General features: G+C 38.4%; 1 protein-coding gene across 1 annotated transcript; it reads left to right on the top strand.

The window, feature by feature from the left end:
- The first annotated feature begins 27,604 nt into the window (after positions 1 to 27,604).
- On the top strand, positions 27,605 to 54,531 carry LOC149139823 (putative UPF0481 protein At3g02645). Its single transcript, XM_089450829.1, has 2 exons — positions 27,605 to 29,106; positions 54,248 to 54,531. The coding sequence occupies exons 1-2, from the start codon at positions 27,605 to 27,607 to the stop codon at positions 54,303 to 54,305; spliced, it is 1,560 nt and encodes a 519-aa protein (XP_089306955.1). The 3' UTR covers positions 54,306 to 54,531.
- The last annotated feature ends 17,558 nt before the right edge of the window (positions 54,532 to 72,089 follow it).

The following is a 72,089-nucleotide window of genomic DNA, read 5'->3' as shown; positions in this document are numbered from 1 at the left end:
ATCTTATGATTCATTTAGCTTATCTTCAGTAAATGCATCAGAACATTATTACCCATATTAACAGTAAACAGGTGCAGTATAACAAAACAGATCATCACACATAAGGCACACACATGAACACCATGATATAAGGTGGAAACCCAATGTGGGTGAAAACCACCTGCTGCAATTTGTTTCTATCTTCCTTTAATAAGAAACTTCTTTTACAATGTACTGGTGCAGTCCTTTACCAGCACACAGGCTACAACCTGTAGAGGGCTAAAACCCTCTTAGCTTTTGTACTAGCCGATCCATTTACTAGTACGTAGGTGCCTGCCTACAGAATGCTCCAACCTTTACTCGTTCTTCAGCTGCTCCTGGAAGGGAGCTACAACTCCTTTGCTCTTGTACTGGCTGATATGTTTACCAGTACGTAGGTGCTGGCCTACGATCGACCCGGGACCACGTTTCATACATTTTCATACTGGATCCATAAGACAATCACCATTGTAGTACAACCTGCATCATCAATTACTGAAGCACTAAAACACTGAAACTTTGTCAACAATACAGTCACCAGAGCACAGAGCAGACACAGAACTCTGCAATAACCATCAGACCCATCTGCAACTTCAAATATCAAGCTTTACAGTGTACACGCTACTTGGATGAACCCAACCTGCGTGTATACGCCCTTTTTCCAAAGCCAACCCGCGTACAGATCTAAAATTATTTCTTATAACTTTGAGTTGTACCAGACATCAATCATACTATAACACTTATAGAATATTATTTGCGTCAGTATGCAGATCTAGAATAAGCATAATCAACCATATAAAGATAGTTCATTTCAAACCATTTGATCCCGATCTCTCCTTAGATCTTGTTCTCCATCAACCGGTGAGATCTCTCCTTAGCTCAGAACAAGCAATTGCATCATCAACCCATAACCTACATACTGGATCTAATACTTCATCAGATATTCAAGACTTTTCAGATACATTTGCCTAATGATGTTCTTCTCCTTATATAGCCTTAGGCCTTGCTCAATACCACGGGCCAAAACCATAGAAATCCAATACCATCAACTTCAAAACTCGGGATCAACACGACTGTCGAGATACTTTGGTCCAAAAACATAGGCTCAAGTACCGAGGACTAACTACCACATACCAAAAGTAAGCTTTCCGACATGTACGCTCTTTTCCGTTCATGAAATTGCGTGTATACCCTACTTGGTATATAGCGAACCTGCGTACACGCGACTTGGTATATAGTGAACTAGCGTGTATACGCGACTTGGGCTTAATGAACCTGCATGTATGAACTTTCTCTTCTTCTTATAGTCTGATCATCAATTCCTTGCTGCTGACCTTCTGCACTATGATTTCTCATCAGTGTGGTTTGCCATCAAGGACAACACTTATCTCATAATGCCAACACTAGCTGAATGGTTTATTAAGTTGTTGTTACCTTCTATTACAGAAGATGTGGCCAAGGGAGGAGTTGTCACTAAAGAGCAAGTCATTGTTCGTGCACAATATCTAGACTTGATCTATACTCAGTCTAGCATGCTCTATGACAAAATTCATGATGCTCCTAGACCAAAATTTTCCATTCCTCCTCCTCCTAAATCGAACAGGGACTCTCATGCCGGCGACGGCGTGATTGGCACCTCAAGTACACAAACCGCAAAGGCCCTATCTGGTAAAGCCCTTGCAGTTTCCAGTAAAAAGGCAAATGACAAACTTCTTGCCTCAGAGGTTAATGTAGTGTCGACTAACAAAGGCAAAGAATCGAATCAACCAGGGGGCAAGAAGAAAGGGAAAAACAAAAAGAAGAAACATGAAGATTCTATTGACACCTAATCCTCACGATTGGGTGAATTTATGTAAATAGTTAAATTAGGAATGTGAACAGTCATCAAGAGATGAACTGAGCAGTCACATCCTTTTGTATATAGCAATAGCATACCTAATGAAATCAATCAAATCAGGTTTACTGCCTATTGGAATTACTGCCTGGCCTGACATGCTATCAGAGCTAGTTCTCAAAATAAGTTGTAACTCCCTTCATTTTTGCTACTGTGGGTTGTACGCTGGTCTGAGCACTGTCCACTGAATGTTGTTCTCTATCGTTCTAACCTGAGCACTGTTCTGATGCCTCTGTCATCAATGCCTCTGTCGTCTGCATTTTTTCACTGAATTGGTATGCGTTTAACTGTATTATTGTATGCGCGCTATCCTCTGTCCTCTATGATGATGCGTTTAACTGTATTGCGTTTACTGCATTATTGTATGCGCTGAATTGAAATGAAAACACTGTTGGATTGACTGTGTATTCGTGTTGAGAATTTTCTCCTTTCCCAGTTGTTTCTGCATTGGTTCTTTGCGGGTTTCTTACAGTTGCTGGTCGTGTGGGAGTTAACCGTCATGAATCGATTTGGTTACTATCCACACAGTACTTGTATTTGAACTTCTCGTTTAAGGAAATCTAGTGGTAAGCTACTGCAGAAGTTTGTGATTGAGTGACATCTTTCTAAATGCAAGTTGAAAAAGGGCCGATGCTGCCTAAAGGTGAATACCATTTTCCAGTTTGATTCCACTAAGCAATCAATCACTTTTAAAGAATTGCGTTTTCTGAATAATCTGTATCGCTGAACAAGCATCTTCGTTGCCAGAACCCAATCGATAGGAAGCAGAGGGTCCCATCATATTGGTGATAATTTCCGGTAGCGTCCAAGCTCAGCAGAGTGGACGCGTAAAGGAAGCAACCACGGATGTGTTGTATCTCACCATGTTCATTGTTCGTTCCTCACTTGATAGACATGCTTTCATCTCCAGCTGGATTTAAAAGGCGTATTCGTGTTGCGCTCAGTGGTCTCAGTGAAATGGTGTGTGCGCCCTGAATAAGTTTTGAAGCTGCTATTAAAACTTGGCACTACGACAGCCGGTGGATGTTCAATTAATGGTGTCCACTGAATTGGTATTTTCAGTGCACTAGAGGACTAAGTTGCGATACTCCCTTTTAAAAATTGGTCGAAATATTCTCTTTGGATTGAATAATATGTTGCCATACTTCTTTCTTTTAAAGTCTAGTCAATATATTGAATGACAGAGGTGTGAAATTGTTGTATGGTGAATGGTTTCAAATACATTTTCAAATGCTACTGTTTCATGTAAAAACATTGGTGCGGTGAGCGTGGAATGAAATTTTATTAATTTTTTTTATGGTGATATTGTATATGGTTGAGAAGTGGAAGGTATAACATATATATTGTTTTCTATCAGCAGAAGTAATTTATTTTCTTACAGAATGCATTTAATCATCGCCATGGTAGAAATAGTTCTCACTGGCATGGAGAACTATCCTGAATGGTCCCGAATGATAAAAAACACCCTCATCTTCAATGAGTTGTGGAAAGGAGTGTGTGTCGGAGAAGGAGACAATGACCTAGTACAGCCTACCTCGGACAAAGAGCTTGTCATTTGGGAAAATAAGAACATCAAAGCTTATGCATTAATCGCAGCATCTATAAATGAAGAGGTGAGTCGCCATATCTCATCATATTCAACTGCCTTTGAAGCCCTACAAAAACTGAAAGAACTCTATGACTCACATTTTGCACTTGAAGTTGTCCAACTCATGATTAAACTCTTCACTCTTGAACTGCAAAATAATGATCCTCTTGCTCTTACATCTAAAGTAAAGTCTATAATGCATGATATCAAATCTATTAAGGTTGAGCTGGATATACCTCTTATTGCTTTTCTCAAGGCACTTTATCCTACTTACTCCAATTATCTTGAGTCTTTGCAAGCAAATGGAAATCTCAAAGATATAGCCTTTGACTCTCTTGTGAAAAAAATTGCTGAAAGAGAGAAAGCTTTTGGAAAGAAGACAACCCCTAAGTCTTCTGAAGAGACTATGTGCCTTGCTCATAAAGAAAATCATCTTTCTCAAGATTCTACAAGAGGAAGAGGTGGACGAAGAGGAAGAGGAAGATATTTTAGAGGCAGGGGGGGCAGACATTCTCAAGGAGAAAAGGCAGATCTGCATTGCATTCGCTGCAAAAGAAATGGATCACGTGATGCCTCTACATGCAAGCTACCATGGGACAAAATTGAGCAGAAAAGAAACCAACAAAAAGGTAAAACTAATGATATAGACAAAGGTAAAACACCTGAATCCGCTCACTATGTTGAGGCACAATGTAACATTGGAGTAAATGAAGATTTGTTTAATGCTTCACTTACTTCCTGGAAAAATGATTGGTTGCTTGATTCAGGAGCAACCTGTCACATGACTCATAGAAAAGATTTTTTTGAAGATTTCACTGACAATGTTGATGGAGCAGTATACTTTGCATATCAATAAAAAATCAAGCCATCAAGGCTTGGCACAATCAGGCTTAAACTGTCTGGTCTTCCATATTTTCTTCTGGATCATGTTCTATACCTCCCACAGCTCAAGAGAAACTTGTTGTCCTTGGTCCACATCCGCTAGCAAGGTCACTCCATTCATATGTTTGATGGCAAGCTTGAGGTAAGAAAAGCATCTGACCACTCACTTGTCATGATGGGAATAGAAGAAGAAAGGCTTCTTAAGCTACAAGGAACATCTGCTCATGCACAACATTTCTCATACAATTCTCATCATGAAGAAGGTACACTTCCATCAAGTTTATTATGGCATGCTAGATTTGGACATTTAAACTATGATAGTCTCTGCTTATTGAAGAAAAATGGTGTTGTTGGTTTGCCTACAATTCCTAGAAAACTTAAGCAATGTGATGCTTGCATTCTAGGAAAGCATAGCAAACAGTCTTTTCATGATTCACATTCAAGAGCACATAGGAAGCTTGAACTTATTCATTCATATTTATGTGGTCCAATGCTTGTTCCTTCTGAAAATAAAAATAAATATATCATGACATTTATTAATGACTACACCAGAATGTGTTGGGTTTATTTATTGAAGAATAAATGTGATGCTTTTCAAACATTCAAGAAGTTTCATAAATGGATTGAAAATTATGCACAATCTCATATTGGGTCTATTCACACTGATAATGGAAATGAATATACATCAAATGAATTTGAAAACTATCTTCGTCAACATGGGATCAAACATCAAACAACTGTGCCTTATAATCCCCAATAGAATGGTGTAGCTGAAAGAATGAATAGAACAATCTTGAATATGGTACGATCCATGCTTTTCTTCAAAAATGTAAAGATAATGTTTTGGGCTGATGCTGTTCTATGTTCTGCATATATAAAGAATAGATGCCCATCTAATGCTATAAGAAACAAGACTCCTTCTGAATTGTGGTATGGACATGTTCCTTCGGTAAAACATCTCAGGGTCTTTGGTTCTACCTGTTATGATTTGATACCAAAGGTACATAGAAACAAATTTGGTGCTAGAAGTCGTAAGTGTATCTTCCTGGGGTATTCAAACACCTCCAAAGCATACCGCCTCTATGATGAAGTAAATAAAAAGTTTGTTATATCTAGATATGTAATTTTTCTTGAATCATCCAAATCTGACAATGTTATTGAGCGACAACTTGATCGCTTGGATAGATTCGCAAAAACAAAATCATTTCAAGAATTTGATAATCAGATTCCACATCTTTAAGGGGGGATTCCTATTCTAGATCAACATGTGCAATCTTCTTCTGAAGAACACTCTCCCCCAAATGAAACTCCAACAACGAATGATGCTTTAAGTGATGTAATTGATAGAATAGGGAGAGTCAATCTTGATTCAGTCTCAACTCAATCAACAGAGCAGCTTGGACCATCTTAGAAAGGTCCCCCAAAGTGGCTGACGAAGACACTTGAAAGTGTTCATCCTGATGAAATTGGAAAAACAGGGACCAAAAATTCAAACCGACAAAATGGAGGTGATGTAGATGACTCTAATTCACCTGTTGATATGGATGTTTCTTATGATTGTGAATTGAACTTGTCTACAGATTTTGAACCAACTTCCTTTAAAGAAGATGCTTCTCATGATGAATGGAAAGAAGCAATGCAAAAGGAGTATGATGGCCTCATAAAGAATGACACTTGGAAGCTGGTTGATCCTCCATTTGGAACCAAACCAATTGACTGCAAGTGGGTCTACAAGAACAAGTACAAAGTTGATGGCTCACTTGACAAGCACAAAGCTAGGCTTGTGGCAAAAGGTTTTGCACAGAAGGAAGGGGTCGACTATGAGGAAAATTTTTCCCCCATAGCAAAATGGGCCACCAACCAGACACTCTTTGCACTAGCAGCTCAGAACGGTTGGAAAGTCCATCAAATGGATGTAAAAACTGCCTTCTTGGATGGAGATCTAAAAGAGTATGTTTTTATGTCCTAGCCTGAAGGATTTGCTGTGAAAGGACATGAACATAAAGTATACAAACTTGTGAAGTCCTTGTATGGCCTCAAACAAGCACTGCGAGCCTGGTATGAAAAACTAACTGAGCATCTTCTGAAACTCAACTTCAATCATTTTGATCTTGATGATGCAACTTTATTTGTCAGGAAAGTTGGCAAAACAATTTTATATCGTGTGGTATATGTAGATGATCTTTTAATGACAGGGAACAATGAAAGCTACATTGCATCCATAAATAAGGAATTGGGGAAAAGTTTTGAAATGACTGATTTGGGCTATGTTCATTACTATCTTGGCATTGAAGTAACCCAACATCCAAAGTCCATATTTCTTTCTCAAAAGAAATACATTGGAGATTTGTTAAACAGATTTGGCATGACAGAGTGCAACCCTCTTACTACTCCAATGGAACAAAACTTTAAGCTCACATCTATTGAAGGAGATGAATTTGAGGATGCAACAAAGTATAGACAGCTTGTAGGAAGTCTCAACTACCTTACTACTACCAGACTAGACATTTCGTTTGTTGTTGGAATCCTCTCCAGGTTTATGCAAAAACCTTGTGACGGATGTTGTTCTGCTGCAAAAAGAGTTCTAAAGTACTTGAAGGGAACTCAAGACTTTGGAATCAATTACACATAGGTGGATGACTTCAGTTTGATCGGATACTCTGATTCAGACTTCGATGGAGACAAAGAAATTGGGGTATCTACTTCAGGATATGGTATGAGTCTTTGATCAGGAGCTGTCTCCTAGAGATCATGCAAACAATCAGTTCCAGCAGATTCCACAACAGAAGCAGAATATGTGGCAGCAGCTGAAGCAACAAAAGAAATTGTGTGGCTCAGGAAAATTCTTGAATATTTGCAGGTAAAACAAGTACAATCAACTCCACTTATGATTGACAACACATCTGCAATAAAGTTGGCCAAGAACCCAAAGTTCCATGATCGAACAAATCACATAAATACTAAATATCATCTGATCCGACATCATGTTGAGGCCAAAACAATCCATCTCCATCATTGTTCCACAAATGAGCAAATTGCAGACATCTTCACCAAAGCGCTTGGAAGAGAAAAACTTGAAAGATTCAGAATGATGGTTGGACTCACCAACATCCCTTCAGATTAAGGGGGGGAATGTTGACACCTAATCCTCACGATTAGGTGAATTTATGTAAATAGTTAAATTAGGAATGTGAACAGTCATCAGGAGATGAACTGAGCAGTCACATCCTTTTGTATATAACAATAGCATACCTAATGAAATCAATCGAATCAGTTTTACTGCCTATTGGAGTTACTTCCTGGCCTGACAGATTCGACTCCTGAAAAATCTTCTGGAAACCCTTCTAGGCAAAAGAAACCTAGTCATCCATGTTTTATATGCGATGAGGACCATTGGACGAAAGATTGTCCGCATAAAGCTGAGATCAAGAAGTTCTTTAAGAGTTCAAATACCTCAGCGGTCTTGACTGATCTGTTTCCAAACCCAGAAACCAATCTAGTTGCTAACGACATTGCTTCTCCATCCCAAGTGCTTATGATGTCCATTTCGAAACAGAAAAATGATGCTTTGATATCGACAAGGAATAAAGATTATGGGAATCCATAGCTATCGAACAACAAGGCTACAGATCAACCTAGTAGTTCAACAACAGCTTCGACCGAAGTTGTGCCACTCATCATTCCTGAGTTAACGATAAATCCACCAAAGGGAGTAGTACACAAATCGACACTTAATCCTTGTCCCCAAGCAGCACAGAATTATAATATAGTATAGGATCTAGCCCAATCGCCATTTGCTATGTCGACACTTGACGTACTACAAAATTGCCCCTCCCAAAAGCAGGCTCTATTATCAGCAATAGGTTGGATTGACCCAGCGGATTCCAATATTGTGGCCTTTAATCATCAAGGATACGAACCTCAATTACCGGCTCAACTCGCTTTCCTCATACAAGTGAAAGCCCTCAACAAAACTATTCATCGAACAATCATTGATGAGGGGGAATCTACCTGCATTATGTCAATGAGTTGCTAGAAAACTTTAGGATCACCACCCTTGTCAAGATCATCAACAACATTAAAAGAATTTGATGGATGAACATACACCCCGTATGGGATTTTAAGTAACTTGCAAGTTGAACTGGGGGGCAAGACAGTAGAAATTGATGTCGAAGTTATCGATGGAAACCTCGATTACAATATCCTACTGGGAAGGCCCTGGATTTATGCTATGGTTGCTATTGTGTCAACATATTTTAGGAAGATTGCATTTCCCTTCTAAGGAGGAATTACAATCGTTGACCAACAAACCTTTCTCCCCAACAGTTCACAAGTTACGGGAAGCATTCCAATGATCCATGGAAGCTCTCAATGCTTCAAAATATTGGAGTAGGCCTCCTAAAAGACCCTACCTTAATGGGTACTTTTTCCCTACCGCCTCCGAGTAATCTGGCGGAAGTGGCCATGGTGGAAACCTACAATATGATATCTTCTATATCTACAAGGATTCAAAAGATTTCCGAAAATTTTGTTAGCATGGATCATCGCAAGGTATTGCCTCCAAGCCCAATAGAAATATTGTAGCAATCAATTTTATTGGCCTGGGTGGCAAACCCAAATCAATGCTCATCGAGTGTTTGGGTAGATAGGTCTAAGGAATATGGCACCTCTTAAGATCCTTGGTCGCATGTAAATTCTACAGACGAAGGAATCATTCAGTCAATGATGATAGGAGAGGCACCATGGGAAGATTACCACCATTGTTCCCATCTTCCGGATTACAACGAAGATTATTCCAGTGACCTTAATCATCCTTCAGTTTTTTATTTTCTATCAAATACTATAAATATGGTGGATTCCGAGCAAAATTTGTCCAATATTGAAGAAACTATCACCATAAATATCTCGACCAAACCTAATGTTGTAGAGAATATTCATGTCAGCAAATCTTTCTCTTCTTCAGAACTGGAAATATATTGCGCTCTCTTTCGCGAATTCAGAGATGTCTTTGCATGGTCATATGAAGAAATGCCATGCATTGACTTGAGCGTCGTTGAACACGAAATCAAGATGTATCCAGATGTCAAACCGGTACGACAACAGCTTCTGCAGGTACACCCAAAGAAAGCCGCTGCCATCAATGCAGAAGTTGAAAAACTTTTACATGCTGGTTTCATTTACCTGGTTCCTCTAACTCATTGGGTATCGAATATTGTTCCTGTGATGAAAAAGCAAGGAATGATTAGAGTGTGCATTGATTACAGGGATATAAATCAAGCTTGTCCAAAGGACAACTATCCTACACCCTTCATCGACCAGATAATTGATGAATGCATCGGATGCGAAATCTTTTCATTCATGGATGGATTTTCTGGGTATAATCAAATAAATATCCGCCCACAGGACCAGTCAAAGATTGCATTTATATGTCCATGGGGCACATTCGTGTACCGCAAACTACCTTTCAGTTTAAAGAACGCAGGGGCTAGTTTTCAGAGGGCAATGAACTATGCCTTCCACGACATCAAGAACATCGTTCAACCGTATCTCGACGATCTACCGGCTCATTCGCGAAAGCAGACTGACCATCTGCAACATTTGAGAGCTATATTTCTACGTTGCCGACACTAATACGACTCAATCCACACAAGTGTGTATTTTGTGTCAGTTCTAGTCGTTTACTTGGTTTCATAGTTTCTAAGGATGGGATTCGACATGACCCATGTAAGGTTCATGAAATCATCGATATGCCTCCACCTTCAAATTTCCTTTAGATTCAAAAACTCCAAGGGAAAGCAAACTTTCTGATGAGGTTCACTCCAAATTACGCCAAACTTGCTAAAGGTTATACGCGTCTTTTGAAAAAATAAGTGCCCTTTAACTGGGATCAGGTTGTGTAAGCTTCCTTTGATGCTCTAAAGGAATCCCTAATAAAAGCATCATTAATGTATGCTACTGACTATCAAAAATACTTTAACCTGTATCTAGATGCAGCAGATACAACCATTGCAATGGTTTTAGTTCAAGAAGACAATGGAACTGAACATCCTGTCTATTATTTAAGTCAAAACTTAAATGATACAGAAAGAAAGTACTCCTATGTTGAAAAGTTGGCTCTTTCAGTTGTTCAAGCGGTACAGAGATTTCGACACTATTCAAAATGGATAGCCATTTTGCAAGAGTTTGATCTAGAATTCGTAAAATCCAAATAAAAAAAATCTCTGGTTTTCGCGGAGTTACTATGCGACTTCCCATTGTCGTCCAACGATTCAACACCAAAGCATCAATCGTGGATGAATCTTTGTTTTTGATATCGACAAGTGATCCATGATATGAAGATATAATAATCTATCTCCAAACCCAAACATACAGGCCTAATACCTCTCGCTCCGAACAATGATGTACTCGATACCAAGCAAAAGACTACATGATCGTCGGTGATACACTTTACCATCGCAGTATCGATACAGTTCTACGAAGGTGCCTCACCCATGAGGAGGCCGAAAAAGTCCTGAATGATTGCCATTCAGACGTGTGTGGGGAGCATCAATCTGGTTACGCTACGGCAAAAAAGATCTTACGAGAAGGTTACTTCTGGCCTACCATGTTCAAAGATTGCATAATCACAGTCAGAAGTTGCCATGTTTGTCAAATCTTCGACAACAAAACCAGACTTCCACTTGCACCTCTACATCCAGTTGTTGTTGTTGGGCCATTCGCCAAATGGGGCATAGATTTCATGACATGTAACCCCACCTCGGCTAGGGGGTATGGGTATATCATAGTCGCGGTTGACTATTTTACAAAATGGGCCGAGGCGATGCCTACATTAAACAACAGCGGTGAAACGGTTGCTCTTTTCTTTTTCAATCATGTAGTCTCTAGATTTGGTGTTCCACAAGCTATAGTCACAGATCATGGATCACATTTCCGCAATCACATGATGGTTGAATTGGCTACCAAATTAGGACTGTCCCACGACAGTTCTACTCCGTATTATCCGCAAGCTAATGGACAAGTTGAGGCCACCAACAAAGTCCTAAAACGCATGCGACAAAGGATGATTGGAGTCCACAAACGGAGTTGGCACCTAATCCTGTACTCAGCCTTGTGCACATATAGGACATTGGTGAGAAATGCAACCGGATTTACACCCTTTCAGTTGGTGTATGGCCTGGAAGTGGTCTTACCGGTTTAGTGTGAAATTTCATCTCTTAAGCTCGCAGTCGACCTCCTCCCCAAAACTTCAGAGGAAGAGGCTCGTTTCTTGGAATTAATCCAACTGGATGAAACCCATCGTGACGCCGCCTTGGCTAACGAAGCTCATAAGAAATGAGTCAAGGCGCAATTTGACAAGAATGTCAAGCCCCGTGTCTTCTTAGAAGGTGACCTGGTCTTACTTTACGATCAGGAATCCGATAAATTGGGAGCAGGTAAGTTCTAATCATTGTGGATGGGTCCCTACATTGTTAAGCGAGTCTTAGCAAAAGGAGCCTATGAGCTAGTAGATTACAATGGGATTCCACTGTCGCAACCCCGAAACGGGTTGTACCTTAAGCGTTACTATGCTTGACTAAGTGTAGTAATCTCTTTATATGCTTTTGTTACGTTTTTGTTTTCATCAAGAGTGATCGTTTTGGTTAGGTAATCCACTTTTGCATTTGTTGTAGATGTCGAACCTATTGGAATCATTTGTTGGATATGCCGACGGAGCTAGTCGTAGTACGCAGAACCTATCTTCTACAGCCTGGGCCATTTTTGATCCAAGCGGCGAGTTAGTGAGTTTCAGAGGAGTATGTATTGGTCGGTCAACGAACAACATCGTTGAGTACAGCACATTGATAGAGCTTCTCTCTGATGCCATCGCATATGGCATACGCCGACTTGTTGTTAGGCTAGACTTACAACTTGTCATCCTATAGCTTACTGGCATATATTCCGTTCGGAATCCAGCTATCTATCGTATGTTTCTAAGGGTCAGGATTTTGGAAAGGCAATTTGATTCTATTCAATATCAACACATTTCCATAAACTTAAAAACATTAACTAATCCATTAGCACATTATGTGTTAGATAGACATTTGCAACATTTATAAAAGAAAAAGCATCAACATTTGCATCAGGATCATATAACTTAACCAAAATAAAGCTCCGAAAATCAAAAATATATATAACTGTTTATAGTTTTTACAAAATGTTCTGTGTCTAGGACAAAATCGGTCATACAACCCAAAAACTCAAAAATTCAGGAAAGCACCCTAGATTAATGGTGTTGGTGATAACAAGTCACCGCCTGTGCGATCATACGTAAGAGCCTAGTCCATCGACTCGGCATGCCAATGGTATGGCGCTGTAATCTCAAAGGTAACTCGTCAGTCCTCACATCCTGAATACCAAGGGTGAGACCCTCAATCTGATCCTGCAATACTGCAAGGGTCTCAGCTACGTCCAGATCGTGAAGGACAGCCCTCCCTACAGCCTCTCCTACCGGAACAACAACTGCTACCCTCGGGTGCACTGTTGGTCGCATTGGTCCAATATCTGCATATATATGGGTTTGATTAGTCTTGATATAATCTAAAAAACACAAGAACATTATAAAATCAATAAACATAGATATAGTTAGATCTTTTTACCTATAAAACCCCACTGCTCGCCAGCCGGCAGCACCAAATCTGGGTCGCCCCAAAAATCCATCCCAACATATGGGTACTCGGCATAAACCATCTGTTGATGGTTGAACCACTCAAAGAAGGCATCAGAGAATGAAATCAGTGACTGACCAGCATGTCTGTCCATAAGATCAACCCATTTCTGCATCCGTGGTTCCATCGGTGCTGGCAGTCCGAGTGAAATGTTCTGTGGCTGCATCAATGGGATCCTCTCCAAGGCGAAAGTGGTCAAAATATAACCATAACCAAAGTTCTTAGATCTTCCGTTCTTCACCTTGGTAAGCTGTTCTTTTATAACCAGAAGTATTGCATCACACCAGTTGAATACCTTTGGTTCAAGGCATTTCAAGGCATACTGCATATAGGACTTGTTGGCCAAGTGAAGAGCCATGCTACCAGCCAATCAAGAAAAGGTGAATAAGATAGTCCTCAACGACTGGTCAGTGACATCTCGAATACTAATCTTGTCGTCCCTGCTCGGCTGAGATCCATCTCTACAGAACCAGTGAATATAATCCCTCACGGATTCACCCCCACGGGCGGAACTTGATAGTGAGAGAGGGGCCCCACACCTCGATAACCCAGTCAAAAAATAGATATCCTCAACAGTCAAAGGGATGGATTTACCTCTAATTTGGAACACTTGGTTGGTAGGATCCCATGCATCGAGAAGATATTGCAACAAGTTGATTTGTTGCCTCATGTTGGATATGCAGAAGAACTTGAGCAAGCCACAGTTTCGCAATGCAGTAATCGTACCCGGATCATGTAAAGCAATCATATCCTCTTCTTCATGCTCATGTTCATGTCATGTAACGACCATCTTGATCCGATGAATCTCTGAAAAACAAACAAGAGAATAATTAGGATCCTAATTTGGGCAAAAACAGGCAAAATTTCCATGAAAAAACAATGCATAAACTTTCCTCCTTGCGCCCATCGCACCCTAGCTGTGTACAGGGTGGGATGCATAATGGCTGGCCAATTGCCAGCTCAATATGCATTGCACCTTTCGATGTATACTAGGTGCGATGGGGAGAGAACGAAATGTTCAAACCCCTGAGGCCCAGAAAAACAGAAAAAGATGCTTAGAATCAAAAAAGGAAAGAATGCAATTAAAGAGCTCAGGGTTAGCTCCTACCTGGTCCAGATGGTGCCAAAAATAGTCCACCAAATCTCTTGGAATCAGCTGATGAAAATCTAGGGGGAAAGCACCTCCAGAGCTCCGACAATCCCAAATTTGAATGAAATGGTAAAAATGAGAGGTAAAACTACTTTTATGTTACTGTTCATGTAATTCAAGTTAGATGTTAGTTTTTAACTCATTTTTCTAGCGTGTATTTCCATTTCTAATCAATTTGATGGAGTGATTGACCAGGTAGTACGACCGTCAAAAGAACATAGTGTTAATGGTGAATTGAACATTTCTGACTATTATGATGAGCATGTTTCCACGAAGTTCAAGCTCATTAAAAAATAAACCTAGCAATGAGAATATGTTCCCCCAGAGTTAAAGCTCATTAAAAAATTAACCCACCTTAGGTAAATAACCTTTGTGATCGCATTGCTATCAGCTTTTGAGCCTTGGTCATGTTCTTACCATCACCTCCACTTTTTAGCCGATCATATGCCTCCACTTGATTGTTTACCCTTTTGAGGAACAGCTGCGATGAGTGATTCTATTAGCCACCTTCTTTACACTGTCGTGATTGAAAATTTCCAAACTTGCCTGGAACCAGCTGCTACCCAAAAATATCACTCGTTCCTCAAAAACGAGTCTCTTTTAAGCTCTTTTTAGACTCGTAAAATATGAAAAGATTGCCGAGCAATTGGCCTCTCCAACTCGTTAAAGTGATTGGAAGTGCCATCCATCCTCTATATTTTAATCTTTTTGGACCTGAGGGATCATTGCACAAAAAGATCAAGCGCTTGTCTTTTTTGGCTTGCTAAAGTGATCGGAAAAGTCATCCTTACGTATTATTTTATACTTTTTCGGACTTAAGGGATTATACTACGAAAAAGGACTACTGGAGTTTCCTTTCCGTCTCTTTTCAAACTCTTTAAAACTGAAAAGGATCGAGTTGTCTTTGTCGTTAAACTCGTTAAAACAATAGTGACAAACTTGTCCATACGGACAAGAGCGAGTTTCACTGTCGCTAGGCTCGCTAAAACATAGCGACAGGTTTGCCTGAAGGGCAAATTATAGAACAAGCATATGTTATCCTCCTCAAGCTTGACAAAAATAAAGAGGTACTGGTCAACAATGAGTGGGGAAAAATTGGGAAGAAAACTTGAAGAACTTCATTGGTAGCAGGTCGCTCTTGAACATGACACTTTCACTCCATCACCATGATTGAGTTGGGTTGGGTTATTCCGTTCACCGATCATATCACCATTGGTCCTCCGTACCATCCATTTTTAGGGTTAACGCTACCGATCCATTTCAGTGTCACCGATATGTTCAAGAGAAGTCGCTTAGAAAATTCACCAACCCAGCTTACGCCTCATCCACTGCAATACCTTCACGCTCCATTTTTCATGATCGCCACCCTGAACCTTGTATCATACGACCGTTTTCACCTCCACAAAATCATTTGCTCCATTTCGTGTCGTAGATGTGGGATTCATTAAGGCCCTCCTACAGTGGGTCACTTCTTGTCGACATCAACTCATTATCCAAGAAGTTGACTTAGGAACAACCCTTTCAGTACTTTGAAGCTTGCATGCCTCAATGGCAAGTTTCTCACTTCTGGCGACGGGTTTACATCAATGGCATTTGACCAAAATATTTTGCATGGTGTTCGACATCGACTCATATATTCACACCACGTGAATTGTACTGCAGTACCTTGAGGGTCATTATCATTATCAGTGATTCCTCTCGTGCCTATTAACAACTTACATCATTGGCTGGTAATCAGGCGATGTCTTTCCATGTTCGACATCATAACATCTTTTCACATGGATCGACTTGTACTTCGGGTGAAGATTGAATGAGTTTAAAGACCCTGGATCTAGTTTCATCCATCCGGGCTACGATATATTCAGGAAAATAAAGACATCAAATGCACTCCATAGCTGCACAGATAATCATCCAAGCTTAGGGATGATGGCTCTACCAAAATCATCAGTCTGCCACACAGACGATTTTTTGTCCTATGTACATGAAAATGAATTTATAAAGTTGAGCATGGGAATGCCCGCCTCAGCTAGATCATGAAAATATGATGAAGATAATGTATTGTATTGTATCTTATTATAGGTCACCTTCCAATTCAAAAAACCTCGGATCCTCATGATAAAGCATTTCACCCAACATCAGAATATTTACGACCTCATGCTTTAGGGGGCAACTGTTATAGACGTATTTGGGCACTGTAACCCCAATCACATATGTCCATAAACCAAGGGCTTATAAACCCCTAAAAATTTTGTTTCATACCCTAAAGGATCAAGGTCAACTGATTACATCATTTCCCAGAAGTTCTCCCAGAAAAACTGCTCAAAACTGGTCAAAACTGGACCATATAGACCGCTCCATGGTGAGGGTACGATGCATCTCACCTGCTACACACAAAGGGTGCGATGCATACTAAAAAGCCCTTCTGTAGGGTGCGATGAGCGAGAGCAGACAAATGGTAGAGGCGATTTGCTAGGTGGAAACTCAGAGAATCTTCTAGAAACTGCTCATATGACACTTGCCTCTCTGAATTCGCCCAAGGATGAGTAAGAGATCATGAATCTCCAAGTGGAACCAAGAACTATTAGTGAAATGACACTAATCAAAATCCCAGAAGCTGAATCACCCCCCTGCAAATATCTATATATGGATCCCTCATTCTAGAGATCCAGAGGCTAGAATTTTGTATTTTGTAAGGAAGCGTTGTTGGTTTCTCTGTGAAGCATTGTATTGTTGGGTGATCTAGCTTTTCATGAGGTGAAGAGGGCTTTCATGCTGGGAGGATGGCGTTGGTTCAGACAACTGGGTTGTAATCCTCTCTTCTACTACTTCTATCAATAAAGCTATTTGAGTTTTCCTCCATATACTTGTATATTTCTGAATCTTGTATTTGTTTATGCATCAGTATGGTTAATGTACATCTAATTCTACATTATTTATGGTTATAGATCTCTATGCTTTGATGGTATTTTGCTGCTTTGACTCTACAGGTGTTCTTTGAAGTGGGACAAGTGAGAAAGGAGTGGTGAAAGCTTTATCAAAGGAGAGAGGAAACAAGCAAGGAGCCAAGCGAAAGACTAAGGTTGGTACTCTCTGCTTCTCTCTCATCTATCTCTCATAAAAGAAAACACAATTTACTTTGAATTGTTTGTTTCTAAGATAGCTACCCATCTTAGTGGGACTAGCAGATCTGAATAGACACTAGTTTTCCCGGAAACACATCCCAACGTAAATTCTTTGACCATTACCCACCAACCATCAAAGATTACTACAAAACCATGGAATCACATTTTGAAGCTTCTCTAGATGATAGATGAATGGGGATTGATTGGCACACCTGTAGCCACCCATTCCTCCAACCTAGGATAGGGAAGATATTTTTTGAAAATTATTCTTTGCCAGAGACCTCTTTCTTTGAAGGCCCTCCAGATATTGGAAGCTAGAAGAGCAATGTTAAACCTTCGAGAGTCCTGAATACCCCATCTGCCCAACTGAATGGGCCTAGAAATCATGTTTAGGCGAGTGAGATGGATCTTGCAATTGGGCCCAGTTCCAAACCAAAGGAATTTGGAGAAAAGAGCAGCAATATTGTTAATGGTTTCTTGCGGAATATAGAATAGATGCATCCACTAGACCGTGATACTTTGCAGAACAACTTTGGTCATGGTGACCCTACCCCCAATCGAGAGCCACTTGTGATCCCAACATGTCAACTTCTTTTCAACTTTATCTAACAGCCAAGTCCAGTCAGTAATGTGATAATTACCAGGTTTGAGATGGCAGCCCAAGTACTTGAGACCCAATAACACAGGGCTGATTTTTACCCCAAAAAGAGAAGCAATATGGCAAATCTATTCCAAATCAGCATTATCAGAGAAAATTTCATACTTATGTTTGTTAATTAGCGGACCAGATGCATGTCCAAATTTTTCAAGGACCATATGGAAAGATGCCCATTCATCAAGTGTTGTCTCCCCTGCACATAAGATGGCATCCACAAATAAAATGTGGGACAGAGAACAATTTCTATTTAATTTACATCCGAAAATGTCACCAACCTCCATTTTGGCCTTTATACCCCTGCTGAGGGCTTCCATAACCAGTATGAAAAGAAAAGGGGACAACACACAGCCTTGACAGAGCCCCCTATATATTTTGAAGAAATGGGTAAGTTCACCATTAATAAGGACGACCATAGCAGTTGAAGAGAAGCATGCTTTGATCCACCGAACATGTCTATGAGGGGAACCGACTTTGTATAAGATCATTAATAAAAATTCCCAGTCCACATAGTCATATGCGCGACTTAGATCAATTTTCATAAGGCATGAATTTAATTTTCTGGATTTGATTCAGTGCAAGGTTTCTTGAGCAATTGCTACGACGTCTTGAATTCTCTTGGAATATGCCCAAAATTCTTGATTGATTGTCCCATGTTGACCAGCTTCGAACCCATCAGCTCGTAGAAAAAAATAAAAAAGTCCATAGGCCATCCATCTGGTCCAAGACTCTTGTCCTTAGCCATTTCTTTCAAGGTTTGCAACAATTCCTCCTTCAATATGGGTTTGTCCATCCTTTCAATGTCCTCTTCTCTGACCATATGGGGGAATAAGTTTACCAACTCCATTTTTGTTGCCATGAAGTCACCATTTGTTGCTTTAAAATGGGACTTGAAATGTTTGAATGCTACCTATTTTATGTCCTAGGTGGATATGATAATTGGCCCATCTTTAATTTTTATAGCTCAAATGGATTTTTGATGCTTCTGCTTTGTAGCAACTTGGTGGAAAAATTTTGGGTGTCCACTCTTGATCAAGACCAACCTTCTTTTTTGATGCCATTCCTCTTCTTGAACTCTGAGAAGTTTACCCTTTCTCAATATCAATGATAGCATAAATAACATAAATTTATGTTAGAAAAAAGAAACCAGGACGATGAGATCCATCAATAATTCTATTTCTTTCTCAACTCCCATTAATTCTTGTTTGATTTTGATTTTCCAATTCTCAATCCAAAATTTGCCTATCCCATCCTCTTATAAAAACATTTGACGAGGAAAGATAAAAAAACGTGGAGGCTACTTATATAGTTGGAGTATGGAGAAGATGGTTTGCAAAAAGGTGAGCAACAACACAAGAATTGCGACTCCTAACATACCTACAAATTTTCAGGTCGGGGAGAAACGCTCCTCCACGAACTGGGAAATCAACACCTTCAAGTTGTTGTTGCAGCGAGATCAATCACATCATCTCACGGTGTCTCGAAGACACCTTCCAGGGGCAGGGTGATTCCCCTGCACAGACAATTGAAGAGCTTGGCTACCTCTTCGTCAATAAATGCCAAAGTGTTAAGTCAATCCTTAGTGAATGAGATGAAAAATCCCATCTCCAACTTCATAAACGCATTTATCTTTCATATGACTCGTTTTACTCGAGAATCAAGACTTAATAACTATTGGAGAATCTAATCTCAACCACTTGTTAGGTATCACAACCGTCTCTCCAAGTGTAGAGTTCAATTTCAGTTAAGTCCCGTTAAGTCGAGTTTGACTCTAGTCATTTATGAGTGATGTTTCCAATGTAATCTTATTTAAGTGATTTGTAATACTGAGAAAGTACCCAGAGCAAGTCCTCCTCTCCACATTCTGTTCTCTTCGATTTTTGTCATGGTGTCAGAGCTCAGCCTATGTAAGACTCTTTGCGAGCAACAGAGAAAAACGAGTTTGCATAAAACTCCGTAAGAGAGCAACAACGTGAGTGAAGAGAAAGGGTAAGCCTCTTTGAGAGAGCAACAATGTCAGTGAAGAGAAAACGTAACCCTCTTTGAGAGAGCAACAGAAGTTTAGCGTAAACCTATTTGATGTTGGGCATTTTTGATGGGGAAAATACCAAAAACCAAATAAAGAAACACACAGAGGCAATGCTCTGTTTCTACCCTTCACAGGATCTTTTGTGCACAGACAACAAAAAAAATTTCACAGAGAGACAGAGTATTTCACCACCATAAAAGATTTCTGAGAAATTACTGGGTTAACTGCTGTAAATCCCTTTTTACATTCACTGCAGTGAAAACAACTTACTGCTGTAATAAAAGTTTACATAAGTTTACTGCTGTAAACAAAATTCACACAGACTTACAAAAAAAACTTCACCATTTTCTTTATGCACTGCTTGTGCAAAAACCACACATGGTTTTCTTACAACTCCAAAAATTACATCACCTGGTTCTTATCTTTTTACACACTGCTGTGTGTTCAATACATACCACACATGGTTTTCGCTGCACCACAGTTTCTTTTGATGGCCAACATATATCTAAAACATTACAGCCTATTGGTTTTTTACTGCCGCACGTTTCTCAAAATGGTCAACACTTAAAAAAAATTACATACACATATCCCATACAAAATTTATGTAATAAGCATATACGCCCATACCCCCGATATATAAAAAAACATTAAAATTTAAACCCTTACCAATACTTCTACGGTAACAATTAATTCCATAATTATTTTACTGCGGTCAACCATGCTTTTAATTTACTCCACGCAATAGCATTAATGTATGTTCGTATGCAGGTTTGGGCAATCAACGGTTGAAAGGAGTGGAGCAGATCGAACGGCGAAAATGATATCGGAAGGCCAACAAGTGCTGAACATTAACCCCCGAGATTCTTACGTTGCGTTACGTCAGGGCTGAACCACGTGTCAGCTCCAAAATTTCTCGGGCTCGATCATCGGAAAATCCCTTCTGCCTGAAATCAACCCGAGAGCTTTCCGGCGGATTAGCTGACCGGTTTCTGGCAGCTGCGTTGAAATTAGATTTCAACACTCCCCTTTAATTTCAACAGCTGGGCATTCGGTCATACCGAGACACTTTCTCAAAAATTCAAAGCTTTTCTGATCCAATGGCTTTGTCAAGATGTCTGCTACCTGTTCTTGAGTCCTGCAATGTTCTAGGACAATTTCTCCATTGTTCAACAATTCTCTGATGTAGTGAAACCTGGTATCAATGTGTTTCGTTCTTTTATGAAACACTGAATTCTTTGACAATGCAATAGCTGAGCTATTGCCACAAAATATCATTGTCGCTTTTGCCTGCTCTTGGCCTAAGCTTCTCAACATTCTTCTCATCCACACTGCCTGACAAGCTGCTGCTGTCGCTGCCACATATTCAGCCTCTGCTGTAGACAATGCTACAATGGACTGCTTCTTAGAAGCCCATGAAATGGCTCCTGAACCCATATTAAAAACATAACCGGAAGTGCTCTTCCGATCATCTACACTTCCAGCCCAATCGCTGTCAGTGTATCCAACCAAATCTGAATGTTCTGAGGCATGATATAAAATTCCAAACATTTTGGTACCTTTCACATACCTCAAAATTCTCTTTGCTGCCTGCCAATGTGCCTCCTTTGGCCTCTCCATGAATCTGGAAATTAAACTAACAGCATACATTAAATCAGGCCTAGTTGCTGTTAAATACATAAGGCTGCCAACAATACTTTTATACAAGCTAGGATCAAAATCCTTGCTGCTGTCCTCTCTGCTGAGCTTTAATCCCATCACTGTGGGAGTGATTGCTGCCTTGCATTCTTCCATCTTAAATCTGCTCAAAATTTGATTTACATATCTTGCTTGAGATATAAAAATTCCTTTTTCATTTTGCTCTACTTCTATGCCTAAGAAGTATCTCAAGAAACCCATATCAGTCATTTCAAATTCATCCTTCATGACTGATTTAAAATTCTTAATGAGTTGATCATCATTACCTGTGAAAATAACATCATCAACATATAAGACCACAATCAAAATCTTACCATCCTTTTCCTTGATCTAGACTGTGGGTTCTCCTTCACACTTGTCGAATTCATTATCCAATAGATATGAATCTATCCTGTTATACCAAGCTCTTGGCGCTTGCTTCAGCCCATAAAGAGCTTTCTTCAATTTGCACACTTTGTGCTCTTCGCCTTTCTTCTCATATCCGAGAGGCTGTTCCACATAGACCTCTTCCATTAACACTCCGTTTAGGAATGCTGATTTCACATCCATTTGGTAGACTTTCCATTTGTTTTGAGCTGCTATGGACAGCACTGCTCTCACGGTTTCCATTCTTGCAACCGGTGCGAAAGTCTCCTCATAATCTCTCCCATACTGCTGCTTGTAGCCTTTGACAACCAACCTTGCTTTATGCCTTTCAATCTTGCCTTCAGCATTGCTCTTGGTCTTATAGACCCATTTCACACCAATGACTTCTTTGCCTTTTGGTAACTCAACCAAATCCCATGTTTTGTTTCTCTCTATGGCGTTCATCTCCTCATCCATAGCTTCTATCCATTTCCTATCTTTAATAGCTTCTTCAAAATGAATAGGATCATCAACATGACAATACAAGGCAAATAAGGAATTCATTCATTCTTCATAAATTTCACTTAGATTTCTAAACTTCTTACCTCTTTCACTTGGTGTGCAAGTGCTTGAAGATGCACTTGAATTTCCTCCTTGTGGTGTGCTTGGAGAAGCACTCTCATTGATCCTCAATGGTGTTCCTTGCTGTCCTTGTGTTGGCGCTGCTGTTTGGGGATTCATTTCAGCCACCTCCTCTTCATCTTCATCATGAGACAAACAGTTTTTGACATTCACTGTTTTCTCTATGCTTCCATCCCAAGCTTCTTCTTCAATGAATTGAACATCCCTGCTTACAAAGAACTTCTTGGTAGATGGAATGTACAGCCTGTAGGCTTTGGATTCATCACTGTATCCAATGAAAATGCATTTCTCCCCTTTGCTGTCCAACTTCCTCCTTAGCTGATCTGGAATGTGTGCATAGGCCACACATCCAAAAACTCTCATGTGGGTGACTCCTTGCTTTCTCCCACTCCATGCCTCTTCTGGCACTTTGTTCATGACTGCTTTTGTAGGACACCTGTTCAATATATAAACTGCACAATGTACAGCTTCATCCCAATACTCATTTGGCAAATGCTTTGCCTTCAACATGCTCCTCGCCATATCCATGATGGTCCTGTTCTTCCTTTCAGCAACTCCATTTTGCTGTGGGGTGTACCGAGTTGTAAACTGTTTATGAATTCCATTTTCTCTACAGAATCTTAGGAATTCCTTGGAGATATATTCACCTCCTCTATCAGTTCTCAAAACTTTAATGTGCAGCCCGCTTTGGTTTTCAACAAATGCTTTGAAGTTTTGGAATTTCTCAAAGACTTCACTTTTGTTCTTGAGGAAATATATCCAAGTCTTTCTTGTAAAATCATCAATGAATGTCAAGAAATATAGGCTGCCTGCTAATGATGGAGCTTGCATTGGTCCACGCAAATCTGAGTGGATAATCTCTAAGGGTGTCTTTGCCCTTATACTCTTCCCTGATGGAAAACTTTCTCTATGTTGTTTTCTCAAAATGCAGCCTTCACATAGGCTGTCCGGTTTCTCTATCAATGGTAATCCTCTTACCATTCCTTTTTTGCTCAATAAGTTTAGACCTCCAAAATTTAGATGCCCAAATCTCAAGTGCCATAACCAGTTCTCATCCTTTGGCACGCTTTGGAAGGCCTCTTCGGTGACTGCTGCCATTTCCCTTTTGTTCTTCATGTCTGCCCTGATCCGGAGAGGGAACATCCTATTCCTTGTCATCTTCACTTCAGCAATGCATCTTTTGCTGGGTGGTATATCCATGATGGTGCACACATCATTTTTAAAGAAAACATTGTAGCCCTTATGGACAAGCTGTCCAATACTCAAGAGATTACATCTCATTCCGGGGACATAGTATACATCTGCTATGGTTTTCCTTTCTCCTTGCTTTGAAAGTATTTTTATTTCTCCTCTTCCCATAACAGACACTTTACTATCGGTTCCTAGTGTGACTTCTGATTTCACATTTTTATCTAGGGCAGAAAAGAAGGCTATGTTTCCGGTCATATGGTTGTTGCAACCTGAGTCTAAAAACCATATGTCCTCACTATGTGTTTCAGCCATGTTACAAGCTAACAGGACATTTTCTTGACTGCTGTTTTCTCTTGTAACATTTGCATTTTGTCTGATGTTCATATCATGCTGTTTCTTTCTACAATCACTAGCATAATGTCCATACTTTTTGCAATAATAGCATTGAACATTAGATTTATCATACCTTTGTCCTTGAGCATGATGTTGTCCTCCTTGTTGGCTGCTGCCTTGGCCTTGGTTCTGATTTGGATTGTTGCCTCTTCCTTGTGCATTTGATGAGTTGTTCCTTCCACCTCTATTCTGGCTTCTGCCTCTTCCTCTTTTGTTTCCTCTGCCTTGACCTCTGCCTCTTCCAAAGGACATCTGGGTCTTGAAGGCTTGCTCAAGAGATGAGTTTTCATTCCTACTCAACCTCTGCTCATGTGTTATCAGTGATGCATGTAGCTCATCAACTGAATAGCTTGAGAGATCCTTTGTCTCTTCAATGGTGGTGACTATGGCATCAAACCTTGAGGGTAAGACCCTCAATATTTTCTCCACAATCCTTCTGTCTTCAATGGTTTCTCCATGAGTTCTCATTTGTGTGATTACCCCAATCACATGAGTGAAGAATGAGTCAATGTTATCTGACTCCTTCATGTTCAAGTTCTCAAAATCCTTTCTCAGCAATTGTAGTTTTGCTGTCTTCACTCTCTCCATGCCTTGATAGGCTGTCTTAAGGGTTTGCCATGCTTCATTGGCTGTCTTAGCTGCTGCTAACCTTGGAAACATACTCTGGTCTACTGCTAGATACAACAACACACGGGCTTTTGAGTCCTTCCTCCTATTGTTCTTCAGCAGATCCTTCTCTCCCTGAGTTAATGCATTGAACTCAGTTTCATCTGCTGGTTCTTCAAAACCTTCTTCAACTATTTCCCATAAATCTTGGGAAGCAAGCAGGGCTGTCATAGTTATTGACCAGTAGTCATAGTTCTTCCCATTAAACTGTGGGAGCTGGGTGTTAAACAAACCCATACCAGTGCTTGTGCTAGCCATTCCTTGTATTCTGATCTATGTCTCTAAATCCTTGACTGTGTGTTTAAAACAGCTGACTGTTTCTTCAGCAACACAAAAAAAACTTTTGAAATACCTGAATCCTTTGATGTCTGAGTCTTCTGTCTGCCTGAGAAGTTTTGCTGCAGCTACAAACCTTCTCCCTTCAGCTTCTTTGTCACCTTCAAAGAGCCTAAGCCTGCTCTGATACCACTGTTGGGTATTTTTGATGGGGAAAATACCAAAAACCAAATAAACAAACACACAGAGGCAATGCTCTGTTTCTACCCTTCACAGGATCTTTTGTGCACAGACAACAAAAAAAATTTCACAGAGAGACAGAGTATTTCACCACCATAAAAGATTTCTGAGAAATTACTGGGTTAACTGCTGTAAATCCCTTTTTACATTCACTGCAGTGAAAACAACTTACTGTTGTAATAAAAGTTTACATAAGTTTACTGCTGTAAACAAAATTCACACAGACTTACAAAAAAAAACTTCACCATTTTCTTTATGCACTGCTTGTGCAAAAACCACACATGGTTTTCTTACAACTCCAAAAATTACATCACCTGATTCTTATCTTTTTTACACAATGCTGTGTGTTCAATACATACCACACATGGTTTTCGCTGCACCACAGTTTCTTTTGATGGCCAACATATATCTAAAACATTACAGCCTATTGGTTTTTTACTGCCGCACGTTTCTCAAAATGGTCAACACTTCAAAAAAATTACATACACATATCCCATACAAAATTTATGTAATAAGCATATACGCCCATACCCCCGATATATAAAAAAACATTAAAATTTAAACCCTTACCAATACTTCTACGGTAACAATTAATTCCATAATTATTTTACTGCGGTCGACCATGCTTTTAATTTACTCCACGCAATAGCATTAATGTATGTTCGTATGCAGGTTTGGGCAATCAACGGTTGAAAGGAGTGGAGCAGATCGAACGGCGAAAATGATATCGGAAGGCCAACAAGTGGTGAACATTAACCCCCGAGATTCTTACGTTGCGTTACGTCAGGGCTGAACCACGTGTCAGCGCCAAAATTTCTCGGGCTCGATCATCGGAAAATCCCTTCTACCTGAAATCAACCCGAGAGCTTTCCGGCAGATTAGCTGACCGGTTTCTGGCAGCTGCGTTGAAATTAGATTTCAACATTTGAGAGAGCAGCTGAAGATTGAAAAAGCTTGCGAAGAAGCAGCGAAAAAACCAGAAGCCAGCTATGGCAAGGCGAATCAGATTGAAGAATTTTTTTTGGGAGATTAAGGCTTTCCATGCGTTAAAACTAGTGCATTAGTAACTCCACTAACGCTGAGCAGTCATAGGAGAAGGCATGTTAATCGAACTTTCCTTTATCCTTTTTAAATTGGCGCGGATTAATTGTGATGGACAGCGCTAAAGCTTGCCGTCAAGGTGGACAGAAGAGTTAGTACGCAACCTTTGCTCATCCCACAGAGTGTTAAGTGAGCAAAATTCGCCCAGTTCCTTCGTAAAAGACCGCATTGGATTGGGGCAACGATTTCATCGAAAAGTCAAGATGTAAGTTTGAAGAATTTCGTAAAATACCGTAGCGGCAATGTTCAGTTCCTTCCGTCGGCTCGAAAGAAAGACCGAACTCTGTTCAGAAGAGCGCTGACGGCATTCCAACCAACAAGCGACGAGCCTTGAGCCGAAAGTTCGTTAAACTAAGGACAATCATTCTCGTCCATGTTTCATTCATCGTGAAAAGGAATCGAAGGCATAAGGTGAAAAGTCAATATTTTTTTAAAAAGGTTTTAAGAGGGATCACGTAATTTGTCCTTCGTATGATTTGAAAAGCCTCGTGATTTAAAAAAAGAAGTTCTCATGTGATATTTTAAAAAGGCTTATGAAATTATTTAAAAGAGGTTTTTTCTAATGTAATTTTTTATATAGGCTCCACGTGATTTGGAAAAGGAGATATAATGTCATGTTTTTTAAATGGTAGGGTGTAAAAGAAGTGTTTTTTTAAGGGGAATTAAAAGAAGTTATATTTTTTTGGGTTAAAAGTTATTAAAAAATGGAAAAAGTTAAGAGATTAAGAAAGTCAAAACGATTATATGAGATGTTTGAAATTTTTTTTAGATCTGGAAGTGTAAAGGTAAAAGGATGCCTTTGCATTGAAACACATAAAATAATATGTTGTTGACATCATTCTTCCCTTGATTTCAGAAGCCAAGACAACCAAGGAGGCTTGGGATACCCTTAAGAGGTGTTTTGGTCGAAGGGGGAGTATTGAAGTTGAATATGAAGGTGGATCTATAGCAGTAGATCTACATCCAGATGAATGGATTGTTGAAACCCACTGTGCAGAGCCACAAGTCGATGATGTATGTGAACAAATCACAGAAGCAAGAGAGAAGGAGCGATTCTAATTTGGAATCCCTTCTACAACCAAGCGATTCTGAATCGGAATCGTCTCTCCGGAGGCCGCCACCGAAAGAATTAGCAGGCGATAGAGAAATAGCACCATGGATAAAGGAGAAAGCATTGGCTATTCGTATTTCACACGAATCCTATGTTGGTCCCAGATTGCAATCCCATGTCTTCATATTTAGAGTTCCAAACTTCCTCAAAGAGATGAAGGAGAAAGCATATGTCCCCCAAATGGTTTCTTTGGGTCCATATCATTACAACAGAGAAAATCTTTCTGCAATGGAGAATAACAAAAAGAGAGCCCTCCATAGAATGATGACAAGGTACAATAATAGACACCGCCTTGACTCAGATAATATGGACTTCTCCTTTCGTGCAATCGATGAAATCTTTCGCGATGAACACAAATTCAGGTGCAGCTACGACGAAAATATCGATTGCACGCCAGAGTGTCTGGCTGTGATGCTTACTTTGGACGGTTGCTTCATTCTAGAAATATTGAGGACTCTAGGTGGAAACAAGTTAAGCCAGAAAGATAATGATAAGTATGAACCTATTTTTGATAGAAGAAAGATTGATTTTACAGGATTCGATATTCTGAGCGACATTTTGATGTTGGAAAATCAAATCCCCTTGATAGTTCTCCGAAAGCTACTCCAATTGGAGCTCAACTCCGTGCATAAAGCTGACAATTTTCTTTTCGATGTGCTGGTGAGAACTCCAGGGAACAAGTTCTACCCTTTCGATTATAAACATGATATCAGAGTACGGCCCTCGCAGCCACTGCATGAAGAAGCTCATCACCTTCTGGGTTTGTTGTACCGCCTCATTGTGTCTCCACATTCGGAGGATGGTGATGAGCGTGCAAATCAAATCGACGACAACGGCCAGGAAAACTCAGGGAAGAACGACAGAGGCATCCCTACTGCAGTAGAATTAAGTAACGCTGGCATCAAATTTAAGCCACGCAATGGAGGCATCAAGAAAATAGACTTTGATCAGAAGGAAGCCACGATGTATCTTCCTCCCATCAATGTCAGTGACCACACAGAGGTACTGTTCTGTAACTTAATCGCTCTTGAGTTATGCAAGCCATCTGGAGACAATTACGTTTCGTGTTACTTGTGTTTGATGAATAACTTGATCGACACGGGAAAAGACGTGGCTGTGCTGCGAAAGAGTAAAATTGTTAAGAACTACCTTGGGAGTGACGCAGAGGCTGCGGAGCTCTTCAATGGTCTATGCAGGGGAGTCACCCTGCCACGGCAAGACGTCTTCAAGAAACTGAATGATGATGTGATGGAGCACTACGAAAGTAAGTTTAAGGTGTGGTTTGCCCAGTTTGCTGACGACTATTTCTCATCGCCTTGGAAAGTTCTAGCTCTGGCGGGGGCAATAATTGCGCTTTTGCTCACCTTGGTGCAAACCGTATTCACGATCCTCCAAGTATACGGGTAGCCGCCTCTCCGCTGCTTTCTCTTTTCTCACGAAATGTGTTTATAAGAGTATAGGATAGGGAGATTTCTGGTCATTTATAAATGATTTGCAGAACTTCATTAAATGACTTTCTGAGCCTTCCGGTGTTATCGTATACCTTGATTACCTTGTATCTCGAAATGTGTTTATAAGAGTATAGGATAGGGAGATTTCTGGAGATTTCTGGTCATTTATAAATGATTTGCAGAACTTCATTAAATGAATTTGCAGAATTTCTGGTGTTACCTTGTAACTTGATTACTTTGTATTTGGCATAGTTTTAGCACATGGCTTTTAGTTTCTAAGTTATTTTTATTGTTTTTAGTTTTTGAGTTATTTTGAGTAATTTTTAGGAAATTTTTAAGATGAATTTTATTAGTCGAATTTATTGAAATCACAAACTTAATAAGTAATTTTGTTCAATCAAAATATATAACTTTTTGTTGTAAACTACATTGGTATTATTGTAATTTTATTAAATAATATTTAATATATTTAATAATAATTAAGTAATTTCTATTAATTAAATTTATCATTTCAATAAATTTATCATTTCATTCTAGTATTTATGTTATGACGATGCTATTCTTTTATCCCTTACTTCCATTGCAAGGAAGCTTTACTCAGATTTCATTTTCAACTGCAACTTATCTTTCAAGTCACAACCAACCATCGAGGGACTTCCACCGGACAGTCTCACGCGTTGGAAGAATGGCAGGTGCGGGGAGCTGTGCGTTAGAGAGTGGAGGACAGGAAGACGTTGGAACGATTTGTTTCAGTTTTAAAGTTTTATTTGAAAATGCTGATGTGATATGGAGTTGTTTTTAGTGTGATTTTTGGAAATTTTTATTGTTAGTTTTTTGTCTAATTTCTCTAAAATCTAGCCGGAATTTAATGAAATTATAAGTTTGATGGGTGCTGCTGATTTGATATGGAGTTGTTTTTGGTGTGATTTTTGGAAATTTTTATTGTTAGTTTTTTTTATCTAATTTCTCTAAAATCTAGTCGGAATTTAATGAAATTATAAGTTTGATGGGTAATCCTGCAATCGAAGTGTTCTAGGAGTTTTCAAGAGCCCTGAATCCATATACACACTCAAAAAACTAATTTGAATAACAAAATGAAAATTTCACCTCAAATGTTTTCACCAAATTTAAGAAACCAGAAAATACTCTGTTAACCGCGAAAATAGGATTTGATATATAACTACATTTAGAGTTTTTGGATTTTTTTGGGGAAAAATCCGAATGTATATTCTTTGAGAAAACTATGGAAATGGAGGGATTTGATATACAACTACATTTAGAGTTTTTGGATTTTTTTAAGAAAAAATCCTGAATGTATATACTTTGAGAAAACTATGAAAATGGACGGCCTCATATTCACAGTGCTGCCACGTTAGGAGTGGCATTCAACGAAGTTGTAATCGGAGGAGCACCATCGGCACGGAAAACCGTTGTGGCGTTCAATGTGCTGCCAGTGAGTGTGCCCATCCGCATGGGCGTGTGTGCCTTGTATTGTCATTTTTGAGGCACGACCTTTGCCATTAGGGTTTGGGGTCAGGAATCGACACCAGGAACCTGTCAAAATATGCACCAGTCGAATTCAATGGCACTGGTAGACCCTTGTAACCTCAAGCTTCTCTTTGTTAGACGTCGTTTCCGTAGGATTCGAACACTTCGCCGCTCAGGGGAGCTCAATGTCAGTGTTTCGGAACCCTTGGGCCCGGAGACGGTGTCAGTGTTTCGGAACCTTTCGGCCCGGAGACGATGCCAGGAAAAGCGAAGCGTAGTGATTCAAACTCGTAACCTCAATTGCGGAAGCGTTGGAGCGTCTAGATTTTTATTACGTTTGTTTGTGGTGCGTTTTACTTAGAGTACTTGGACAGACCCATTTGTCAAAGTCTATTATATTCTGTTGGTAATTTGAACAGCATTTGAACAGCAGTGATTTAATTAATTTTTTTTTCAAAGTTATAGGAATTTTGGCAAGATTTTGATAAAATCTAATAACGATTTTTGTAAATCCAAGTTATACCTGTCAAACTTTAAAATTTTAGGTGTTGTAGAGGTTTATGATGGTGCTGAATCCATTTCCACTACCAAAAATATGATTCAAAAATTGCTATTACGATTTTTTTTGAATTTTTTTGTAGGGATCCTTGACGTTGTATTCCAAATATGGCACAAGGAGGGCTCGGTTGAAATATGGAACAAGGAGGGCTGCGGAAGTCCTTGTCTCATTGGGCAAGTAGTTGACCCAAAATGTTAAGGAAGGGCGTCCAAGGTGGAGGAATTGCCTAGACGGTCAAAATTCGCTAGAATTTGGGGTGTGGTTAGACCACTGCTTAAGGAACTATGTAGAACCCAATACACTAGATAGAATTGGAGATTAACGAAATGCACAGAAATCCAATCGTTGATTCTTATGAACCCAGTAGAAGAAGACGAAGAGTCATTTCAATTGCTCCCATTGGGAGGGCCTCCAAAATCTTGAACTTTCACCGTTGTAACCTAGATTTACAAAAATCTCTGTTGGATTTGATCAAAATATTATCGGAATTTCCATGACTTACAGAGAAAAAAAAAAGTAGTGTGGTTAGACTACTGCTTACGAAACTATGTAGAACCCAATAAACAGAGATAGAATTGGAGATTAACGAAATCTAGTCGTTGATTGGTATGTGTTAGCCCTGAGGTGCAGCACTGCTATTTTTACGGAAATGTCCCATGTTTTAGCTTCGATGGTCCATGTCTCCTCTTGCTCCGCTTTGGCCATAACCCAGACTTAACAAATTAGACACCCATGCTCATAAATATTGGTGGGTCCGCCCTCGGTTCATCTCTTTTCCGGTGCGCTCTCTGTTCCCCGACCTCTGGTCAGATCAATCTCCGTCGTTCATTTCATTCGCCGATCCAACGGCTATCGCACATCGCTTAAATTGTCCATCGGTGTATCGCAATTCCATCGCACTATCTGCTAACCCTTCACCTATGCGATTAACGATTAGATCTTGACTATTGATCTAAACTCGATCCGACGGTTGTCGCTTATCCAATCAAATCAACTTGCATAATGATCCTTGACCATCGTTCTTCCTCCACCATATCCAATGGTTCACAATGATTTCGGGTGAACAACAAGCGAGATGGATACCCGACTGATAAGGCGGTTTCCTCTCTCCTCCTTGCTACTACATGTCACTTGATGAGTGGAATTGGGTGCCAATCCGAATTACCATTTCCCTCTTGTGATTTCGCCCGAAATACCACCTTTCAGTTTCAAATCCGCCGATGCGATATCAATTCCTCTATCTTTGTGATATGATCTTGTCCATTGATCATATCGATCCAACGACCCCGTATCCCACTTCCCACCAGTCACTCGGGCAGGAAATTTATTGGATCTGTTAGTGTTTTTTACAGTCAGACATTTGAACTCAAATAACGTAATATATGGCCGAAAGGGGAAATGCAGCCAAACCAACAAAAATGATCATGGAACGTTGCTGGCACGAGCGAGCCACCTAACAGCGCGACAAAATTACCAGAATTTGGTTACTATGTTGTTAGAAAAAGAGACCTCTGAGCTCATGTTTGTTTTTGGCATCAAGTAGCTAAGAAAACAAAGGGGATATATTAAGACATCTCGAGCCTCATAAGGTTCAAGAGCATTATAAAAAGCCTATAAATGGTTGAAAGTTCGAAGTATCAAGGGTTCAACTTTTGGAGACTGTGGATACTCTGTTCCTCCCAGCGTTTCATCTTCATTCTAGTAATACAAGCTTCTTTTTCTGTTACATGTTCAATTCTCATTTTCTCCTCTATTTTAAGCTTGCACTTGAATAGGTTATTCACGTTTTTTTCTGTATCTAATGCCAAATAACTGTCATCTTATCTTTGCGTTGATAAATTAGATTTATAAGCTTCATCTACTTTATGTAGCTAGCCATTCATATGTGTTTATGTATGTATCTGCTGGTACAGTCAGGATTCTCCATCTATTCACTGAATCTATAAACTATTGAGCATTAGTGGTCGAAAGCCTTATCAAGCTGAGGGTGTCCATGCATGTCTTGAGTGAAAATAGAGATGAACAGTCATCTGGCTTGATCCAAACCCCAATCCATTCTAATAGTTCAGAGAACAATATTGAAGATTTATATGTTGCCAGGCATCTCCAAGCTACAATGTAGGAGAGTTTCCTGGAGTGCTAACATAATTGGTGCCATCGCTGGGGAGAGGAGACTGAAGCTCAGCTTCCTTGGGGGACAACACAAATCTAGCTTTGATGATAGACAAAGTCTGGACACTATTTGGGTTGTAGTCATCTATCTGACGACTCTACTGGAGGACGAACCTCTTTGCGACTCCACTTCATAGTTATGGCTCAGTTTTCGAGGCATACTCGGAGAAATCCTCAGAAGCCACAAGCTGACCTAGTACCTAACCCTGAAAAAATCATCAAAGAAAGAAACACATTGCAGAAAGGAGCATCAGGTTCAAGTAGTTCTAAACAATATTCTATATCTATGCAATAAAATCCTATAATAGAACAAATACATGTTGAGAGTATAGCATCTAATACTAGTAGTGAAGAAAAAATCTCAGAGATTCATATAGCTCCTTATTCTTTAGGTTCTCCTTCCGTTCTAAGCCCGAAGGAAGCCTCTCCTCCTATCCATCACACTACTTTAGTCCTATCAATCACTCCTCAACCCTCTATCATTCAGACTTCCAGTACCCTTATAGCCACCACAGCTATGGCAGGTCCACAAGCACCTATCAAAATGGAAAGAATCATAGCTGCTAGGTATGGACCTCTAGTACCACCCACTCCTTTGAATGTTATGCCTACTAGAGAATATTAGAAGTATAGGCCTAAGTTCACTAGGACTGAAGGTGTTACAACTGAGGAGCATCTTGAATCATTCTATAGCTATGTTGATAACCTGGACATTAGTGTAGATGATGTATGGATGAGAGTCTTTCCAAAGTCTAGATGGAGAGGCTAGAAAATGGTTCAGAGAACTGACCCCAAGGTTTATAGCAGATATTGAGGCTTTAGATGATGCATTCCTAAAGCATTGGGGGGAAAAGAAGGATCTACTCTACTACCACACCGAGTTTGGGAACTTAAAGAGGGAAAATGGTGAGTTTTTGTTTGATTTTAATAAGAGGTTTAACCGCATGAACAACAAGATACCAGCTAAAGTAAAACTCACCAGTACCTCTGCTAAACTCATCTATGCCAGTGCCTTTGATTTTGACTTCTGTCTACTATTGAGGGAGAGACGATGTGCTACCTTGGCTGATACGCAGGATGTAGCCTTGGAAGTAGAATCAAACATCATGGCTATAGAGAAGCTCAAGGGGAATGTTGGTAGAAGGAGAAAGAAGGGCGAATCTTCATCATCTTCAGATCCCAAGATAGATAAAATGACCAAGATGATAGAGTCATTAGCCTCTGAAATATCCAAATTAAAGGTTTAGTAGCAACTTGGGAAAGGAAGAGTTCCTAATACCTTTGCTCCTAGAAATCCAAATCCATATAGAAGAGCTAATGAGTAGTTGCATATTCTACAAAGAAGCAAAGATGCCAATAAAGATCAAAGGGTGAAGGCCCCTTTCCAGATTGTAGTCATGGAAGAAGAGCAATTTGCAGAAGATAATGAGATCCATTGTCTGGAAGACAAAGGCAGTGCCTCCTTTTTTACTTCAGCTGCCTATGAAAAGTCATTATTCAATGACCAGATCAACCAAGAGTGGGATGGTGGAGGTGTTTTGCGAATTGATGATAAACACAAATATGATCTAAGGTCGAAGATGAATAATGCCAAGGAAACTCATGTTCAGAGAGTTGTTGTCCCTGCAATAAAGCAAGATAAAAAGTAGAAACGATTGGCAGTTAATCCCATCATCCTCAAAGCTCCAGCTCACGAGGTAAGAGGCCTTGACAAGTCTCCTTCTCCTTTCAGTTTTAAATTAGAAATTCAAAAGCTAAGCATACCTATACCTCTGATTGAAATAGTGAAGAATTAGTCCTTCAAAAGATCTATCTTTGAGGCTGTTGAGCCTAAATCCATCCAAGCCTCCACTGACTTCGTAAATATGCAAGACGACAAACCAACTGTTGTTCTTGGCCCAATGATTAAAAATTGTGATGACAGCTCCCCATCATTCTATGTTTCTTTGACTATTCATGGCAAAATCCTTCACAACTGCCTTCTGGACACAGGAGCTAGCCATCATCTGATGCCCAAGGCTGTCATGGATGAGTTAGGTCTTTGACATTACCAAATCTTATCATTACCTATTTTCTTTTGACTCTATAAAAGTGACATGTTTGGGATTAATCAAATACCTAGCCATCAACTTGTCTCAGTTTCCCATGAAGAGCATGATGATGGATATTGTGGTAGCAGATGTACCCCCCAAGTTTGGCATGTTTCTTTCTAGGGGTTGGATCAAGAGATTAGGTGGGACATTGCAAAATGATTTGTCCTATGCTACTGTCCCAGTGTTTGGAGGTGAGAGTAGGAGATTATACAGAGAAGCTCAGTTGACTTATATCATCAGTGATGAAAGGAATCCCATTAATCATCCCATCTATGCTGTTGACACTGATTTTGGAGCCTATATTCTTCAGATTGAAGAATCCCAGTTGGCCTCCATGTAGCTTAGGAAACCGGTTTGCTAGATCACAGAGGAAGAAGACACACAAATTTGGGACATGTTCTTTGATGGAGCTTGCTCTAAGGAAGCTGTGGGGGCGGGTGTAGTCCTTGTGTCCCCCACACAAGAATGCATTCATTTACCTTTCAAGTTAACTTTTCAGGTCAAAAATAACATAGTAGAGTATGAAGCCTTGATATTGGGCTTAAAAGCTACTAAAGAAATATGCATCAAAGCTATGTAGGTGTTTGGATATGCAGACCTTATCATTCAGCAGATGAACAGTACTTTCCAAGCAAAGAATCCAAGGCTAAAAGCATACAGAGATGAGGTATGGAAGCTCATGGGTTCTTTTAATAGTTTCATCATTTCTTACATCGCTAGAATGAAGAACCAACTTGTTGATTCCCTTGCTATGTCTGCTAGCACGTTTATTTCTCCTTTGCCTCTTAAATTAACTTATGAATTTCGGGTGAAATATAGACCATCTATGCCTGACAATGTCAAATACTAGAAAGTTTTTGAAGATGATGATGAAATTAATAGGTTTTTACAAGTCATTGATGAATTTTCTGAAATGTGCATTGACCAAGAAAACAAAACCATTGAAGAATGCAACCAGTCCAACCTAAACGACGAGATTGGTTAGGATAACATTGTTCAGCTGCCTAGTAACCATATACCCAAAGGATTGGTGCCCATAGAGAGGTTGTTTGATCATAATGATGTACCTTATAAGCCTACCAAAAAAGAAAATGAGTCTGCGGTTCATAGACATAATGTAGGGAGTCCAGCCCTTCCAAAGTACATAAATCTGTCCACTCACTTGTCTTCTGCCCAAAGTTCCAAGAATTGCACCCTGATCAAACAATTTGCTGATATTTTTGCTTGGGAGTACGGTGATCTTAAGAACTATGACACCAACATCATCTAGCATAAGATTCCATTGGAGAAGAACACCATCATTTTAAGCAGAAATTAAGACCTATCAGCCCTCTCTTATTGCCTTTGATTGAAAAGGACATCAAGAAGTTGTTGGATGCCAAGATCATAATTCCCATAAGGTATTCAAAGCGGATAGCTAACCTTGTGGTAGCAAGAAAGAAGAATGTAGAAATCAGGCTATGTGTTGACTTCAGGAATCTGAACAAATGCTCTAAAAAAGACAACTACCCCTTGGCTAAGATGGAACACTTGCTGCAAAAAGTTTTATGGGCTAGAGTTATGTCTTTCTTAGATGGATTTTCAAGTTACACTCAGATTGTTGTACATCTAGAAGATCAGGAAAAGACCGCCTTCACTACTCCTTGGGGCACTTTCATGTACTCCAAGATGCCTTTTGGGCTAATGAATGATGGGGCTACTTTTTAGAGGGCCATGGACATAGCCTTTGTGGGAGAGAAGGACAAGTTTGTCCTTATTTACCTTGATGACATAACAATATTTTCCAGCAATCACAAGGACCATTTGCAACATTTGAATAAGGTGTTTCTAAAGTGCAGACTGTTTGGAATTTTTGTGAACCCAAAGAAGTCACAATTTTCTCTAGAACAAGGAAAACTTCTAGGACATATTGTTTCTGCTGAAGGTGTGAAGATCGATCCATCAAGAGTTCAAGCAATTCAGACATTGTCCATTCCAAGGTCAAAAAGGGACATTCAATCTTTCCTAAGTAAGATTAACTTTTTCAGGAGGTTTATTCCAAACTTTGTAGAGCTAGTGAAGCACATCGCTTCCATGCTCAATAAATGATTAGAAATAACATGGACAGATGGTGCAAGAAGCTCTTTTGAAGCCATCAAATAATCTATCATGGAAGCTCCCACTCTAATCAGCGGAGATTATACTAGGGAGTTTTATATCTTATCTTTTGCCTCTTATGATACACTTGCAGCAGTTCTATTGCAGAAAAATGATGAACGTGTAGAGCACCCTGTGGCCTTTTTCAGCAAAACTCTGAGGGATGTTGAACTAAGGTATGACCTTATTGAAAAACAAGCTTATGCTCTCATAAAATCTTTAAAGGAATTCAGAATTTATATTCTGCATTCCAAAGTGGTTGCATATGTACCTTCGGCCTTAGTAAAAGATGTCCTAACTCAACCAGATATTGATGGAAAGAGAGCTAAATGGATTGCAAAATTCATAGAGTTCAATATAGAGGTGAAGCCCACCAAGCTTGTTAAAGGCCAGGGCTTGGCTAAGCTTTCAGCTGAGGAAAATTTTAGTTTGTTAGACATCAATTGCATGAGTTCAAATTTAGGTGGTGAGCAGACAGAGGAAGCAGCATAAGAGCAAGAGAAGAATCAGTCTTTGGCTGAAAATCTAGCCACCTGTGAATGGTATTCCAGTGTAGTTCATTTTTGGGAGAAGCTAGAAGTCCCTCTAGGGCTTAGCTCAAGTCAACACTGGGCCATTAAGCTCAGATCAGCCAAATACTACATTAATAAAAACTTGCTTTATTGGAAAGACCCATTAGGGATCCTCTTGAGATGTCTAGACAAAGGACAATCTGTGGAAGTCATGCACCAGTTCCATTCTAGCTTCCGTGGAGGGCATCGTTATTGGAAAACCATAGTCCATAAGATCCTGAGAGCTGAGTATTATTGGCCTACTTTGTTTTCCGATTTTATTTCCTTTGTGAAGTCTTGTGACAAATGTTAAAGGTTTGCTGGGAGACAACAACTAAAATCTCTGCCCTTGAAGCCAGTACATGCCAATGGTCCCTTCCAGCAGTGGGGCTTGGACTTCATAGGTGAGATCAATCCACATTCCAATGGCCATCACAACTGGATCTTGGTAGTCACTGATTATTTCACCAAATGGATTGAGGCTATACCCACTAAAAATGCTAATCATCAGGTTATCATAAAGTTCTTGAATGAGAATATTTTCACTAGATTTGGTTGCCCAACCAAACTAGTCACTGATAATGCGACAACTTTCAAGGTAGAAGAATTGGTGGACATGTGTGAGTCCATGGGAATTCAATTGGTGCATTCTACCTCATATTATCCTCAAGGCAATGGCCTGGCAAAATCATCTAACAAGAGTCTTGTAAGGATAATAAAAAAACTGTTGGAGGACAACAAAAGGAACTGGGATTCCAAGCTGAAGTTTTCACTATGGGCTGACGGAGTTACCAACAAGAAGTCCATAGGAAATTCTCCATTTAAGCTGGTTTATGGTGTTGATGCTATTTTTCCTATCCAGCTGATTCTCCCTGTGGCCAAATTCTTGTAAGAAGAACATGATGAAGAGAACGACATGGCGAGGAGAATGATTAACTTGGTTGAATTACAGTAGATCAGAGAACCACTGGTTGAGAAGTCAAGTATTCATCAGAAGAAGATCAAAGAAACCTTTGATAGAAAGGAAAAAATGGATAATTTTCAGGTTGGTGACTGGGTTCTCAAATGAGATGCATTGAAGGAAAAGAAGGGTAACCATGGTAAATTTGATGCCTTATGGATGGGACCATTTTTCATTGCTCAAGTTCAGATGAACAATACGTTAATTTTGCACAATTTGGAGGGGGAAGGTGTTTTTGATGGCCTAGTCAATGGGCGATTATTGAAACTTTACTTCATATGAGGCTTTAAGGCCTTAATATTGTAATAGGTTTTTTCAGTTTTTGTTTTTATGCAAATAGACTCCATGCCCAATGGAACACTACGAGATAAGTTTGTTTTGGTTGTTGCTGGAAAGGTAGTAATCTGCAGTTCTTGAAACCTCACAAGGAGGCTTTCATCCCCAGAAGGAGCCAGTGTTAGCCCTGAGGTGCAGCGCTACTATTTTTATGGAAATGTCCCCTGTTTTAGCTCCGATGGTCCATGTCTCCTCTTGCTCTGCTTTGGCCTAAAAAATTACACACCTGTGCTCATAAATATCGACAGGTGTACCCTCGATTCATCTCTTTTCTGCTATGCTCTCCATTCTCTGACCTATGGTCAGATCGATCTCTGCCGTCCATTTCATTCGCCAATCTAATGGCTGTCACGCATCACTTAATTTGCCCATCGAAATATCACAATTCCATCTCATTGTCCACCAACCCTTCACCTATGTGATTAATGATCAGATCTTGATCGTTGATCTGAACTCGATCCGACAGTTGACACGTATCCGATCAAATCAACTTGCATGATGATCCTCAACTGTCGAGCTTCCTCCATCATATCCGATGGTTCACACTGATTTTGAGTGAGCAACAAGCAAGATGGATACACGCCTGATAATGCGGTTTCCTTTCTCCTCCTTGCTACTACATGTCACTTGATGAGTGGAATTGGGTGCCAATCCGAATTACCACTTCCCTCATGTGATCTTCCCTAAAATACCACCTTTCGCTTTCATATCCGCCGATGCGATATCAATTCCTCTATCTCTGTGATATGATCCTATCCATTGATCATATCGATCCAACGACCTCGTATCCCACTTCTCATCAGTCACCTGGGGAGGAAATTTGTTGGATCTGTCAACATTTTTTAAAGTCAGACATTTGAACTGAAATAACAAATATATGGCTAAAAGGGGAAAAACAATAGCACAATGCAGCCGAACCAATAGAAATGGTCATGGAACGTTGCTGGCATGAGCGAGCCACCTAACAGCGCAGGAAAATTACCAGAATTTGGTTACTATGTTGTTAGAAAAAGAGACCTCTGAGCTCATGTTTGTTTTTGGCATCAAGTAGTTAAGAAAACAGAGGGGATAGATTATGACATCTCAAGCCTCAGAGGGTTCAAGAGCATTGTAAAAAGCCTATAAATGGTTGAAAGTTCGAACTATCAAGGTTTCAACTTTTGAAGACTGTGGATACTCTGTTCGTCCCAACATCTCATATTAATTCCAGTAATACAAGCTTCTTTTTTTGTTACATGTTCAATTCCCATTTTCTCCTCTATTCTAAGCTTGCACTTGAATAGGTTATTCACGTTTTCTTCTGAATCCAATGCCAGATAACTATCATCTTATCTCTGTGTTGATAAATTATATTTGCAAGCTTCATTTACTTTCTATAGCTATCCATTCATATGTGTTTATGTACATATCTGTTGGTATGGTCAGTATTCTCCATTTATTCACTAAATCTATAAACTATTGAGCATTAGCGGTCGAAAGCCTCGCCAAGCTGACGATGTTCATGCATGTCTTGAGTGAAAACAGAGATGAACAACCATCTGACTTGATCCAAACCCCAATCCATTCCAATAGTTCAGAGAATGATATTGAATATTTATATGTTGCTAGGTATCTCCGAGCTACAACCTAGGAGAGTTTCCTGGAGTGCTAACAGTATGAACACAAGGGAAAAGACAAAGAGCCATTTCAACTATTGACATTGGAAGGGCCTCCAAAATCTTTCGTTGATTTCGTATGAAGGCATGGGAAAATACGAAGAGACATTTCAACTATTGACATTGGGAGGGCCTCTAAAATATTGAACTTTGACCACTATATCGTAGATTTACAAAAGTGCCTCTTGGATTTTATCAAAATATTACTGAAATTTCTGTTATTTACAATGCAAAAAAGCAGTTAACTTTGACCACTGTAACCTAGATTTACAAAAGTCCCTCTTGGATTTTATCAAAATATTACCGAAATTTCCATGATTTACAATGCAAAAACGCAGTCAACTTTGACCACTGTAACCTAGATTTACAAAAGTACCTCTCAGATTTTATCAAAATATTACCAAAATTTTCGTGATTTACAATGCAAAAACACAGTCAATTAGACAATAACTTAAGTAACTATGTAAAACCCAATACAAAGAAATAGAATTGGAGATTAACAAAATACACAAAAATCCATTCGTTAATTCTTATGAACCCAGTCAAAGAAGACAAAAATCCATTTCAACTACTACCATGGAAAGGAACTGTAGGTGAACCTCAACCACCGACACCTTCCACCGATGTTGGGGGCAATATCTTTTTGAAATGAAAGACAACAAAACTAAGACTAAAGCATCTCTTCTTCATTCATTGTACAACAACCAAGCCACCATGACTAATCCACTCATTAGTACATGAAATAAATCTATTCCTTAGCTATCATTAGTAAGGATGTCACACAATAATGTTGGTGAAAGATAAAAAATTCAAGATGATAGCTATTTGATGGTTCAACATATGACTATGTACATATAGGTTCTAATTAAATAAGCTAGGAGTATTACATTCGTTACAATGTTTTTCCACGGCTTTTTATTATATTTTGTTTATGAGTCAATGTGTTTTATAGAGTAAGATGCCAGTCAAGCCAAATATCAATTTTGAATAACTCTGCCAATATGGAGACACTATCCCTTATATTTTTAATACTATGCCATCGTGTTGTCATTTTTCAAAAGTATGCCTTCTATTTTTTAATACTTTGGCATCTATTTTGTCATTTTCTAAAATTCTACGGTTGTTGGGAAATTTTTTTAGTACTATCATATATTTTTGAATTGACCATCGCTTGTCAGTATCATGAATTGTAACAACTACTGGGTTTCACCAAAACAATATCTCTTAAAATTCGAGTGTTGCATTTTTAGCAATAACTATTTCTTGCCATTTCTTGTTCCTCTACAATGTATAAATATGAAAACATAATTGAATAACAAGCACACTGTAAAATATTGGTATGCTATAAAGGAAAGATCCTTTCTCCACCTAAATTTTAAGGCTGAAGAATATTTTAGGAAATTTTCATCTGTACCATAGACATCCTTTTTAATCATTAACCTAAAATGAAAAAACTCTTTTAAGCATTATTTTAGGAAATTTTCATCTTTACCGTAGACATCCTTTCTAATCATTAACCTAAAAAGAAAAACACTCTTTTAAACATTATCATTCTCATATGAAGTATAGTTTGGCCTATAACTCGAAACTCTGTTTTAGTGAATTCAACTTTTGAGATACAAACATAATAATATTAGACTTTCTTTAACCATGTCAAACTTACTAATGTTATAACATTAAAGTTTATTTAACTCTTTCAAAGTTACTGATTACAACCACGTTATAACATTAAAGTTTCTTTAACTTTTTCAAAGTTACTGATCACAACCACATGGTGAAGCGCAAAGCACATCTTGAGTCATCCCTTGCTACTCATCTGATCGAACTCTCTTCAATCTCCAATTGAGTTTATGACATACATATTGTTGAGTAAGATCAGGTTGGGTTACACTTTGGTAAGAAATGTCTCTGAAAAATTTACAATCTCAATTTTTTGATCGAACAAATATTTTCTTCGACCGAATTTTATAAATTTATTCGAGTGAACTATTGGACGTTTAGATTAATGCCAATCGTTAAATGGATTTTTTTGCGGACTTGAAAAAATCGGCAAAAAAAAATAGTTCGAACGAACAATAAAAAACTTATATATATATGACGACCCTTACGTTGTTGTGAAATTCTCTGCCATGTTAATTTGTTATTGTAGTTGAGTTGAGCCGAGCATTGTTGTTATTTTAGTTCAGCCGAGTCGAGCATTGTTGTTATTGTAGTTGAGACCGTCGGTTTGGTGGAGGAAATGATCCAGTATGTAAATTGATTTTTTTCAACAATTTTTTAATGTTTTTGCGGGTTTAATAATTTGTTGCTAGTTTTTTTGTAGTGTTTATTGGCATCAAAGAAATTTTGGTTGGTTGCACCTCGTCATCGCTAGAGGAATTGTCAGCTTTCTTAGCTTCCTTGTCCGGACCAGGTAATTTTTCCAAAACACCTAGAGCCGAGTTGTTTGCACTTAGTAGTTGCAGCCCTTTAGATCAGTAGTGATTCATTGCTTGTGATCTCAAGTGTATAATTTCACTTACTTGTTCATTACAAGTTTGGAAGAACATTCTCATAACCAAGGTTGCCATAACATCCAGATCTTCTTTTTCATTGTCAAACTTGTTTTTTCTATGAGTAAAATGATTGGGATAAATGCAACAATAGTGATTCTCCATTGGCAGTTTGGTCGAGAGCCTGTGGTATCTCTATTTATATCATCCATTGTTGTCAACAAAAAATTTCATAACTAGGAAATAAGCGAACAACTACTTCCTTGTGGAATCTTCCACTTCCTTGTGGAATCTTGGAGACTTGGACTAACAATTGTATGACTTGACTTATGATTATGCCTTAATCAAATCGAACTATTTGTAACGAATACCTCGAACTGTTGCTTATCATAATATACAATTTAATACCATAATGAACTCAACAATTAAACACAGATAAGAGGTGTTGCAAATTAATTGTAGAATGAAGCAACATATTGTACTTGACATTTTCCACGAGGATCATGAATATTTTAATTCACTACCTTAATGGATCCATCAGTTAGTATGAGTGTTGAATGAATTGTGACTCTCGATAATAAATTCCTTAACTGCAAGTTAATTATGCATTACAATTGAACATCATACCTGATCCGTTTTGTATTTGTATAAATAAAGTGCTAGCTAATGAATAAAATATCAATCAGTGTTTTCTCTCGTTCAAATGAGGAGTTACCCTGGCCTGACATGGTATAGGAATTGGTGCTGCGTTCATTTTTTTTACTTAATATACATTATTAATGGTGGCTGCGGTCTTATGAAGACTGCGTTTTCTGTAATGGTAAATGCGTTTATGTAATAGTGGCTGCGTTTCTTTTTACTCAATATACATTGGTGGCTGCGGTCTTATGAAGAGCGTTTTCTGTAATGGTAACTGCTTTTATGTAATGATCTCGTTTATGTAATAGTGGCTGCGTTCCATGACAAGGTTTCCGTCATCGGTGAGGAATTCTCTGTCACGAGATCATTCCAGTGAGCTGGAGACTGCGTCCTCTTGGTATTGGTCTTCCATATCAGCTTTCCTGAGTTTTTAAAAGAGAAGTTTATATGAGAAGTTTATATGGAGATGCGTTTTTTATAGTGGGAATGTGTTTTATGAGAAGTTTATATGAGAGCATTGCTTCTATGTTTCCAGAATGCTTTAGTATTGCTTAATATATATTGAAGTAATATATATTGAAGTAATATATCCTTTATGTGTTTTGAAGTGAATGCATTCAAACATAGTAATATTGCAAACATAGGAAGAAAAATAAAATGCATAAGGCTATGATATAAGGATTTTGTTTACAGAAGTTTTTGGCAGAGATATTTTTTTCAGAAGGATTTTGTTTACAGAAGTTTTTGGCAGAGATATTATGCATTCAATCATTTCTATGGTCGGAATAGTTCTCACTGGCAAGGAGAACTATTCTGAATGGTCCCGGATGGTAAAACACACCCTTATCTACAATGAGCTGTGGAAAGGAGTGTGTGTTGGTGAAGAAGACAAAGACCCTGTGCAGCCCACATCAGACAAAGAACTCGCCATTTGGGAAAACAAGAACAACAAAGCCTTTGCATTGATCGCAGCATCTGTAAATGAGGAAGTAAGTCGTCATATTTCATGCTATTCCACTGCCTTTGAAGCTTTACAAAAGCTTAAAGAACTCTATGATACACATTCTGCACTTGAAGTTGTTCAGCTCATGATTAAACTCTTCACTCTTGAACTGAAAAATAATGATCCTCTTGCTCTTGCATCTGAAATAAAGTCTATAATGCATGATATAAAATCCACTAAGGTTGAGCTGGACATCTCTCTTATTACCTTTCTCAAAGCACTCTATCCTACCTACTCTAATTATCTTGAGTCTTTACAAGCAAATGGAAACCTTAAAGATATAACCTTTGACTCTCTTGTGAAAAAGTTTGTTGAAAGAGAGAAAGCCTTTGGAAAGAAAACAGTCCCTGAATCTTCTGAAGAGATTGTTTGCCTTGCTCACAAAGAAAAGCATCCTGCTCAAGATTCTGCAAGAGGAAGAGGTGGACGAAGGGGAAGAGGAAGATATTTCAGAGGCAGGGGGGGCAGACATCCTCAAGCAGAAAAGGCAGATCTGCATTGCATTCGCTGCAAACAAAATGGATCACATGATGCTTCTACATGCAAGCTACCATGGGACAAAGTTGAGCAGAGAAGAAACCAGCAGAAAGGTAAAATTGATGACACAGACAAAGGTAAAGCACCTGAATCCACTCACTATATTGAGGCACAATGTAACATTGGAGTAAATGAAGATTTGTTTAATGCTTCACTTACTTCTTCGAAAAATGACTGGTTGCTTGATTCAGGAGCAACCTGTCATATGACTCATAGGAAATATTTCTTTGAAGATTTCACTGACAATGTTGATGGAGCAGTATACTTTGCAGATCAGTCAAAAATCAAGCCATCAGGGCTTGGCACAATCAGGCTTAAACTGCCTGGTCTTCCAGACTTTCTTCTGGATCATGTTCTATATCTCCCACAGCTGAAGAGAAACTTGTTGTCCTTGGTCCACATCCGCCAGCAAGGTCACTCCATTCACATGTTTGATGGCAAGCTTGAGGTAAGAAAGGCATCTGACCACTCACTTGTCATGAGGGGTATAGAAGAAGAAAGACTCCTTAAACTGCAAGGAACCTCTGCTCATGCACAACATTTCTCATATATTTCTCATCATGAAGAAGATGCACTTCCATCAAGTCTATTATGGCATGCTAGATTTGGACATTTAAACTATGATAGTCTCCGCTTGTTGAAGAAAAATGGTGTTGCTGGTTTGCCTACAATTCCTAGAAAACATAAACAATGTGATGCTTGCATTCTAGGAAAGCATAGCAAACAGTCTTTTCATGATTCACATTCAAGAGCACATAGGAAGCTTGAACTTATTCATTCAGATTTATGTGGTCCAATGCCTGTTCCTTCTGCAAATGGAAATAAATATATCATGACATTTATTGATGATTACACCAGAATGTGTTGGGTTTACTTATTGAAGAACAAATCTGATGCTTTTCAAACATTCAAGAAATTTCATAAATGGATTGAAAATGATGCACAATCTCATATTGGGTCTATTCGCACTGATAATGGAAAAGAATATACATCAAATGAATTTGAACACTATCTTCGCCAACATGGGATTAAACATCAAACACCTGTGCCTTATAATCCTCAACAGAATGGTGTAGCTGAAAGAATGAACAGAACAATTTTGAATATGGTACGATCCATGCTTTTCTTCAAAAATGTAAAGACAATGTTTTGGGCTGATGCTGTTCTATGTGCTGCATATATAAAGAATAGATGTCCATCTAGTACTATAATAAACAAGACTCCTTATGAATTGTGGTATGGACATGTTCCTTCGGTAAAACATCTCAGGATATTTGGTTCCACCTGTTATGCTTTAATACCAAAGGTACATAGAAACAAACTTGGTGCTAGAAGTCGTAAGTGTATCTTCCTGGGGTATTCAAAGACATCTAAAGCATACCGCCTTTATGATGAAGTAAATAAGAAGTTTTTTTTATCTAGAGATGTCATTTTTCTTGAATCATCCAAATCTGACAGCGTTGTTGAGCGGCAACTTGATCGCTTGGATAGATTCACAAAACCGAAATCATTTCAAGAGTTTGATAATTAGATTCCACATCTTGAAGGGGGGATTCCTATACTAGATCAACATGGGGAATCTTCTTCTGAAGAACAACCTCCCCTGCATGACACTCCAACAACGGATGATGCTTTAAGTGATGTAATTGATAGAATTGGGAGACTCAATCTTGATTCAGACCCAACTCAATCAACAGAACAGCCTGGACCATCTCAGAAAGGTCCCCCAAAGTGGCTGACAAAGACACTTGAAAGTATTCATCCTGATGAAATTGGAAAAACAGGAACCAGAAATTCAAACCGACAAGATGGATGTGATGTAGATAACTCTAATTCACCTGTTGATATGGATGTTACTTATGATTTTGAATTGAACTTGTCTACAGATTTTGAACCAACTTCCTTCAAAGAAGCTACTTCTCATGATGAATGGAAAGAAGCAATGCAGAAGGAGTATGATGCCCTCATAAAGAATGGCACTTGGAAGCTGGTTGATCCTCCATTTGGAACCAAACCAATTGGCTGCAAGTGGGTCTACAAGAAAAAGTACAAAGGTGATGGCTCACTTGACAAGCACAAAGCTAGGCTTGTGGCAAAAGGTTTTGCACAGAAGGAAGGGGTCGATTATGAGGAAACTTTTGCTCCCACAGCAAAATGGGCCACCATCCGGACACTTTTTGCACTAGCTGCTCAGAACGGTTGGAAAGTCCATCAAATGGATGTAAAAACTGCATTCTTGAATGGAGATCTAAAAGAGAATGTTTTTATGTCCCAGCCTGAAGGATTTGCTGTGAAAGGACATGAACACAAAGTATGAAAACTTGTGAAGTCCTTGTATGGCCTCAAACAAGCACCTCGAGCCTGGTATGAAAAACTAACTGAGCATCTTCTGAAACTCAACTTCAATCATTTTGATCTTGATGATGCAACTTTATTTGTCAAGAAAGTTGGCAAAACAGTTGTATATCTTGTGGTATATGTAGATGATCTTTTAATGACAGGGAACAATGAAAGCTACATTGCATCCATAAAGAAAGAATTAGGAAATTTTTTTGAAATGACTGATTTGGGCTATGTTCATTACTATCTTGGCATTGAAGTAACCCAACATCCAAAGTCCATATTTCTTTCTCAAAAGAAATACATTGGAGATTTGTTATACAGATTTGGCATGACAGAGTGCAATCCCCTTTCTACTCCAATGGAACAAAACTTGAAGCTCACATCTACTGAAGGAAAGGAATTTGAGGATGCAACAAAGTATAGACAGCTTGTAGGAAGTCTCATCTACCTCACTACTACCAGACCAGACATTTCATTTGCTGTTGGAATCCTCTCCAGGTTTATGCAAAGGCCTTGTGAGGGACATTGGTCTGCTGCAAAAAGAGTTCTAAGGTACTTGAAGGGAACTCAAGACCTTGGAATCAAGTATACACAGGTGGACGACTTCAACTTGATTGGATACTCTGATTCAGACTTCGATGGAGACAAAGAAACTGGGGTATCTACTTCAGGATATGCTATGAGTCTTGGATCAGGAGCTGTCTCCTGGAGATCACGCAAACAATCAGTACCAGCAGATTCCACAACAGAAGCAGAATACGTGGCAGCAGCTGAAGCAACGAAAGAAATTGTGTGGCTCAGGAAAATTCTTGAAGATTTGCAGGTAAAACAAATACAATCAACTCCACTCATGATTGATAACACATCTGCAATAAAGTTGGCCAAGAACCCAAAGTTCCATGATCGTACTAAGCACATCAATACTAAATATCATCTGATCCGACATCATGTTGAGGCCAAAACAATCCATCTCCGTCATTGTTCCACAAACGAGCAATTTGCAGACATCTTCACCAAAGCACTTGGAAGAGAAAAGCTTGAAAGATTCAGAATGATGCTTGGACTCACCAACATCCCTTCAGATTAAGGGGGGGAATGTTGACACCTAATCCGAAACGGATGAGGTGAAGTCGGACAATCATCTAGAAGATGAACTGATCCGTTTTGTATTTGTATAAATAAAGTGCTAGCTAATGAATAAAATATCAATCAGTGTTTTCTCTCGTTCAAATGAGGAGTTACCCTGGCCTGAAAATACCAATCAAACTTAATGGTTAGTTACAGTTGAATTCACTATGTAGATTCATAAACACCATTAGGAAAGCTAATTTAATGGGCTACCACCTAATGGTTATTGCCTTAATCCATAACAATCAATTTGTTGATCATTTATATTCCTATGCGTGCATCACCGTTATGACTTTACTAGAGTTATGCATGTAGTAGGATCTTGCAATCTAATGTGAGTTAACTATTTAATGCACTCAATCAATGATTAACAACAAAGTTCTGGCTAAAATATATATCACTATATCATTTAAAAGTGATGATGATGAAAAGTTAGACTCGAAGAGAAAATGTTTATCTAGTTGTTTGCACTTAGTAGTTGCATTCCTTTAGATTAGCAGTGATTCACTGCTTGTGATCTCAAGTTTACAGTTTCACTTAGTTGTTGATTACAAGCTTGGAAGAACATTATGTTAGGTCTGTCATAAAGTTTCTATAGTTTTGTTCTCGACCCTCTTCGCCCGGTTTACTCCTCCTTCCTTTTCTTTGTTTTCCCCATCTTTTGCTCCTGCTCAACTATCCCGTTCTTCTTATGGTTTACTTTCCTACCATCCTTTGTTTTTTTTTTCAAGGAGAAAAAAACAGAACATTTCATTATAGAAAATGTTTTACATACATCATAGTTCCTGTTCGAGAATTGGTAGATGTCATACATAAGGGAATTGACCTTCTCCAAAAATATATGCCTATAGTACACTATCGCTTATATATTTTCTTTTTAACTTTTCTTTGTTTTATCCTTCCAATTTCATTCTCTTGACTGCAAAGAGACACAAAATAGATGGTGCATTCTGTCAATAGAGTGAGATCAAACAATAATAATAAATTCCTTGACAGATAAAAATAAATCCAAGGAAACACATATCTTATAGGTGATTAGATCAACTATATTGAAATATTAATTTAAGTATTCAAAATATGATCTAGAATAGCCATTTTCGTGTCCGCTTTTCAAATCTATAACCAAACTCATAGATATATCAAAATAGCTATTAATCATGGCTTGTATGGATGATGAATGTTTGCCAAAGAGGATTTTCATAACTCTACGTTGCAACCATGAAAATAAATGTAAGAAAAACACATTAATCATTCATACAAATTGTAACTTTAATACTTTTAAATTACTGCAAAAATGAAAGTGGAGCTTCACGACAACCACATATATCATTTATTCATTAAAGAGAATAATTCAATGTAAGAAACATCCGACTAAGGAAACTAACAAATCTATTACTCCAAGTCCACAGAAAATCCATTCAACGATAATCCAAAGAAGTAGGAAACGTACTGGTAGATCTAAGGATATGGTCTCCTTCAAAATGCTTACTTGAATGGTATAGAGTTCTACGAGTCTTCATGCACATATAAATGACACTGTCCTGGTACAGTCGTCTCAAATTGAATCAATGAAGATGATGTATGAGGGCAATATCATATCTCTTGCGCATGAAACACATGATCACCACCTCTTCTACAAAACGATCTCATCCACCACTGCATCTAAACAAATTGATATATAAATATCTTACAGTATATTTGTTAGTGTTGCTACATAGATATCATAGAAAAAAAGACCTCCTTGAAACTTCTAAGACAATATTCATTTGATATCAAAGGAACTTTGCACTTCGAATTTCCATTTGGATCCAAGAATAGAGAGAGTTTCAAAAAAGAAAAATGGATAAACCCAACAGAGAGACAGCTGCATGCAGGTACCTATAAAAACAAAGACAAAAGGAAGTCTTACTAAATCACGAAAAAACCATGACTTTAGACAACCCCTCCAAAAAGAGTTCAAAGTGCATCTGCCCTGGCAACAGAAGCAAAGCACGCTTAGATAAAAATTCAACCTCATAATTATGTTCTCTAAAAACATGTTGGAAGGATATCGATGTGGAGAGAGACTTTAATCCTCCATATGATTATAGAGGGTGAATCCCATCTTGAATATGGAATGACAACTTTTATTTTCGGTATACATAATGCCATTAATTAAGTGATTTCTAACATTAACTAATGTATGAATTAGTATTGTAGAATCCAATAGCTTGAAACACAACCCATTTGGAATTAATTGAACTCACATGGTATTTGAAGTGTGCAAAAATTATGTCATTGATAGGGATAGATATGATATACACTTGGTTATTCTCCACAAAATCACCCTCTCTATGTGTCACCAAAACTAACTAACCCAAAAGGGACACTACATACTCCCCATCTTGGGATAAACTTGGCCTGAAGTTTTCCTATGGTTATTAGAACCTTGGTTCTCTTTTTTTTTTATTCTCTTATCAATAATATGCTAATCTTATGCATAAGTAGTTGATATATTTTTCTCATGCCAATTCATAAGTCAATGTTTTGTTAAACTGGAAGCATTTCCATGAAAGCTAAAACATATCATTCTTAATCAAATCGCTAATATATCCATATTATATTAGATATGTTTCAATATATAAAATGCCAAATATTTCTATATCAAAACTAGCCATACAATTTATAATACCATATTTTATGTAGTTGATATTGCATATCTTTAAGTTATCTATAATAACTTGACATTCCGCATGTTTTTCTTTTCATAGTCTGCATTAGTCCTTCATGTGTCATCCTTTTGGTTCTATAGTATTAATCTTGCCAAGTTATTAATAACTCCCAAATTAGTTTTATCACAACATTGATGGTCCATCAAATCATATAATCAAATTTGCATGACAAGAGGTAGAAAATAATACATATATAATTGCATGTCAATAGTTACCAAAACATGATGTCATATAAGTAATGAACTACTCTAAGTTTACGCTTTTCATTTCACAAGACATGTATGCAATCAAAAATATTATTAACCAATTATTATTTTTAATAGATTTTTAATCTTAAGAATGAAAACAATTTGAAGATCAAAACACAATTATTTTAACTTATGAGGGTAAAGAGGAAAATACCCTTACTTTGTACCACTGACTTTTCCTTGGAATCCACACCATTTATGTTATTTACTTTCATTACTTAAGAACAAATTCAATCTTGGTTTAGACAAATTTCATTGCAACATATCAATTTGCAATCTTCCAATCCAAGACATCTCGTAAAATAGGTTATCTATAACATTATATCAACACCCATTTCCCAATTACTCATGATTTATATTCAATAACTATATTTTGTTTCTTGCCTTATTTATTAACATTAATACATATAAGAAAACCTTAAGCAAAGCTATGAAAACCTTACATTTCTCAAACTATGAGTAATCTTGTTTATTTTACTTAAGTTTTACACTCTCAGAATGGCATTTCTTGCCTAGAGCTAAGCTTCATTTCCATTTCTATTTCTCTCATTTTTTTAAGAAGAATTAATACCCTCTCAAAATATCACAACTTTTTGCGGGACTGATAACTACTCATACAACTAGCAACATCTCAACAAAAAGTCCTAAATCAAACAATCTCTTCCATTCCACACACAGAACAATCATCTTAGGTTTCTAATCATGCAATAATTCCAGTTCATCAAAAATGTGATCTCAGCCTTCTTCAATTTCTCCCTAAAAAATATCACAAGCTCGTATTATTGTAAAATAAGAACTCAAATCAACTTTTCATTAAGCTCATACCGTATCCTTTAAGCTTAAATACAATAAACTTTCAATCAAAGAAAAGGTTTATCTCTAAATATGCTATTCTCTTAACAATTATGTGCTAATCAAATTTCAAGAAACTAGTCCGTCAAGTTCATAAACAACATGAATTTTAAATCTACCAACATGAAGTATATATATAGATATCCATTTCCACAATATAATAATGATGCATATTCACAACCATTATATTTCAAATTTCATATTTGAATTTAAATAATAAACACATAAAAAATCAATATTTTCAATTTTTTTTTTTAAAGTTATCTATCTATATATTTATGTCGTAAGGCATTCCATTTGGGAAGAATTCCCATAGAGTCTTCATTGTCTTCATATGATCTATCTGATCTGATGTTAGACGATTGAATTGTTTGCCACCATTAGATCAAAAACCTTATCATAACTACCTTTTCAAACTCCCTAGTCCACTCTACTGAAGAAAGTGTTATTGCACTCTATTCTTCGGCATCAGAAAATGATTCACCATGGAGGATCAAATACCTTTGTTAGGATTACTGAACAGGCTTATGGTTTGTTTTTTCTAAAGTCTCATTCGACTTTTTTGTCACAAAGGTTTTGCTTGCAGAAGTTCAAATGTTTTGCAAATGGTTAAAGATTGTATAAAATGCCTGTTTCATTGAAAAGCTATAACAAAGGATTAGTACTGCATTGAAAGACGTGGTAAATCTGTTGTTGTTGAGAGTAGATTGCTACAGTGAGTTGTTTTAACTAGTAGTTTGGTTTGAAATGAAGTCTCCACTTTTTTAATGGAAAATTTGGTACACTTCCGTTAAATGCGTTGTGTAGTGACTTCGATTTCTCCTTTTTCAGATTTTTATTACACTCATTTACCCATATAACTATTTCAATTTTAAACTTGGGTTACAAGAGGACCTGTAGTGTTTCAATTTGATTTTGTTTTTTTTGTATCTTTTACTGCCCTTTCAGTTTAGTCAGGAGAAGTGTTGTAGATCTGAACGATGTAAAGGAAGTGAGAAACTTGTGACCAAATTGTTACCCAACGTCATGCAAAACATGTAAATATTTGGGTCATATGAAGGTTTTTTATGACAACACAACTATTGTTTGAATTTATTATTTTAGGAAACTTTTACGGAAATTACTTTATTTTTGTGTGTTGATCTTTGCAGTTTCATTTGACGAATGTGTACCCATGGTATCTTTGCAGATTCATTTGGAAAAGGTGTTTGCCCCAAATTTCAATGACTTGTCATCGTCTGTTGTAATGATCTGGCGATGGTTAGATATTTTCCATGAAATCTGTTAATCCATGTTTCTAAATTTCTCTGCATTTTATTATTTATGAGTACTATTAGAATTGTATTTGTCCATGGCGTGTTTTGGCTGCATTTTATTATTTATGAGTACAATTAGGACTATATCCATCCATGGATGGTTTCAACCAGGAAAGGGAACCAAATTCTGTTTCTTCCCAACAAGCGAGTTTTTTTGTCCACCATTGTTTGTTAGATTATGATTTTAATACATAAGCTATTTTTCTTTTATCAGGATTCAAATGTAACTTTGTGCTTATTATCTTTTTAGCAAACTATTGCACTGGTAACCGATGATATTTTGATTTTCATAGTTCATTCACTTACAATTTTTCTCATAGAAATTCGATCCAATTTGTTCCTGAATATTGTTGACTAGCCAAAGCATGAGATGCCTAAGGAAATCTAATTTATATACTATCAATCATTGTTTTTTCAGATGTGATAATATTATACCCACTACTTGATGTAGTACTTCGACATCTATAACTTCTGCAAGTATTAAGACATGAGTTTTTTCCCCGAAGAAAAATCGTAATTTTCTACTAATTTGAGAAAATTACATGTTGTAGATGCTAACCATACATATGCATAATGTTAGGCCAAAGCCTTAAAAAAAATGTCTATATAAAAGGTCACCCAAGAGGGCATACTGTAGTTGATCAGATAAAATATATACATGGATATAAAGAGCATAATACACTTCTGATAAATATCAGCAAAATAGACAGTATTTAGGGCCTATAATCCCCTTGGAAAATTTGATCTATGTATGGCCGATGGTAATATAGGTAATGATAACCCTCACATTGTTCCTGTACTAACCATAGACCCCTGGGCTGGACCGCGACCTCCTTGGATAACTGGTCGTCAATCTGACTACGTTCCTTGTAAATATGATGACAATAAATATAACCAAAATTTGATTTTAACTATATGGCTTCATCCAATATGTTCCTGAGAGAGTGCACATTAAATGTGTTTGTGTTATTGAACCAATTTATAATAGTTTTGGAGTCCCCAAAAATCTAAAGGTGTCTGCAATCATGATACAGAGAAAAACGAAGAAAGTGTCTGAGAGTGATGAGTTCAACATAGTTGTTAATTCCAGCCCCTAGGCCCATCTGGACATGGTAAATATGACTGTCAAATAGATGAAAAAGTACACCCCCCCACATCCTTGATCTTGTGCAAGTTAGTCAAAGTATGCCCAGAGATGATTTCAGTCTATATCTTCATGTGTAAAAACACGGACAGGGGGAGTGTGTTCCTCGTTGGGTATTTCATGGAAAGAGTTTATAATCTGGGCAATAGAAAGAGGCCACCAGACAGCTTTATCTCTAAAGATGATTCCATCCCTATTCAACCAAAGTGACCAACAGATAAGAAGGGGAAGGTTGTGAGTTTCTAGGTTCAAGGACTTAGTCCACAAACAATTCCAAGCATTCAATATATTGTCTCCATGCCATCTCTGAGTTATAGCCTATGAGGAGAGAACTTGTTCCCATAAATTGATAACAGCATGGAAGATAAGAAAGAGGTGTTCATTTGATTCTTCATCTTGATGACAGAGAATGCACCAAGAGGGTCCATGAATAGACCTTTTCTTCAGATTTTCCCCAGTAGGAGATTTGTTCATAAGAACATTCCACATAAATAGACTGGTACATGGAGGGGATTTGAGCATCCAAAGGGAGCGCCACCAACCAGCCAACTCAGGTGGCTTGTGTAAAACATAAATAATAGTCTTCTATTAGAGAGTATATTCCATGTGATACGGGTGCCAAAATGAGTTCATATTCATCCTCCGAGATACGAACATGTGATTCAGTTAAAGAGGAGATATATCCCACCCAATCCTGTTGCCATTGGACTGGGATTCCCAGAAGATTAGCTGATTTCCGAGATTGTGCAAAAAAGGTGGAATTCTCTGAATCGACAATATGGGTAATTAAGTTGATGCCTCGATCATTTAAGAAATTGATAAGATTAGGAGGCAACCTGTGCATGCTGCCGCATCTTGTCCAAGGGTCCATTCCAATGCACATTGATATGTTAGATTTAATATGCCATACAAGGCCATCTCTAATAGTAGGAAGGGTGCAGAGAAAACTCTCCAAATCAATGAAATACCACCTCTGTGCCAGGACAGGAGTCGGATCCAATACATAATATGAAGACGCCAGATGTATTTGTGATGGACCACATTAGTCCAGAGGTTGTGTTTCGTGAGAATATGCTAACCCATCTTGGAAGCAAGAGCATGTGCAAAGGAGGGTAGGTCCTTCAATCCATAGCCACCCCATTTATTGTTAGAAAATTATATATTACAGTGCAATGGAACACATAAAATATATTGCTGAAATATAAACACAGAAAACACATAAAACACGAGAGACACAGATATACGTGGTTCACCCAATTTGGGCTATGTCCATGGAGAAACATCTAGTCCTTCCTTTTATATTATCTAGAAAACTGAAGAGATACAACCTACATCAAATCCGCTGTAATTCCATCTTCTCTCCCACTCAATCTTCTCTCTCTTCTCGTTTAGAATAAATATTTACATAGATGCAATATAATTCCATCATATATAGCGAGGGGTTGCCTTCTAGGGAAAAAACCCTAAATTAAACATAACTTCTATCATCAGATCTCCGCCTAATGAATGGCTCAGATTGACTACGAAATTACAACATTTTACAAGGCAATTTTACATCTATTTTTAGCTTCGGTGGCATTGCCCCTGATCCCCTCTCTAGGGTGGGGGCTCCCAAAGGTTGCAGCCACCCCCCGTAGACCCCCCCTGCAGTGTAAATATTACAGGTGGCATTGCCGCCACATTGAATTGGGGTCCAATGTAGTGATACCTCTGAATAAAGAAGATAATCAGGTTCCACACCCAACATTTATTTGGAAGGGAAAGGTGACTCCAGCCCAACCAAGCAAAAGGTATCCCCTCCTTGAACTCATTCCACAAGAATCTACAATAGATTTTTTGTATTCGAGATAGTATTCCTTTGGGTATCCAAGCCAAGGACATCCAATATATGGGGGTTGCCTCTATGACCGATTTGATAAGGACTAAATGCCCTGCTCTGGATAAGAACTTGTGAGTCTAGTTATGTAGTCTTTTTTCCAACTTGGCCACATGCCAAATCCAATCCACAATCCTATAACTGTGTGGTTTGATGCATAATCCAAAATATTTGAGCCCATCTTCCAAATAAAGTCTCTAAAAAGGGAAATTCTGAAGAGTAGTCTGGATTTCCTGAGGAGATCATTCTGTGAAGGAGATGGTGGATTTAAGCTAGTTTTCTTCCATGCCAGTTGCAAGGTAGAAGATCTACATGATAGTAGAGAAAACAGAGAAATCTCGAATACCCCCACCAAGGAATATGAATACATCATTAACAAAAATTAGGTGTGAGATGATACAATGGTCTCAGGTTTGTAATCTTGATACCCTGAAGTCGTCCTTCTCTTCTTTCCTGCAATATTAATTTTCTCAAACCTTCCATAACAAGGAGGAAGAGGAGTGGAGAGAAGGGACATCCCTATGTGAGTCCTCGCTTTGCATGGAAGAAGTTAGAGGTTGAGCCATTGATGAGAACGCTGAAGGAAACATAAGTAATACAACACATGATCCAGTGAATGAAAGGAAGGGGGAAGCCCAAATGTGTTCAAAGAAGTCTTATATATAACCAACTGACATGAACAAAATCCTTAAAGAGATCAATCTTGAGAATAGAGGCTTTTAAATGCCTAGTCATAATGGAGTGGAGGACCTCCTCTGTGGTGCCAATGGCCTCATGAATTTGTCTGTTATGCAGAAAGGCAAATTGTTTATATGAGATGTGGGTAGAGAGAATGGGCTTTAGCTGATTGGTGATGATTTTGGCAATAATATTATAGAGGCAATTGCTAAGGGAGATAGACCTGAAATCATTGAAAGATAGTGGAGAGTCGACTTTGAGGATGAGGGTAATGAAGGTGTAATTGAAGGCCTCATAAATTTGACCACATGATTTGCATTCCTCCATAACCTTAAGTAGGTCCTGGCCAATGATATCGAAAAAAGCCAAATTTGAAAGACCATCCATCTAGGCCAAGGATTTTTATCCTTTCTAAACCATTTGAGGGTGCTTTCCAGTCCCTTCATTGTAAGAGGATTGACGAGATTAGCTTCCAAATCCTGATCAACAAATCGAGGAAATAATCTAGCAACTCTAACGATTTCAGCTAGAGTGGCCCCAAGAGGAGCCTTGAAACGATGTTGGAAGTGGTTTGTACCAATATGAGCCAGTTGGTGAAAAGTGTGAATAGGTTGGCCATCCTTATTAGGCATATGCCAAATAGTATTAATTGATCGTCTCCCATCCACAAAATTGTGGAAGAATTTGGTGTTGTCATCCCCTGCCTGTAACCAGATAAACCTACTTCTAAGGCGCCAAGTCTCCTCTCATTTTTTAAGAATTTTGGATTGCTGCACCTCTAGGTCTATGTGGGAGTTTCTAGCTTCTGGAGAGGAGAATCCCCTCCCGTTCTCAGCCATCGAATTTCCCAGCTTGTTTTCAAGAAGCATTAGAGTCTGCTCGTCCCAATATCTTTTATTTTTAGCCCATCGTATAGATAATCTCTTTAGGTCATTCAGATTGTGACAAAAAACTTCTAATATAGACCTCCCCAGGGCAGGAGGGTGTGCCCGCCAGTATTTGGTTATGAATTTGATTTAATTAGGGTCCATCAACCAACTAGAGTTGAATTTAAAGGGCGCTCTTAGTTTCTGAAAGGGTCCCAACAACTCCAAAAAAATAGGGGAGTGTTCAGAAATGCCTCTAGATCCCACCCTCTGACAGAAATTTATCAAGGCCATTACTAAGTTCTCCTTGATTAAGAAGAAATCCAGTCTTCTAGTCAGTGATGCCTCTCCATTCCTTCTGTTACGCCAAGTCAACTGCAACTTATTCATAGGGATATCTACCAGATTGTGTTACTCCAAAAGATGCTCCATGGTGTCCAAGAGGGGGTCCAACTAGGCATTATGTCCCCAAGATTACGCATGTCCAATTGAGAAATTGAGATCCCCTCCTAGAATAAGATTTTCGGAGTTTGTGAGAGATAAGTGCAGAAGGTGAATCAAAAAATCCTCCCTGTTATGACATGGAGCATAAACATTGATAATTCTGAAATCTAGGTCCAAATCCAAGGAGTATATATACATACCAATATAGTCAGCCCCCCAAGATGAAATAAGCTTAATAATGCGGAGGTTGATGCCAAGTGTGATTCCCCCAGATCATGCACTGACATCCACAACATGGAAGGTCCATCCCAACTTTAGGGAGTTCATCACAGAGATGACCTGCTCGACCAATCCTAGGGTTTCTTGAAGATATATAATATCGATCTACTCAAAATCATGAAGTCTTTTGAGGGCTTGTTTTTTGGCTGGGCTAGCCAATCCTCTGCAGTTGAAAGAGAGCCACTTCATGGGGGAGGCTGGGGGAAGGTGTCTAATGATCTAAGAACCTTATCGACTATAGATTTCTTACCCTGAATTGCATCCACCCTTGCTTGAATAATGGATTTAGAAATGTAGGAATGTCGACCCCTTGGAGGCTTGGAGATCTTGGGAGGGGAAGACCAGGTCGATACCATATATCTTAGAGGGGTGTTTCCCCTGAGAGCGAAGATTGTCGGGGTGAGAGTGGCAGGAGGATATTGATGCGCCAGGAGAGGGAGGAGAAGTGGTCAGCCTAGGAATAGATGGTGAGGTGGTAGTATAGGATGGGGGAGGCGGGTTCAGTGGGCAAGTAAGAGAAATGGTGGATATGCATGAAATGGATGCAAATGAAACATGAAATCAAGGTGTATAAGTAGATAATGATAAACGAGATGCAGAGCAAAAAGGTGAAAAAATACCTGTAGAAAGGGCGGCCGCAACAGTGGCTCGATATCTCATCATGGGAGGTGAAGGAGGCTGGGGGGTGGTCGATGAAGTCGTCTATGTAGAACTGCGCCCCGGTGGCTTCGAAAAAGAGGAATGAGGAGGCTGCTCATTCACAGGTGCTTATGCCGTAGGGCTGACACCATCTGTGTCTTTGACGGGGGAGGAGGCAAGAGTGACCAATGGGCATTATTTATAAAGATGGTTGACCATGTGACACCTCCTACATCTGAATGACACCCCTTCATAATCCATAATTTGAATGCGGGTGAATATTTTCCACTAAAGAGTGATTTTCTCCTCCAATCCTTCTCTGGTGTCTAGGTATACCAAGATGCATGCCAACGATTTGTTGCCAGAGGTAATGAAAGATTTATCATAATCCAGGAATGTGCCCAATGCATTCCCAATGTGAGTGAAAATATCATTAGATGATAAATGCAGGGGAATTCCAGGGAGATGAACCCAAAGCGGTCCAACACTCAATTGCTCCTGCTCGGGGTCAAATAGAGCACTCCATTTCTTAAGCAGCACGTGAGGTAGTTCTATGTGGCAATACCATAAGAGGATCCATGATGTATAATCCTCCCTTAGAAAGCTTAGAGAGAACCAACCTCGAGAGAGAGTGGTAATAGGCGAGAGTTCACTTAGGATGTTACCCCAAATCTCAGTGACCCAAAGACAAAGTCGGGCAGCCGAGTAAGACCTTCCTTTGACCCTTCCCACCACAACCTTGTTCATCGTATCCACAACGTCGCCCATTTATACTCCTTCACTGAAACAGAAGGACAAGTCCCTGTGTAAGGCTTTGACGCACTTTGTTCTTGTAGCCTTGCCCAAATGAGGGGTCGTTGGATGATCCTAGAGGGGGTCTTGATTATCTGAGAGAGCCTCCTCTAACCTAAGGTTTCTGTTTGAGGAAATGAAACAACTGGATGAAAGGGATGGTTGCCTAGGTACATCAAGAGAGGTCGGTAATGATGATGAAGCTGAGTTGAGAGGAAGGGGATTGATCCCAGTTTCGATAACCCCAGATGAGGGATGGGCAATATCGGACGACAAGATGGGTGGATTAGGGAGTGGAAGGTTGAAAGATGGGGATGGAGAAATTCAGGAGGCAAGAAATTGTAAGGTGGTTGGAGAGAAGGAAGGACTATCGAGACCCGACAATGAGATTGAGAGAGATGAAAATGGCAAGTAGGGCACTGAGGTACCAGGGTCCAAGTGGACAGGTGGTGGTCCCAACCACAACAAAAGAGGATGACATGGGGACCCAGAAAACGAAACATCTAGCTAAGAGCTAGGGTATGTCCAAATGGGCTCATAGGGGAAAGGATCCTCTGAGTAGTCAACATCATCTTCCTCCATCTCCGACAAATACTGCAAAAAAAAACAGAACGGTAGTAACGATCGTAGGGAACACTGAACACAATCGATGGAATATGCGGCACACCGTCACGCGAGATCGCCACACAGATCGTGGCAGGGTAGAGATAACTGCAGCCGCAATGAGATAAAAACCCTATAACCTAATCGAATTCCATCTCTGTAGCTGATCAGAGCTCCATCCTTCCTTCCTCCCTTATTCGTATCAATTCTGTATAAAGATATACACTTATTTTTATAGAATGTGGAATTTTACCCAAATAAAATGGAACTCATTTATGAAAAAACCCTTACTTCTAATTACTTCGACAACCAAATTGTGATGGTTCCAATGTTAAGATATGAGTTATGTGGACCAGGTAAACATAAAATGTTTCAAAATGGAAATAAGGTTTACCAAATTTCAGAAAATAGAAATGTCAATATATGTGTGTCTTACGTCTTATTTATCTGTAAATGTATCTTTTTTATTTTTGGAGTTGTAACATTCATGGGCCAATGTTTACAATTATCACGAGTTTGTTGTCACTCCTTCTGTTCAAGAAGATTTTTTATTATGGGATTAAAAATATCAAAAATGAGTTTGGTTGCACAAATGTTTTGAAGATTTTCATATGTATATTTAAATTTTGTTTCTGGTTTTATGGCTTCAATGTTTGTCATTCAATAATAACACTCTTGATTGTACCCCTTCCTTCAATGACTGAAACTTTTGCGGGGGCAATAATTGCGCTTTTGCTCACATTGTTGCAAACCGTCTTCTCGATCCTCCAAGTATACGGGTAGCCGCCTATCCATTGCTTTATCTTTTCTCATGAAATGTGTTTTATAAGAGTAGGGGAGAGATTCCTAATGTTGTGTAGGGACCAGTAATTGATATAGTACTGGTGCCACCAAACCACTAGAAATTGAGACTTTTGCAACCAATATTTAAACAAAGATAAATAACATTAAGCATAAATAAGTATTAATTTATGTCCAAAATTTACCAATACATTGACTAGGCCCACAACTGTCCATAAATAGTATCTTAATACTTAAGAGTGCAAACCATATTGACCCAACTAGAAAACAGATAAAACCATAAATGCTTCCAAAATGATCTATTCCAGAAGTACAAAGTAGCAGTCACTTCAACCCCCACTCAGCAGAACTAAAGCTTTGTATCCCAAATAAATATCCATACCTGCACATAATAAAAGGGAATGTATGTCAGCCATAACTGCTGCGTTTTTCAACAACTAAACCCCCTATGTTCAATAAATGACACCCAACCTAATAACCTTTAAGCCCACTTTGTTCAATAAATAACACCCAACCCAATAACTACAATAAATGACAACCAACTCACTTTATTTCTCATTGAAACAAATCAAAGCACATGGATCAACAAATTACAAATTCCCAACCATTAGATCACATCAAATTAAATCCAGACCACACATTCAAAATGAAGCCATTGCAATCCATGTCCATCCATGTCCACCAATTAAATTCAAGTGCCAAAAACTATAAAAGAAGTTCAACCACTGTTGAAGTTGCATTTTATTCTTTCAAACTATTCAACAACCTTGAAGACAGATCATCACAAAATAGTTGCCAGTATATCCAGGTTAGTTATATCAATTACAACACATTTTTCTTACAGTTCTATTTTCATTTATCAGAGTTCTTACAGATTCAGTTTCACTTTCATGAAAATCAAAACAAAGCCTATAGTTTTTTTTTCACAATTCACCTTCTTACAGATTCAGTTTCACTTTCATGAAAATAAACACACAGCCTACAATTCTATTTCACAATTCACCTATTTCTATTTCTATGTTCAGACTTATAGACGTATTGATGTGCCCGGCAAGATTTTATTGAAAAGCATAATCAAATGACTACTACTTAAGAAGAGCCGACATATATCCAGGAGGATCAGACGAAAACAGACTGTAAGGAAAATATTGTTAAGGAGCACCGAGATATAACCACAAGGATATGACAAAAATAGATAGTAAGGAAAAGACTGTTAAGCGGAACCAAGTTATAAGATGAAAACATATAGTAAGGAAAATATTGTTCTATGCATAAGTTGCTTAAGGTATTTGAATTGACTTTTACATTATGGGTAAAGTAAAATTACTGGTGTAAGTATTTCCTTGCTATAATTGAGGTACATTACTATGTTCTAATTCAAATAGAGTACCCAGAACAACATTTATAATGATGATCCATCCTGAGGCACTAGTCATTAGAATCTATGATTGGTATTATGAATGATCGGAATCAATAAGAATCGAGGCCCCTCACCTCATCATATGTAGCTATCACTCGGGCTATCACTATGAAATGCATTCCTCGCATACGAATTAGTATCCTAGCACACAGATATGGACCTCCACTCATAGGGGTTGTGGCCACCAACAATGTATCCTCTCATTTGTTCGGGAGGGGCTGAGAATCCATCCCCACTTTGTAGCTGTGTAACCATTCGTATATCCCTCATTCATTTATAGTGATAGTATCTCCCTCCTTCCATCCATCCTATGATAACAGTGTACAGAGCATAGATGTTCTTCATTCATTCCATTCGTTGATAGTTATAGGTCTATCCCTCCTTCAATTCCTAAGAGAGATTACTTGAAAAGCATAATCAAATGACTACTACTTAGCAATATCCCATAAATATGTCGATCAGGAAAATAAAATTGAAGTTACCAGGCAAATCTCGGGGCTCGTTTCTGTAACCGAAAACCTTGTATGAGGCCAGCAATAAACATCATCAAGACTAATGGTAGCATAAACAAGAAGCAGTGGAAGGGCCCTATTGGAAGGTTGTTGTACACAAGGGGAAACCTATTAGAAGGAAGGGCCACAAAGAAGGCACAACTAGCCTCTTATATATGTAGACAGGATGCAAATAAGAGTTGTAGTTGAAATGAATTTTTACATGACTAGAAACTTCAACTGTAAGTGACATGAGGAAAAAATTTGTTATGGTGGCAAAGTTGTGATCAAGAGTTCTTCAGGGGGTCTCGAGTTGGAGCCTTGGTCGAATTAAATACCATGCTTGGTTTGGCCAATGATATATCCTTGAAAGCCAAAGATCCATTTCTGGAGAAGTGCATCCTTACAGAAAACAACAAAACAACAAAACAATATTTTAATAGTCAAACCGAGCAAGAGCTCTGCTGGGAAATGCATAACAAAACCAATCAATACAGTCATGCTATTTTAAGTGTAAAGACAAGTTATCAAAACAACAATCACTGATAATTTTGAAGACATACGACAAAATGATTATGTATATTTGATTTTTCAAGGATACTAACATACATGTTGATAATTTCTTGTAATAAAGCAGAAGTATTTTTTCCTTGTAATGAAAGCATAATTTACAAATATTCTAATGTCTACATGCATGTAATAATTTTACAGGTTGTTGCATCTATGGCAAAAGGAAGTTATGTTGCTCGTACAAGGAGAAGTGGCAGGAGAGTGACAAGGGGTGCGCAACTGCAATGCACATTGTCTGATGAGGATAGGATAACTGATGTCAATGTCAACAATGCCCCAAGGAACATTGTTGAGGATGACCATGTGATGACATCTGATGTTAACACACCATCAACCACAAACCACAGTCAACAACAGTCCAAGGGGCAAGTTCAACTAAAAAGATCAGTGCTATAAGAGGATGGAAAAAAGAACAAATGTTAATTGCAATTGACGGCATAGAGTTTAATGGATACTCAGTTCAGGCATCTACAATAAAACATGATATTCCTCCCTCATCAATACATTATTAGATAAATGGAGTGACTCTTACAGAACGTAGAGGGCCTCTTACAGTTATGACTAAGGAGGAGGAGGCCGAGGTGGTTGAGTGGTGTAAAGAGATGGCCCAATTGGGACATGGACTAGAGTTGATACAACTCAAATCCACAGTTGCTCAAATCTGTTAAGGGAGTCCAAACCCATTCAAAGATGCATTTCCTAGTAAATCATGGTGGTTTGGGTTTAAAAAAATGCATCCAGAACTTGTATTGCATACTGCTGAGGGCCTTGACAGAGACAGATCATTAAATTTGCACCCTGCAGTTGTGCAAAATTTCTATGACACACTTTCTAGTGCTTATGACAAAAATTCTTATGGAGCAGACCATATATGGAACTGTGATGAAACAGGTTTACAGGTAGGGAGGAATTGTGGCATGCGGGTAATTGCTAGGAGAGGGAGCCAAAATGTGCCAAATATTTTGCCTAAGAGTAGGGAGTGGATAACTATTTTATGTTGTGTCAATGCAATTGGTACCTCAATCCGAGGATTTTATCTATTCAAAAGGTAAAAATCAACTGGAAAACTATATACAAAACTGTGAACCAAGTGCATGCATGGCTACACATCCCCATGCATTGATGACTAAAGAACTATTTTTAAGTTGTCGTTTTCACTTTGCTGCATCGGTACCAGGTGGCATCTTGCCTAATAACAGACACCTATTGATATTAGATGGCCACGGGAGCCACATGGCTGTACAAACAATTGAGGAAGCAAACAATTTAGGTATCGATGTGTTGACATTGCCTGCTCATACCACTCACAGATTGCAACCCCTTGATGTTAGTGTGTTTGGCCCTTTCAAGAATTATTTTAGGTCGGAGCGCGTTGCATGGATAGCAAAGAATCCAAGGGTTGAGGTGAAAAGGTTCGAGCTAACAGAGCTTGCAAGTAAAGCTTTTAAAAGGGATTTGACACCATCAAATATCAAGGCTAGCTTTAGGAGGACAGGAATCTGGCCACTGAACTATGATGCTCTTATGCATGATACTGGTTGTAGCCATGCGTTTCATGTGGATGGTCACGAAGAAGAGAATGCCCAAACAGGTGTTGAAGTGCAAGAAGTAGATGACCAAGATGATTTTGTTGCAACTGGTAATATGATTTCCCTATCTCAAGGACACTTATATGCTGAAGATGATGAAACTGTATGTGAAACACAATATAACCATGAACAAATTCACAGTAACATGGAGATCGTTCCAATAACTCAAGAACATGAAACTCCTGTCGCTGATATTGTTAATGACGTTGTTGAACATGCAGTTGATAATGACCAATTGACCTTTCCAAGTCATGTAACCCCACCTTCATGGCTAGCAGAAGCAATGATTAATATAAATGCACATAGTCTTTCAGCAACCAATGAATAAAGCATGAACATGCCCTCACAACCAGCAGAATTGAACAATGAAATTGTTCATTTTTTTGTGGACAATAGATCAATGGAAAAATATGAAGCACATAATGAGGCATCAAATGCAGATAATGATATAGTTCAATCAGTTCCAGCAGATACTGAAAGGGAAGCACCAAGAAAGGACATGCGGGTGGGAGGGGTGGAGAAGACACTTGGCTGGTTCCTAAAGCTACCAGTAGAGAGTATCAATGAAAAAAAGCAAGGTGCACCGGATAGTCTTCGTCTGGGCCAAAGCTCACAGTTACTCACCTAAAAGGACTATATAAACCTGTTAGTTGAGTATGAAAAAAAGAAATTTGAAATGCAAGAATTAAAATAGAAAAAGAAGGATCCAGTCAAGGAGAAGAAGGCAGCAAGGATTGTTGCAGCGCAACGTCGAGTAGATGAAAGGATTGAAAGAGATAAAGCTTGTTAAGGACCAACAAAAACAAATGGAAAGACAGGAAAATGAAAAAAGAAAGGCGCAAAAAATGCTTGAAAAGGAACAAGGGATGATCAATATGGTTGACAATGGTACAAGAATAGCTCATGAAACCAGGATTATTTCAAACTCATTGGACTCCATTGCAGATAATACACCATTATTCCAAGATATCATAAGCATTCAAGTGCCTCACTATCAAACTGAGGGTTTACCCACTTGCCTTATTCCTACCAGAGTTGGTGTCAATTCTATGTATGTTCATTACACACCTCCACTTAATGCAGGGGTCAGTAGTGCAAATGTGAGGTATGGGTACTCAATACCTCCATGGTTGGATGTTTCAAATTGGAGTCAATCATATGGCAACAATCAACCATTTCCTAATCAAGCCTTGACAGGTAGGCCAACCTACCTAGCTCAAGAAGGTAACTTGGGGAGTTTTGGCACTCAAGATTCTCAGGGCCATAAAGAATAGGGGTGTCATATGTTTTTGGTTGTAACCACATTATAATGTGGATTTTGGATGGATTGTATCTTTTTCTTGTCACAGAAACATTTTCGCTTACAACCTATGTTGTTTTATTTCATAATGTGTGCGATATTGTAGCCAAAATCCATTTTAGAAGGAACATCTATAGTCTATTATAATGTAGAAATCTTACAAGATTCTCAGGGTCATAAAGAATAGGGGTGTCATATGTTTTTGGTTGTAACCACATTATGATGTGGATTTTGGATGGATTGTGTCTTTTTCTTGTCACAGAAACATTTTGGCTTACAACCTATGTTGTTTTATTGTTTTGAAATGCTAACAACATTATGCTTCTATGCATTCACTACATTGCAAAGCCAACAACAGCTTGGTTGGTTGTAAAGCAGTTTTATTTGCGAGCTAAGCACAAATGTTTATAAAAAATTGATTTTTAACATTGAAAGACTATTTATTACAGTGGAAGAGTAGCTAGAACATGTTGTGTTATATGAAAAATACAAATTAGAATGTCAATGTAATTTTTTCCAATGAGATGAGATGCAAACATGCAATGCTCAAATAAGAAAGACAAAAAGAGAAACCAATGAAGTCTGCCACGCAATGGATGCAAACATAATAGTTAGACCTAAAACTAATGGCTCAAAAAACACCCCAACCTCTGAAATATTTAAGAGAGATGATATCAGTCCACAAAAGATGCTACAATGATAACTTAGATACTTATCCCCCTTTTGAAATTGTTATGTCAATTTATATTATGTCTTGGGGCTTCTTTTTCCACTGCAAAGATGAACAATATTTCACAAAATAAATCACTTAATACTTCACCATTAGCTTCAAAATGATGCTCCCAGGACTGATAAGTGATTTCTTATCGATATTAAACCTTAGCAAATTGATTTCTTCTTACTTAAACAAGTACACTAGATCTCGAAAAGCATATTTTAGATATCAGAAAACATATACCAGACCTTAGAAAAACACTTGGAAAGTCACCAACACAAAAACATACGACTTTATTAGTCTCTTATGCTCAATGTGAAATGGCCTTAGGCTTATTATTATTGTCTTATGGTATTTATTAAGTCACAGTAGCAATATGATTCAGATCTAATTATTCATTGCAATCAAGAAGGATGATAGAAAGCAGGCCACTGTAAGCAGTATTTCAACTTTGAAAGAATAACCTAGATCTAAGTAAGCTTACCTACAACATCTAGAGCTAAGATAATGAGAGGGAGGATATGTGGATGTGATCCTTCATACACATCGATAGTGCCATGGTCCATTGCAACAACATCAAGGGAAACTGAAAAGGAAGATAGGGGTGATGATGCCTAAAATGCTTCGTATCTAGCAGTTCTTTTAGATGATGAGGAAGTAATCATCAACAAGAAGAAACCATCCAGTTATGTTCCATGTCTCATATCCTGCTAGGTCCCTTACTATAATTTGACCTCTGCCTCGATAAAAGACAGATTAAAGAGGACAAATACCTACTGGACTGCTTGGGATCTATAAATCTTTTCAAATGATGAGGAAAGCTGAAGCAATCATTCACATCCACACAATCTCAAAATCACTAATCGACATGCTTACTAAGTTCATTCACATCCACAAGCCTATCTCCAAGACGATGGTGTGGAAGGAAAAGTAAATGTTAGCAACCTTCAACTAAAAGTAACTAATTTAGAAACTAAAAGCCATGCACAAAAGTCACCTTTATGTTAATTTTAGATCTGAATTCTATGAGATTCCTTCTCTACTTTAATAATGCAACAATTTTGTAAGGAATGATGATAAGTATAGGAAGGATATATTATGCAAGAGTTAATATTCCTGAAGAGTAGCTAGAACATGTTGTGTTATGTGAAAAATACAAATCAGAATGTCAATGTAATGTTTTGCAATGAGATGAGATCATGCAATGCTCGAATACGAAAGACAAAAAGAGAAACCAATGAAGTCTGCCACCCAATGGATGCAAACATAATAGTTAGACCTGAAACCAATGGCTCAAAAAACACACCAACCTCTGAAATTTTTAAGAGAGATGATATCAGTCCACAAAAGATGCTACAATGATAACCTAGATACTTATTCCCCTTTTAAAATTGTTATGTCAATTCATATTATGTCTTGGGGCTTCTTTTTCCACTGCAAAGATGAACAATATTTCACAAAATAAATCAATTAATACTTCACCGTTAGCTTCAAAATGATGCTCCCAAGACTGATAAGTGATTTCTTATGGATATTAAATCTTAGCAAAATGATTTCTTCCTACTGAAACAAGTACACCAGATCTCAAAAAGCATATTTCAGATATCAGAAAACATATACCAGACCTTAGAAAAACACTTGGAAAGTCACCAATAGAAAAACATATGACTTTATTAGCCTCTTATGGTCAATGTGCAATGGTCTTAGGCTTATTATTATTGTCTTATGGTATTTACTAAGTCATAGTAGCAATATGCTTCAGATCTAATTATTCATTGCAGTCAAGAAGGATGATAGAAAGCAGGCCACTGTAAGCAATTTTTCAACTGTGAAAGAATAACCTAGATCTAAGTAATTTTACCTACAAGCACATACTTCTGTAAAATATCTTAACTATCAAACACATCCATAAGGTGATAACCTTGACTCCATAAGGTGATAAGGTTGTATATAACTATAGATATAATTTAATTCCACGCCATCTAGAAGTGTTATTAACCTAGTTGTGACTAGAAGTGCAAGAATTCACATATATGTATTCAAAAGAACTTGTAAATAGTAGAAGAGAATGAACAAAAACCTGAATGATAACCGAGATATGTGAATTCACAATAAAGTGTTATCCACTCCACTGGATTTCAATCACTTAATTTCAAATGCCAAGAAAGAACATCTTTCACCCTCATGATAAAAACTCCTATATATTATAACAACATTCATATAAAAACCGGTAGGTAATTAACAATAACCACAGTAAACTTTCATTACGCTGATATTCAAAAACGACAGCTCCACGTAAGAAGCCTCCCAACTAGGGATGCTTTTCTGAAAAAAAATCCATCTTAAAGCACTGTAAGCTGGAGGATCTTTGCTTTAAATAGTAGAAGAGAATGAACAAAAACTTGAATGCTAACCAAGATTGAAAATGGAAAAGAAACCTGCCTTGCTAAATGAACCCTTATCGAGAGAACACTTCGAATGATAAAGATTCGAACTTAAAGACCCCCAAAATAGAGATTGTTAAAATAAAACTCGCTCGAGAGGTTCTAAGGTGAACAAAATAAAATTGAGGTAAACTTTACCTGTGAAAAATACTTGGAAACCATCATAACTCTAAAAGCCTCCTCAAATAGAGGCCAATGCTTAGATCATGAAAAGTGGAAGGTAAATCAGGAAACAAAGAGGGTTGCAGAGCTCACTTGGAAACCTAGAGTGTGTAAATGAGAGTGAGGAGACATGATGGGAACCCTGCAAAACCCTAAACCCTCACAACAAAACCCCTAACCTACAAAACTCAAAACCTGAGATTAACTCCAAGTGAAAAGTTAACAAAAATTCCAATAAGGTGTTTTGTGTTGGAAAACACATCAGAAATGGCTGGTAGGATTAAAATCCTACCGGATAGAAGCCATGTCCAAGTTTAGAGCTCACCACACCTTTGCCAGACCTTCTCCAGATCTCACCACCCCTGCAACAAGTTAGAAATTAGCAAATGGAGAACAAAAAAACCAAAAAAACCAAACAAAAACAACAAAAACCTAAAGTTACTTGTAAATGCAACCTTTGACCTCGAACTGGCTGAAATTGATACTGGCTCCATCCCAAACAACAAATAGCGTGGATTAAACAACCACTAAGGAAACCCTAAACCACCGGCGGTCCAGAATGACCAACAATTGTAGGCAGAAAACCACAAGAACAACGAAAACCCTGTTCCAACCCTGGATGAGTATCAACAAACAATGGCAGACGAAACGCGCAGGTACTAGAGTTGTCCCGTGCCATCGTTGGCGGACGGCTTCGCCCAACAACCAGACCCGAACAGAAAAACAAGAAGCAAACCACACATCATGGAAATGAGGCGGAAACAACACTACAGAAGGTGCCCAAACGAGTTTTGAAACCTTGACACACTGCCAAACATGCAACAGTCCATGTCGAACACGTGTCATATGATGGCACCTACGGTTCACATGGGTGTAGGCGAGGTGGAGGGGAGGGCACACAG

The sequence above is a fragment of the Pinus tabuliformis genome, chromosome X, assembly GCF_031772625.1.
Source record: "Pinus tabuliformis cultivar Carrire ecotype Pingquan chromosome X, CPIR1, whole genome shotgun sequence".
Taxonomy (NCBI): Eukaryota; Viridiplantae; Streptophyta; class Pinopsida; order Pinales; family Pinaceae; genus Pinus; species Pinus tabuliformis.
This window is presented reverse-complemented; position numbering and strand designations above follow the sequence as displayed.

Bases quoted from the DNA above. Each gene is read 5' to 3' on its own strand.
- LOC149139823 (XM_089450829.1), top strand. From the start codon at position 27,605: ATGTATGTGAACAAATCACAGAAGCAAGAGAGAAGGAGCGATTCTAAT. The intron at 29,107-54,247 runs GTAGCCGCCTCT...GTATCTTTGCAG, and splicing joins ACGATCCTCCAAGTATACGG to ATTCATTTGGAAAAGGTGTT.